At 42.5% G+C, this 72,089-nt stretch overlaps 1 protein-coding gene across 1 annotated transcript; it reads left to right on the top strand.

Moving 5' to 3' along the window:
- Positions 1–29,014: 29,014 nt before the first annotated feature.
- On the top strand, positions 29,015–63,313 carry mapk8ip2 (mitogen-activated protein kinase 8 interacting protein 2; the record flags this gene model as incomplete). The annotated part of the gene is made up of 13 exons (XM_084171586.1): positions 29,015–29,079; positions 45,286–45,391; positions 51,440–51,752; positions 51,951–52,154; positions 52,586–54,899; positions 55,141–55,349; positions 59,941–60,016; positions 60,700–60,872; positions 61,074–61,183; positions 61,289–61,411; positions 61,608–61,678; positions 61,798–61,896; positions 63,241–63,313. The coding sequence occupies 13 exons, from the start codon at positions 29,015–29,017 to the stop codon at positions 63,311–63,313; spliced, it is 3,936 nt and encodes a 1,311-aa protein (XP_084027712.1).
- Positions 63,314–72,089: the final 8,776 nt, after the last annotated feature.

Here is a 72,089-nt window from a genome sequence, read left to right as displayed (position 1 = left end):
GATTTAAGGGAATATTTTTCATGTAAAGTCATTTAAAATTCATAAAAGGTAACCAAAGTAAAAATAAATAAATAATAATAATTGCCGTTGATTAGAGAGATGAGGTCCCTAAAACAATAAAAGTTGGTTGTATTCATAAAAGTATTATGGGGTGGAAGCTAAGTATGATTCTTTTTAAGACCATTCCAGGTAAGTATATGTTTAAAAAAGCCATGAATGTTTGAAATAATTAATTACAGGTAAGTATATATGTTTAAAAGGCAAACATGTTTTTAAAAGGCCATTCCGGGCCTCCCAAGTGGCGCAGTTGTCTAAGGCACTGCATCGCAGTGCTAGAGGCATAACTACAGACCCGGGTTTGATCCCGGGCTGTATCACAACCGGCCGTGATCAGGAGTCCCATAGGGTGGCGCACAATTGTCCGGGTTAGGGGAGGGTTTGGCCAGGGGGGCTTTACTTGGCTCATCGCACTCTAGCGACTCCTTGTGGTAGGCCGGGCGGGTGTTAAGAAGCGTGGTTTGGCGGGTCATGTTTCGGAGGACACATGACTCGACCTTTGCCTCCTGAGCCAGTTGGGGAGTTGCAGCGAAGAGACAAGATCAAAGTGTTTTTAAAAGGATTTGTTAGGGGTTAAGAAAGGGGGTGTCCGTTTCCATTTAAAATGTCCTAAAAATAGCCTTAGGTATACTGCAAACTGCTCCTCCATAGCTACAAGACCATGGTGCTGCTACAATACCATGGTGCTTGCCTACGGAGCTGTGAGGGGAACGGTATACTGCATACTGCTCCTCCATAGCTACAAGACCATGGTGCTGCTACAAGACCATGGTGCTTGCCTACGGAGCTGTGAGGGGAATGGCACCTCCGTACCTTCAGGCTCTGATCAGTCCCTACACCCAAACGAGGGCACTGCGTTCATCCACCTCTGGCCTGCTGGCTCCCCTACCTCTGCGGAAGCATAGTTCCCGCCCTGGCACCCCAATGGTGGAACAAGCTCCCTCACGACGCCAGGACAGCGGAGTCACTCACCACCTTCCGGAGACATTTGAAACCCCACCTCTTTAAGGAATACCTGGGATAGGATAAAGTAATCCTTCTACAATTTATCTTCTTAGAATCTGATTTAAAACCTAACCCTAACCTTAATCTTAACCACACTACTAACTGTAACCTTAACCTTGAATTATGACGAACAAGCACATTGTTGTAGCCAGTTTTTTATATTATGCCATTTTATCCAAAGCGACTTACAGTCATGTGCGCATACATTTTTACCTCTGGGTGGTCCCGGGGATCGAACCCACTACCCTGGCGTTACAAGCGCCATGCTCTACCAATTGAGCTACAGAGGACCACAGTTTTGACTTTGTGGCTGTGGAATCTGGCTTTGTGGCTATGTTATCTAGTGGAAACTCAGTAGTAGGCACTGCAAGATGCCCCTGGAGTGACACAGTAGCTGCTGTGTTTGGTCAAGATTTCACAACGCAGTGGATCGCTCACGTCCCTTGACCCCTCCCCCAGCCCTACTGCACCGGTTAGATGTCAATGTAATAATTCAGTAAAACGCCTGTCAACGCAGTCTGTAGTATAGGACAAGGCAAATATGGATATTCTGAACTTTTTCAGAAAGAAAAGCAAAAAAGTGAGCAGGTTGAGCACGAGCAGGCAGGCAGCAGTGAATGAGGTGGAGAGGGCAGAACAGCCAGAAAGTCAAAGTGCAGCAGCAGCAACAGAGTTAGCCACAGGTTTGTGCAGGGTTGGTGCTACCTAAGTAGCTAGTCTCCATCAGCATAAGGGTTGGCTAATGCTAATAAACTAGCATTAGCGCTCAGCATCCTTAAGCAATTGTTTGTCAGTCAGAGTTATTTAAGAGTATATTTAGTGAATGGGCAAGCTAAGGATGTTGATATAAGTCACGATATTAGGAAAAGGGTTTATTTCCAGCAAGTGTATTTGATGGGTTTTGTTTCTGTACCTAACTTTGCTGGATAGCCACTTCGGTAGCTACTTGCTGGCTAGCTAGCTGAGACTGTAGCGATGAGAGAAAGTTTTCCTGACTGAAGCATTTATATCTTCTGACAGTGACACAGTGCTCCCTTTTGGACTGAAGCTGAACTTTACTGCAACTTGATTTAACCCTTTTTAAAATGGGCAATGTTGAGGTGGTAGAACTGACACAATTAAAGTAATCATAGAGGTCTTATAACCTATTCTATTCTACAGGTAAACATGTTTGGCGCATGTCTGTTATTTCCATATAGGCTATGCAACTATTTGTAAAAAACTGGCCATTATTAAGTTGGCAAAATTATTATTTTAGCTTTTATTTTTATTACTCTTTTTATTCACTTAGCTTCTTACTTTTCCTATTGTTGTTGCATTAACGAAAGGTTAACCTGCAACTACGCATTTTATTGCAATGTGTACTCCATGTATATTATGTATATATGACAAATAAACAAACTTGAACTTGAACATAGAAGGGAAGTGGGAGGGCAGCCAGAAAAAGTGAAATATAAAATTGTGAAAAACATAGAACATACAGTTAGGGAAAAAAGTATTTGATCCCCTGCTGATTTTGTACGTTTGACCACTGACAAAGACATGATCAGTCTATAATTTTAATGTTAGGTTTATTTGAACAATGAGAGACAGAATAACAACAACAAAAATCCAGAAAAAAGCATGTAAAAAATGTTATAAATTGATTTGCATTTTAATGAGGGAAATAAGTATTTGACCCCTCTGCAAAACATGACTTATTACTTGGTGGCAAAACCCTTGTTGGCAATCACAGAGGTCAGACGTTTCTTGTAGTTGGCCACCAGGTTTGCACACATCTCAGGAGGGATTTTGTCCCCCTCCTTTTTGCAGATCTTCTCCAAGTCATTAAGGTTTCGAGGCTGACGTTTGGCAACTTGAACCTTCAGCTCCCTCCACAGATTTTCTATGGGATTAAGGTCTGGAGACTGGCTAGGCCACTCCAGGACCTTAATGTGCTTCTTCTTGAGCCACTCCTTTGTTGCCTTGGCCATGTGTTTTGGGTCATTGTCATGCTGGAATACCCATCCACGACCCATTTTCAATGCCCTGGCTGACTGAAGTAGGTTCTCACCCAAGATTTGACCGTACATGGCCCCGTCCATCGTCCCTTTGATTCGGTGAAGTTGTCCTGTCCCTTTAGCAGAAAAACACCCCCAAAGCATAATGTTTCCATCTCCATGTTTGACAGTGGGGATGGTGTTCTTGGGGTCATAGGCAGCATTCCTCCTCCTCCAAACACGGCGAGTTGAGTTGATGCCAAAGAGTTCGATTTTGTTTTCGATCAGTTTTCGATCAGTTTTCCTCTGAATCATTCAGATGTTCATTGGCAAACTTCAGACGGCCCTGTATATGTGCTTCCTTGAGCAGGGGGACCTTGCGGGCGATGCAGGATTTCAGTCCTTCACGGCGTAGTGTGTTACCAATTGTTTTCTTGGTGACTATGGTCCCAGCTGCCTTGAGATCATTGACAAGATCCTCCTGTGTAGTTCTGGACCGTTCTCATGAACGTTGCAACTCCACAAGGTGAGATCTTGCATGGAGCCCCAGGCCGAGGGAGATTGACAGTTCTTTTATGTTTTTTCCATTTGCGAATAATCGCACCAACTGTTGTCACCTTCTCACCAAGCTGCTTGGCGATGGTCTTGTAGCCCATTCCAGCCTTTTGTAGGTCTACAATCTTGTCCCTGACATCCTTGGATAACTATTTGGTCTTGGTCATGGTGGAGAGTTTGGAATCTGATTGATTGATTGCTTCTGTGGACAGGTGTCTTTTATACAGGTAACAAGCTGAGATTAGGAGCACTCCCTTTAAGAGTGTGCTCCTAATCTCAGCTTCTTACCTGTATAAAAGACACCTGGGAACCAGAAATCTTTCTGATTGAGAGGGGGTCAAATACTTATTTCCCTCATTAAAATGCAAATCAATTCAATTTTTCTGTTGTTATTCTGTCTCTCACTGTTCAAATAAACCTACCATTAAAATTATAGACTGATCATTTCTTTCAGTGGGCAAATGTACAAAATCAGCAGGGGATCAAATACTTTTTTTTCCCTCACTGTACATAGGCCCTAAAGTTATGTGTCCTCAAATGTTATGTAATCAAAAAATCTCACATTAGCTGGTAAAACTGATTACATGAATCAGGTCTTTTAACTTCTTCTGTTCTACAGGTATTTTTGGGGGGACTCATGTCTTTTTATACTCATATAGCTTAGGGGCTATGTAGCTTCTTATCTGTCATGTTTGGAGTGGTGTTGCTCTGTTATGCAGACACTTGAATTTTCTTTACAGTTGAGTTGCACTGGTCATGTCAATATACATTCTAAATAATGCTGGGTTAAAAAACACCTAAGTTGAGTAGATATTGGACAGAACACATGTTGGTTTATTTTAACCCAGCCCGTTGGGTCACAAACAACCCATTGTTTTCTTTAAGTTGGGTTGTTGATGCTGGGTTTTTGAGCTATGATCCACCAGGTCAGATCAGAAGACTGGAGGTGTGGCTTAGTAGGGGTGTGGCTTTCAGATAGTTGTTTTTGGCCACCTATGAAAGTAAATGTCATTCCGGTTAATCTATTCTGTTGTATTGTCAATACATGTTAAGGTTGAGCACTGACACTTTTGTAGCTTTATTTTTCCAGTTAAGTTGACTGAGAACACATTCTCATTTACAGCAACGACCTGGGGAATAGTTAGAGGGGATGAATGAACCAATTGGAAGCTGGGGATGAATATGTGGCCATGATGGGATGAGGACCAGATTGGGAATTTAGCAAGGACACTGGTGTTAACACTCCAACTCTTACAATAAGTGCCATGGGATGTTTAGTGACCACAGAGAGTCAGGACACCCGTATAACGTCCCTTCCGAAAGACGGGACCCTACACAGGGCAACGTCCCCAATCACTGCCCTGGGGTATTGGGATATTTCTTTTTTAGACTAAAGGAAAGAGTGCCTCCTACTGGCTTTCCAACACCACTTCCAGCAACATCTGGTCTCCCATCCAGGGATGGACCACAACCAACCCTGCTTAGCTTCAGAGGTAAGCCAGTAGTGGGATGAAGGGTGGTATGCCTACTGGCATACCACCCAGCTGGCATACCATTCAGCAATAAGGCTTAAACAATAGTATGAGTTCCTTAAGTGTCTATACATATCCCAATGTTGGGATAGTTACCACTTTGTTCTGAAATTTAAATAATAATGTTATTAATTTTATATGAAAATATGTCATGTGCAAAAATAAAATAAAATAAAAAATGCAGTGTACAAACTTAACATGATGAAAATGAATGACATTTACGTTCACATTTCATGGGTGGCCAAAACAAACTATCTGAAAGCTGAAAGCCACGACCCCAATAGGCCACGCCTTTGGATTACCCAAACATGGGTTAATTTAACCATAAATTGGGTTTTTATTCACTTTTGTGCTGGGTTGACTCTTTATTAAAGGTCCCTAACAGCCCCCCTGCTGTAACCTGGTCTCAGAGCATTTCGTATTTTTCTGTATGTAAATCCGAGACACTCCATTTAGTATGATATTTTACATTTCGTGTGGTATGTATTAATTTGAGAATGTCCATCATCCAACTGACCTCACATGTGCCTCTTGTTTTCACGAGAAATTTCAACTCAACCTGTGAAACAGCTAATTTAAGATTGTGCTATAAGCTCACCTCACAGCTTGAAGTATACCCAATGGCGCTTCCGAATTGGCACAACTGTTACATTGTCAAGCGGTCACATGTGTTGGCAAGGCAGAGGACCTAAATTAAGCACCTGTAAGGACTTGTGATTGAGGAAGCTATATTGCTAAGCAGCACAGTGATGCCTGTTACAGTGCTGCCGTTTAGACCAGGAACTGCCGTTGTCAACGGCTTTGGTCGCTGTGGAGCGAGTTAAGAGGGGTGAGGGTGAGTGTAACAGAGATACGATTGTGCCATATGCTGATTTCACTGCTTCAAATGACACCAATGGCTCTACCGAATTGATACATTTTCGATGGTTGGTACATTGTTAAACAGGGCAGTCTCGTGTTGATCTTGTGTGTGTTCGACCGTGGCCTTGATAGAGTTCTTACTGACTGACACGATGCATGTCAATTAATGTCCGTTTTGCAAGTATACACAGTGTGAGTGGTCATTCACCCAGGCAGTCTGCTTCGTGTTCACTTCATCAAACCCCATGTGAAAGCAACATGACTTCATTCACACCTGCAGTCTGCTTCGTGTTCACTTCATCAAACCCCATGTGAAAGCAACATGACTTCAGGTGTGCAAATGTTTATTTCTTCACTTACAGTAAATAAATACAATTTTATCTAAAATGATTTAATGGCAACCAGAAATGTCAATTTTGTTATTTAAAGAATTTATGTAAGAGGTTGGTGTGTTTTTTTTCCTTCTTCTTCCTATCATCTAATAATATATGTTCATACATACACTATGTATACAAACGTTTGTGGACACCCCTTCAAATTAGTGGATTCAGCTATTTCAGCCAGACCCGTTGCTGACAAGTGTATAAAATTGAGCAGACAGCCATGCAATCTCCATCGACAAACATTGGCAGTAGAATGCCTTACTGAAGAGCTCGGTGACATTCAACATGGCACCGTCATAGGATGCAACCTTTCCAACAAGTCAGTTCGTCAAATTTCTGCCCTGCTAGAGCTGCCCCAGTCAACTGTAAGTGCTGTTATTGTGAAGTGGAAATGTCTAGGAGCAACAACGGCTCAGCCGCAAAGTGGTAGGCCACACAAGCTCACAGAACTGGAATGCCGAGTGCTGAAGCGCGTAGCTCGTACAAATCGTCTGTCCTTGGTTGCAACACTTACTATCGAGTTTCAAACTGCCTCTGGAAGCAATGTCAGCACAAGAACTGTTAGTCGGGAGCTTCATGAAATGGGTTTCCAGGCCGAGCAGCCGCACACAAGCCTAAGATCACCATACGCAATGCCAAGCGTCGGCTGGAGTGGTGTAAAGCTCGCCACCATTGGATTATGGAGCAGTGGAAACTCGTTCTCTGGAGTGATGAATCACGCTTCACCATCTAGCAGTCCGACAGACGAATTTGGATTTGGTGGATGCCAGGAGAACGCTACCAAGGTTTGGTGGAGGAGGAATAAATGTCTAGGGCAGTTTTTCATGGTTCGGGCTAGGCCCTTAGTTCCAGTGAAGGGAAATCTTAACGCTACAGCATACAATGACATTCAAGATGAAATTGTGCTTCCAACTTTGTGGCAACAGTTTGGGGAAGGCCCTTTCCTGTTTCAGCATGACACTGCCCCGTGCACAAAGCAAGGTTCATACAGAAATGGTTTGTCGTGACTGGTCTTAAAGAACTTGACTGGCCTGCACAGAGCCCTGACCTCAACCCCATCGAACACCTTTGGGATGAATTGGAACGCCGACTTCACTAATGTTCTTCTGGCTGAATGGAAGCAAGTTCCCACAGCAATGTTCCAACATCTAGTGGAAATCCTTCCCAGAAGAGTGGAGGCTGTTAAAGCAGCAAAGGAGGGACCAACTCCATTTTAATGCCCATGATATTGGAATTACATTTACATTTTAGTCATTTAGCAGATGCTCTTATCCAGAGCGACTTAGAGTTAGTGAGTGCAAAATTTTTTTTTTTTCTCATACTGGCCCTCGTGGGAATCGAACCCACAACCCTGGCATTGCAAACGCCATGCTCTACCAACTGAGATGTTTGACGAGAAGGTGTCCACATACTTCTGGTCATGTTGTTGACATATACAGTACCAGTCAAAAGTTTGGACACACATACTCATTCTAGGGTTTTTCTTTATTTTAACTGTTTTCTACATTTCAGAATAATAGTGAAGACTGCCAAACTATGACATAACACATATGGAATCTTGTAGTAACCGAAAAAGTGTTAAACAAATAAAAATACACTGCTCAAAAAAATAAAGGGAACACTTAAACAACACAATGTAACTCCAAGTCAATCACACTTCTGTGAAATCAAACTGTCCACTTAGGAACCAACACTGATTGACAATAAATGTCACATGCTGTTGTGCAAATGGAATAGACAACAGGTGGAAATTATAGGCAATTAGCAAGACACCCCCAATAAAGGACTGGTTTTGCAGCTGGTGACCACAGACCACTTCTCAGTTCCTATGCTTCCTGGTTGATGTTTTGGTCACTTTTGAATGCTGGCGGTGCTTTCACTCTAGTGGTAGCATGAGACGGAGTCTATAACCCACACAAGTGGCTCAGGTAGTGCAGCTCATCCAGGATGGCACATCAATGCGAGCTGTGGCAAGAAGGTTTGCTGTGTCTGTCAGCGTAGTGTCCAGAGCATGCAGGCGCTACCAGGAGACAGGCCAGTACATGAGGAGACGTGGAGGAGGCCGTAGGAGGGCAACAACCCAGCAGCAGGACTGCTACCTCCGCCTTTGTGCAAGGAGGAGCAGGAGGCCACAAATGTGCATGTGTCTGCTCAAACGGTCAGAAACAGACTCCATGAGGGTGGAATGAGGGCCCGACGTCCACAGGTGGGGGTTGTGCTTACAGCCCAACACCGTGCAGGATGTTTGGCATTTGCCAGAGAACACCAAGATTGGCAAATTCGCCACTGGCGCCCTGTGCTCTTCACAGATGAAAGCAGGTTCATACTGAGCACATGTGACAGACGTGACAGAGTCTGGAGACGCCGTGGAGAACGTTCTGCTACCTGCAACATCCTCCAGCATGACCGGTTTGGCAGAGGGTCAGTCATGGTGTGGGGTGGCATTTCTTTGGGGGGCCGCAAAGCCCTCCATGTGCTCGCCAGAGGTAGCCTGACTGCCATTAGGTACCGAGATGAGATCCTCAGACCCCTTGTGAGACCATATGCTGGTGCGGTTGGCCCTGGGTTCCTCCTAATGCAAGACAATGCTAGACCTCATCTGGCTGGAGTGTGTCAGCAGTTCCTGCAAGAGGAAGGCATTGATGCTATGGACTGGCCAGCCCGTTCCCCAGACCTGAATCCAATTGAGCACATCTGGGACATCATGTCCCGCTCCATCCACCAACGCCACGTTGCACCACAGACTGTCCAGGAGTTGGCGGATGCTTTAGTCCAGGTCTGGGAGGAGATCCCTCAGGAGACCATCCGCCACCTCATCAGGAGCATGCCCAGGCATTGTAGGGAGGTCATACAGGCACGTGGAGGCCACACACACACTACTGAGCCTCATTTTGACTTGTTTTAAGGACATTACATCAAAGTTGGATCAGCCTGTAGTGTGGTTTTCCACTTTCATTTTGAGGGTGACTCCAAATCCAGACCTCCATGGGTTGATGTATTTGATTTCCATTGATAATTTTTGTGTGATTTTGTTGTCAGCACATTCAACTATGTAAAGAAAAAAGTATTTAATAAGATTATTTCATTCATTCAGATATAGGATGTGTTATTTGAGTGTTCCCTTTATTTTTTGAGCAGTGTATATTTTATATTTGAGATTCTTCAAATAGCCACCCGTTGCAATGATGACAGCTTTGCATGCTCTTGGCATTCTCTCAACCAGCTTAAACTTGAATGCTTTTCCAACCGTCTTGAAGGAGTTCCCACATATGCTGAGTAGTTTTTAGCAGCTTTTCCTTTACTCTGCCTTCCGACTCACCCCAAACCATCTCAATTGGGTTGAGGTCGGAGGATTGTAGAGGCCAGGTCATCTGACGCAGCACTCCATCACTCTCCTTCTTGGTAAAATAGCCCTTACACAGCCTGGAGGTGGAATCATGTAGTAACCAAAAAACTGTTTAACAAATCAAAATATTTATATTTGAGATTCTTCAAATATGATGACAGCTTTGCACACTCTTGGCATTCTCTCAACCAGCTTCATGAGGTAGTCACCTGGAATGCATTTCAATTAACAGGTGTGCCTTCTTAAAATTTAATTTGTTATATTTATTTCCTTCTTAATGTGTTTGAGCCAATTAGTTGTGTTGTGACGAGGTAAACAACACTCCATACGGAAGATAGCCCTATTTGGTAAAAGACCAAATCATATTATGGCAAGAACAGCAAAAATAAGCAAAGAGAAACGACAGTCCATCATTACTTTAAGACATGAAGGTCAGTCAATACGGAACATTTCAAGAACCTTGAACGTTTCTTCAAGTGCAGTCGCAAAAACCATCAAGCGCTATGATGAAACTGGCTCTCATGAGGACCGCCACAGGAATGGAAGACCCAGAGTTACCTCTGCTGCAGAGGATAAGTTCATTAGAGTTACCAACCTCAGAAATTTCAGCCCAAATAAATGCTTCACAGTGTGTTACAGACAAATCTCAACATCAACTGTTCAGAGGGGACTGTGTGAATCAACGCTTCATAGTAAAATTGCTGCAAAGAATCCACTACTAAAGGACACCAATAACAAGAAGAGACCTGCTTGACCAAGAAACACGAGCAATGAACATTAGACCGGCGGAAATGTGTCCTTTGGTCTGGAGTCTGTGATTTTTGCTTCCAACTGCCGTGTCTTTGTGAGACGCGGTGTGGGTGAACGGACGATCTCTGCATGTATAGTTCCCACAGTAAAGCATGGAGAAGGAGGTTTTATGGTGTGGAGGTGCTTTGCTGTTGACACTGTCTGTGATTTATTTAGAATTCAAGGCATACTTAACCAGCATGGCTACCACAGCATTCTGCAGCGATACGCCATCCCATCTGGTTTGGCCTTAGTGGGACTATAATTTGTTTTTTAACAGGACAATGACCCAACACACCTCCAGGTTATGTAAGGGCTATTTGACCAAGAAGGAGAGTGATGGAGTGCTGCATCAGATGACCTGGCCTCCACAATCACCCGACCTCAACCCAGTTGAGATGGTTTGGGATGAGTTGGACCGCAGAGGGAAGGAAGAGCAGCCAACAAGTGCTCAGCATATGTGGGAACTCCTTCAAGACTGTTGGAAAAGCATTCCTCATGAAGCTGGTTGAGAGAATGCCAAGAGTGTGCAAAGCTGTCATCAAGGCAAAGGGTGGCTACTTTGAAGAGTCTAAAATATAATAAATATTTTGATTTGTTTAACACTTTTTTGGTTCCTACATGATTCCATATGTGTTATTCCATACTTTCATACTTCACTATTATTCTACAATGTAAAAAGTCGTAAAAATAAAGAAAAACCCTGGAATGAGTAGGTGTGTCCAAACTTTTGACTGGTACATGGAGATTTTAGGATTTGTGTGTGCCACAAATTATTGGGAGTTATCAAACTGTTGCACGGAACATATACGCATGTTTTCATTGAAAATCTGAGATTATATTTGTGCGGTCGTGAATGAGCTGTGCGCTACAACCCTGCCTGGAAAACGCCCTCCATTCAACTTTTCTGGTAATAAAAACGCCCTCATTTGCTGTATGATTTGGAGTTGTTGGAATTGGGCCATGATAGTTCCTAAAACAGACTTTGTGACCTTACTCTCCATATCTGATACGAGTAAGACCTTTAAACAGGTTAACATTCGCATGGCCACGGTTCAGACGAATACCAAGACGCATAGGCCTACTCAGAGCATGTACTGACCAGCTGGAAAGGGGTTTTACTGACATTTTCAGTGAAGTGGGGCTGCAGGTTAACAATAAAATACAATTCCTAATGTGAGTATTAGCCAACATTCGGGATAAGATTCAGTAGCAGTAACCACTGCAGCCTAAGAATTTCACTCATGACTGTTTGCTAAACAAAATAGACCGTTGTGAATGGAGCGCACATTTCTTTGTAGGCTACTACATAATAAGACTGTGGCTATTAAAACTGAGCACAAATGGACAGCTATGCATTCCATTGTGGAGAAAAGCGCTCACCCCAATCCAGTAACAGCGGGTGGAAAGCGCGGCAGCCATTCCCTGGGCCACCCAACACCGTGTTGCTTGCTAAACTAGTGGGGGAAAAAATATATCTAAATAGGCTAGTACACCAGCAATCATGATTTGGTCCCAGATGATCATTCACTTCTTTAAAAAATAAGCTGTAGATTGTTTTAAATCACAAGCGCATAGCCTTGTGCGGCCTGGCAAATACCAGATAGTTGAGTTGCGACTGTCAGTGAAAAGCAGCTAAAATAGGCCCAGGCCGGGGAATATTGCAATATTTCAAAATGAAATCGCGGGAAAACATAGTTTGGAAAGCAAATGGCTATTGCTGTAAAGAGAAGACAGTGAAAATACTAAATTTCTTTTAGTTATCAAAATTCTCAACTTGAGCGAATAGTACATTTACATTTTAGTCATTTAGCAGACGCTCTTATCCAGAGCGACTTACAGGAGCAATTCGGGTTAAGTGCCTTGCTCAAGGGCACAGACAGATTTTTCGCCTAGTCGGCTTGGGGATTAGAACCAGCAACCTTTTGGTTACTGGCATAACGCTCTTAACCACTAAGCTACCTGCCCATCTTATTTCATCCATATCCCAAGTGAGTCAATCAAATCAACCAAATGTATTTATAAAGCCCTTTTTACATCAGCAGATGTCACAAAGTGCTTATACAGAAACCCAGCCTAAAACCCCAAAGAGCAAGCAATGCAGATGTAGAAGCACAGTGTCTAGGAAAAACTCCCTAGAAAGGCAGGATCCTTTGAAGAAACCTAGAGAGGAACCAAGCTCTGAGGGGTGGCAAGTCCTCTTCTGGCTGTGCTGGTGGAGATTATAAGTACATGACCATTAAGGCCAGATTGTTCTTCAAGATGTTTAAATGTTCATAAATGACCAGCAGGGTCAAATATTAAATCACAGTGGTTATAGAGGGTGCAACAGGTCAGTTCCTCAGGAGTAAATGTCAGTTGGCTTTTCATAGCCAAGCATTCAGAGGTTGAGACAGCAGGTACAGTTGAGAGAGAGAGAGAGAAAGGAAGGGAGGGAGAGGGTCGAATCAGCAGGTCCGGGATAAGGTAGCAGATCCAGTGAACAGGTCAGTGTTCTATAGCCGCAGGCAGAACAGCAGAAACTAGAACAGCAACACAACCAAGTGGACTGGGGATGGGGACAGCCAGGAGTCGCCAGGCCAGGTAGTCCTGAGGCATGGTCCTAGGGCTCAGGTCCTCCGGGAGGGCAGAGCGAGAGAGTGAGAGAGAGAGATGGGAGAATTAGAGGTAGCATACTTAAGATCACACAGGACAACAGATAAGACATGAGATATACACCATATAGGACATACTGACCCTAGCCCCCCGGCACAAAGACTATTGCAACATAGATACTGGGGACTGAGAGTATAGCCCACAAAGATCACAAGGCCGAAGGGCCGCAAGACTGGACAGGAAGATAACGTCAGTGACTCAACACACTCAAGTCGAGTATAGCTAAAAATAAGCCTGGGAAGAGGTGACGCACCCCTCCTAGGGACAGCATGGGAGAGCACTAGCAAGCCAGTGACTCAGCCCCCATCATAGGGTCAGATGCAGAGAATCCCAGTGGAGAGAGGTGAGCCGGCCAGGCAACGACAGCAAGGGTGGTTCGTCACTCCAGTGCCTTGCCATTCACTTTCGCACCCCTCGGTCAAACTACACTCAATCATAGGACCTACTGAAAAGTTGAGTCTTCAGTAAGACTTAAAGGTTGAGACCGAGTCTGCGTCTCTCACATGGATTGGCAGACCATTCCATAAAAATGTAGCTCTATAGGAGAAAGCCATGCCTGCAGCTGTTTGCTTAGAAATTCTAGGAACAATAAGCAGGCCTGTGTTTTGTGACCGTAACGTACTTGTACGTATGTACGGCAGGACCAAATCGGAGAGATAGATTGGAGCAAGTCCATGTAATGCTTTGTAGGTTAGCAGTTAAACCTTGAAATCAGCCCTAGCCTTAATAGGAAGCCAGTGTAGAGGCTAGCACTGGAGTAATATGATCTAATGTTTTGGTTGTAGTCAAGATTCTAGAAGCCATATTTAGCACTAGCTGAAGTTTATTTAGTGCTTTATCCGGGTAGATGGAGAGTAGAGCATTGCAGTAGTCCAGGAGTTCCCAAACTTTTTTGGCCCACGACCCCATTTTGATACCTAAATATTCTTGCGACCCCAACCATGTGAAATCAATTATGTAATTAACAACCCATGTTTACTTTTTTTTGGGGGCTATGGCAGTCAATTGTAAAACATTCTAACAGTATTTCTGATTGTCTTCTCAACTCTCATTCCCAACTCATCACATACTTTTAATGTGGGGCTATGACAGTCAATTGCAAAGAAGTCTGACATAATATCTCTTATTTCACCACCACTAATGAGATGGGTGTGCTTGATGCATGTTGCGTCGGAGCATCTCAAAGTCAGGGGGCGTGGTCGACAGTACGCACCTCATATCTAATGTCACATCCAACCTGGATCGATATTTGGTATTAATGCAGATGAGAGCACTGAATCCAGCTGCACACAGATATGAGCTGGCGAAGGGTACAATGTGTTTTAATGCTCAGATGGAGACAGCAGGGTATTCCCTCTGGGTATTCCCTCAACAGTGACCCGTGAATGCATTGTCTGCAGCTTTCGGTCACATGACATCTCGATCAACTGTTAGATTTCACTTACCGGCATGTTATCTGAGCCAGGATCACAGTCAAATGGATTGGGAAGTAGTTCCCAAAGTGCTCTTCCAAGCGTTGGAGGTAAGCAGTCATCACTCGTGTGGGACACTTAGTGATGCTGTTTTCTGTTAGAAACATGCACAGTTGAGGGAAGGGGGCATGGTTCGCTTTTGAAAGACTCTCTCTGCAATAAGAATTATTTCCTCTGATTCGGTCACTCATCTGTGGAATTGTTTTGTATTTCCCCTGCATGCTTGCGTTCAGTTTCCCAAAATAATTCATGTCTGTTACATAGGCAAGGAGACACATTTTATTTTCATTACACATAAAGTCAACCAAGTAAGTTTTTTTACATCCATTGTGAATGACAACAGTTCCTCTCACAATACGAAAAATATTTTCAACACTCCCCCTCGGTTTGAAATAGAACATTGTCATGCTCTGATCCCATATCTCCACATAGTTTTGCAAACAGTCGTCCGCACAGTGAATGTGGTTTGATGTAGTTTACAATCGAAGTTACCTGCCGCAGTATAAGGTGCATTACATTTACATTTTAGTCATTTTAGTCATTTAGCAGACGCTCTTATCCAGAGCGACTTACAGTTAGTGAGTGCATACATTTGTTTAAAAAATAAAATAATTCATACTGGAATCGAACCCACAACCCTGGCGTTGCAAATGCCATGCTCTACCAAATGAGCTACATCCCTTCTGGCCATTCCCTCCCCTACCCTGGATGACGCTGGGCCAATTGTGCGCCGCCCCATGGGTCTCCCGATCACGGCCGGCTACGACAGAGCCTGGATTCGATCTCTAGTGGCACAGCTAGCACTGCGATGGAGTGCCTTAGACCACTGCACCACTCGGGAGTTCAGAAAGTATTCAAACCCCTTGACTTTTTCCACATTTTGTTACGTTACAGACTTTTTCTAAAATGTATTAAATTAATTGTTTTCCTCATCGATCTACACACAATACCCCATAATGACAAAGCAAAAACAGGGTTTTAGACTAAAATAAAAAGAAACACCTTATAAAAGTGTTCAGACCCTTTGCTATGAGACTCTAAATTGAGCTCAGGTGCATCCTGTTTCCATTGATCATCTGTCGTGGAAATTCTTACACAGGGACACTCGAAGTCAATCTTAAATTAATAATTGTTTATTATCAGCGCGATGGGAGGTTCCAACAAACTTAATGCATCATTGTGAACATCTGTCAGAAGCTCTAACGGGGCAGTCCCTTTAGTGCTCTTATACACTGCAGAAAAGTCATATTTGCATTATGATTTAGCTTATTCAAAATTAATTAATCATTAACGTTTGCTTCATTCATGTGACCGACCAATACTGGGTCATGCATGTGACAGACCAATACCTCACGAGGCTTCTTCTCTAAGCTAAGACCTTGAAACTGAGGTATCAAAACAAGGGTCTGGGTGTACTGCCAAATTGCAGACACTGATAGTGAGGGTTTATTCAATCAGTCACTTGCATGAACACAGAAAATGGTTATTAGAAAAGCACAAACACAGAACAGAGAAATGTATAAAATAGAAAAGTACCAACATGATGTCGAAGGAATTGTCCGCAGAGCTCCGAGCCAGGATTGTGTCGAGTCACAGATCTGGGGAACGGCACCAGAAAATGTCTGCAGCATTGAAGGTCCCCAAGAACACAGTGGCCTCCATCATTCTTAAATGGAAGAAGTTTGGAACCACCAAGAATCTTCCTAGAGCTTTACGGTGGCAAACTGAGCAATCGGGGGAGAAGGGCCTTGGTCAGGGAGGTGACCAAGAACCCGATGGTTACTCTGACAGAATTTCTCTGTGGAAATGGGAGAACCTTCCAGAAGAACAACCATTTCTGCAGCACTCCACCAATCAGGCCTTTATGATAGAGTGGCCAGATGGAAGCCATCCCTCAGTAAAAGGCACATACGTGACAGCCCGATTGGAGTTAGCTAAAAGGCACCTAAAGGACTCTCAGACCATGAGAAACAAGATTATCTGGTCTGATGAAACCAAGATTGAACTCTTTGGCCTGAATGCCAAGCGTCACATTTGCAGGAAACCTGGCACCATTCCTACGGTGAAGCATGGTGGTGGCAGCATCATGCTGTGGAGATGTTTTTCAGTGGCAGGGACTGGGAGACTAATCAGGATCGAAGGAAAGATGAACGGAGCAAAGTACAGAGAGATCCTTGATGAAAACCTGCTCCAGAGTGCTCAGGACCTCAGACTAAGGCAAAGGTTCACCTTCCAACAGGACAACGACCCTTAGCACACAGCCAATGCAGTAGTGGATTCGGGACAAGTCTCTGAATGTCCTTGAGTGGCCCAGCCATTGCCCGGTCTTGAACCCAATCGAACATCTCTGGAGAGACCTGAAAATAGCTGTGCAGTGACGCTCCCCATTCAACCTGACAGAGCTTGAGAGGATCTGCAGAGAAGAATGGGATAAACTCCCCAAATACAGGTGTGCCAAGCTTGTAGCATCATACCCATCGCTGACAAAGGTGCTTCAACAAGTACTGAGTAAAGGGTCTGAATAATTATGTAAATATGATAATTTCAATTTTTTTTCTTTTTACATTTGCAAAAATTTCTAAAAACGTGTTTTTGCTTTGTCATTATGGGGTATTGTGTGTAGATTGATGAGGGGAAAAAACAATTTAGTCCATTTTAGAATAAAGCTGTAATGTAATGTTGTTTATAAAGAATAATGCTAATCTTTGCTGTGAGACCAAGGAGTCCGCTTACACTGTACTTTGATTATAAAGGTTTATTTATATCACAAGATTTCAGCATAAGTTTACAGATGTCTGCAGGCATCTGGAGAACAGCGACCCAAAATAATATGTTTGTTCTGATCTCCTTTGTCTCAACCAAGTATTTATAATCTTTACCATGATATGGGTGGTTTTCCATACAGACCAATCACCTGTCTCCACACAACAGACTTCCTCTGTTCTATGGGGTGTCCCCACAAAACTGCTCCCCAGATGCTCCCTCTAAGCTGAATAAACATCCTCTCAGATTCCATTTGAAAACGTTAGCAAAGTCATAATTCCTCAGATACTACAGTAACAAAAAGTCAAGTGGTCTGAATACTTTCCGAATGCACTGTATCTCCGAGTTCTGTGCTCAGCTCTTTTGCCGCCAGTTGCTCTCGGTGTATCATGCAATGCGTCCATATGGCAGAGGCCTGCCCGCCTCCCACCATAGATGGAGCCCCATCTTTGCAAAAGTAAATGCATGGGCATCTTGGCCTCACAGCTAATGTCCATTTGGAGAGCATAAGCTGGGGAGTTTTTGAGTCGTTCAGTCAGAGTTTCCTCTTGATTGCTAGCAACAGCATACATTTTGAGTTTTTGTGCCTCTGCCTCTCCACACATTGTTTTCTCCATTTCAAATTACGGCCGGTAATATCAAAGTCTCTGCAACAGTGTGTGGTTTCATAGCATAGCAGGCCTAGCCATTCACTGTGGGAATGATTCAAGTGCAACGGTCAAGTGTGGCATTTTCCCATGATCTAAGGGCGCTCTCTGGTTGAATTTTATCCTTTAGATTTTAATAAAGTTCATTTAGATGTTTAAGGTCAACCACATTACAATGATTTTGTGATACAAAGATGATATTATAATATATAACTTTTTTGGTAAATTCTCCCGCAACCCAATTTTCATATCAGGCAACCCCTAGTTTGGGAACCGCTGCAGTAGTCTAATCTTGATGTGACAAAAGCATGGATAACCTTTCAGCAAAAAAATATGACAAAACGTTTCAGATTTTTGCAGCGTTACGAAGATGGAAAAAAGCTGATATGTTCATCAAAAGAGAGATCAGGGTCCAGAGTAACGCCGAGGTCCTTCACAGTTTTATTTGAGACGACTGTACAACCATGAAGATTAATTGTCAGATCAAACAGCAGATGTTTTTTTGTTTCTTGGTACTTAGAATTAGCATCGCTGTTTAGTCAGAGTTTAAAAGAAAAATAAATGCTGCCATCTACTTCCTTATGTCTGAAACACAGGCTTCCAGGGTAGGCAATTTTGGGGCATCACCAAGTTTCATCGAAATGTACAGCTGTGTTTTGTCTACAAAGCAGTGAACATTTACATTCTGTTTCCGAATGACATCACCAAGAGGTAGCATATATAGTGAAAATAATAGTGTTCCTAAAACGGAACCTTGAGGAACACCGAAACTTACCATTGATTTGTCAGAGGATAAACCATCCACAGAGACCAATTGCAAGAACTTGTCCGTGTAGACCAATTTGGGTATCCAATCGCTCCAAAAGGATGTGTTGATCGATGGTGTCAAAAGCGGAACTAAGGTCTAGGAGCACAAGGACAGACGCAGAGCCTTGGTCGGATGTCTATTTCAGACTGGAGCATTTTGTATACATTATTTGTCTTCAGGAAGGCAGTGTTCCTGAGTAACATCTTTTTCTAAGATTTTTGAGAGGAATGGGAGATTCAATATAGTTCGATTCGTTTTAAAGATTTTCTGGGTCAAGGTTTGGCTTTTTCAGGAGAAGCTTTATTACTGCCCCTTTTAGTGAGTTTGGTACACATCCAGAGGATAGGGAGACGTATATTATGTTCAACATAGGAGGGCCAAGCACAGTAAGTAGCTCTTTCAGTAGTTTAGTTGAAATAGGGTCCAGTAGGCAGCTGGAAGGTTTAGAGGCCATGACTATTTTCGTGAATTTGTCGAAAGATGCAGGATTCAAAAACTTGAGTGTCTCCATTGATCCGAGGTACTGGCAGTTCTGTGCAGACTCAGGACAACTGAGTTTTGGAGAGATACACATATTCAAAAAGGAGTCTGTAATTTGCTTTATAATGATCATGAGCTTTTCGTCGAAGTAGTTAATGAATTCATCACTGCTGAAGTGAAGGTCATCCTCACTTGGGGAATGCTGCTGTTTAGTTAGCTTTGCGACAGTATCAAAAATACATTTTGGATTGTTTTTATTCTCCTCAATAATGTTGGAAAAGTTGTCTGATCGAGCAGCAGTGAGAGCTTTTCGATATTGCAAGCTAGTCAGAAGACTTCCAATTTGGTGGAGTGCAATTTCCTGGAAGCTTGTTTCAGGGCTTGGGAATTTTTAACGCAGTAAATTCATCAGGCTTGAGCCATGTTTCAGTCAGGCCAATCACATCAAGTTTATGATCAATGATTAGTTCATTGACTATGACTGCCTTGGAAGTGAGGGATCTAACATTAAGTAGTCCTATTTTGAGATGTGCGGTATTATCACAATCTCCTTCAATAATGACAGGAATCGAGGAGGTCTTTATTCCAGTGAGATTGCTGAGGCGAACACTGCCATGCTTAGTTTTGCCAGACCTAGATCGAGGCACAGACACATCTCAATGGGGAAAACTGAGCTGACTACACTGACTGTGCTAGGGGCTGACTCTACTAAGCTGACAGGCTGGCTAACAGCCTGCTGCCTGGCCTGCACTCTATCTCATTGTGGAGCTAGAGGAGTTAGAGCCCTGTCTCTGGGTGATTCCCAGAAAGAGGGCCAGTTATCTACCTATTATATCTTTAAAGAGGGGAAGAAAACTGTTTTCAGCCAGCGATTGAGTTGTTCGAATCTGGTCATTACTCCCCCTAACTGGGAGGGGGCCAGAGACAATTACTTGATGCCAACACATCTTTCAAGCTAAATTACACGCTGAAGATATGTTGCGCTTGGTGACCTCTGACTGTTTCATCCTAACATCGTTGGTGCCGACATGGATAATAATATCCCTATACCATCTACACTGCCAGTTTTAGCCTAAACCAGCAACATCTTCAGATTAGCCTTTACGTCGGTAGCCCTGCACCCTGGTAAATAATGTATGATCGTTTATTATTTTTAAGTCTAATATTGCGGGTAATGGAGTCGCTAATGACTAGGGTTTTCAATTTGTCAGAGCTAATGGTGGGAGGCTTCGGCGGCTCAGACCAAGTAACGGGTGGAGGAGAGACCTGAGAAGGCTCGGGCTTTGACTCCAACTCCTTGCTTAGTGGGGAAAACCGGTTGAAAGTTTCTATTGGCAGAATAAGCGACACCGGTTGAGCATGCTCACTACATTTCTTTCCAGAAGCCATGAGAGAATTGTCCAGCTGCGGGGACTGTGCAGTGGGATTAAGACCACTACCTGTATTTACTGGTGGCACAGACACTGTTTCATCCTTTCCTTTCCTACACTTCAATTTCCATTGCCTAACAATTGCGTCTAAAGCCGGGCTTGCAACTCGGCTATCCTCACCTTAAGGCGATAGTTCTCCTGTATATTATGAGTACAGCGATTGCAAAGAGAAGGCATAATGTTACTTAGCTTTTTCAGCTGGAGGAGGTTCTGCAGATCCATGCCAGATAAAGCATCCAGGGTGAAAAAGTTTAATGAAGAAAGTTGAGTGAGGACAAAACTAAGACATTGGTAAACTTATGTTAGGTTCGAAACAAACAGAGTAAAAACTCAAACAGATGACTAGGAAACGCTCAAACCAAGTATATTCAGCCACTGGGTCATACAGCTACAAAGACATGTTTACACAAGCACATATATTTATACCCTCCTACTAGGCGGAGTCAACTCCTTGCACATCTAGACAGCCAATTAATCTCTGTTGCTAGTCAGGACCTTAATTGGTTCCTCTCACTGGTGTAGTCATGGCCCCACTTCCTGCTGGAACCTTAGTGGGTGTGGAAATATATGTGTGTAGGATAGGACTGTTCCTTCTCACTTCATCTGACCAGACCTCGGGCCGAATTCCTCACTCCTCCCTAATCTACGGCTGTCCTACCATGTCAGTGACTAAAACCAGACTGTTGCCCTTTGCCTCCCTCCATAGGATCCATGAGATTTGAGAATAACATGTTCGACAGAATGCAAAATTCCTGCCTCCCCCATTGTCTCAGCAACTTTCCATACACCTAGTTCTTATCCACCCTCCATTGAGTCCAACATATACAGTACCAGTCAAAAGTTTGGACACACCTACTCATTCAAGGGTTTTTCTTTATTTAAAAAAAAATTCTACATTGTAGAATAATAGTGAAGACATCAAAACTATGAAATAACACATATGGAATCATGTAGTGACCAAAACAGTCTTAACCAAATCAAGATATATTTATTATTTGAGATTCTTCAAATAGCGACCCTTTGCACACTCTTGGCATTCTCTCAACCAGCTTCACCTGGATTGCTTTTCCAACAGTCTTGAAGGAGTTCCCACATATGCTGAGCACTTGTTGGCTGCTTTTCCTTCACTCTGCCGTCCGACTCATCCCAAACCATCTCAACTGGGTTGGGGTCGGGCGATTGTGGAGGCCAGGTCATCTGATGCAGCACTCCATCACTCTCCTTCTTGTTAAAATAGCCCTTACACAGCCTGGAGGTGTGTTGGGTCATTGTCCTGTTGAAAAACAAATTATAGTCCCACTAAGGCCAAACCAGATGGGATGGTGTATCGCTGCAGAATGCTGTGGTAGCCATGCTGGTTAAGTGTGCCTTGAATTCTAAATAAATCACAGACAGTGTCACCAGCAAAGCACCCCCACACCATAACACCTCCTCCTCCATGCTTTACGGTGGGAACAACACATGCGGAGATCATCCGTTCATCCACAGCGCGTCTCAGAAAGACACGGCGGTTGGGACCAAAAATCTCAAATTTGGACTCCAGACCAAAGGACACATTTCCACCGGTCTAATGTCCTTGGCCCAAGCAGGTCTCTTCTTCTTATTGGTGTCTTTTAGTAGTGGTTTCTTTGCAGCAATTTGACCATGAAGGCCTGAATCACACAGTCCCCTCTGAACAATTGATGTTGATATGTGTCTGTGACTTGAACTCTGTGAAGCATTTATTTGGGCTGCAATTTGTGAGGCTGGTAACTCTAATGAACTTATCCTCTGCAGCAGTCCTCTGCAGCAGTTCTTGAAATGTTTCGTATTGACTGACCTTCATGTCTTAAAGTAATGATGTACTGTCGTTTCTCTTTGCTTATTTGAGCTGTTCTTGCCATAATGTGGACTTGGTCTTTTACCAAATAGGGCTATCTTCTGTATACCCCCCGTACCTTGTCTCAACACAACTGATTGGCTCAAATGCCTTAAGAAGGAAAGAAATTCCACAAATTAACTTTTAGAAAGGCACACGTGTTAATTGAAATGCATACCTTATGAAGCTGGTTGAGAGAATGCCAAGAGTGTGCAAAGCTGTCATCAAGGCAAAGGATGGCTACTTTGAAGAATCTCATATATAAAATATATTTTGATTTTGAACACTTTTTTGTTTACTACATGATTCCATGTGTGTTATTTCATAGTTTTGATGTCTTCACTATTATTCTACAATGTAAAAAATAGTAAAAATATAGAAAAACCCTTGAATGAGTAGGTGTGTCCAAACTTTTGACTGGTAGTGTAGGTCCCAAAGTGCTCTTCCAAGCATTGGCGGTGAGCAGTCATCACTCGTGTGGGACACTTACTGATGCCGTTTCTGTTATTTTCTTTTCATTACACAGAATGTCAACCAAGTCTGTTTTTTTTTACATCCATTGTGAATGACAACAGTTATTTTCTCAATGCGAAAAATCTTACCAACACTCCCCCTCAATAACCAGCAAGCCTCTGTGTGAAATAGAACATTGTCATGGTCTGATCCTATCACTCCACATAGTTATGCGAACAGGCGTGTGCGCAAAGGTTGTGGTTTGATATAGTTTACAATTGAAGTTACCTGCTGCAGTATATCTCCGAGTTCTGTGCTCAGCTCTGTTGCCGCCAGTTGCTCTCAGTGTATCATACAATGCGTTCATATGGCAGAGGGAGACACATTCATAACTAGAGTGCAGAGGCCTGCCCGCCATAGATGGAGCCCCATATGCGCAAAAGCCCACCATTCGATCCCATATGGAATCTGTTTTTCATCAATATAGACACGCAGCAGACTGAAGGTTAACCTCATGACATGACATTTGGAAAGTATTCAGACCCCTTTACTTTTTCCACATTTTGTTGCGTTACGGCCTTATTCTAAAATGTATTAAATAAAATGTTTTCCTCATCAATCTACACACAATACCCCATAATGACAAAGTGAAAACAGGTTTTTAATATTTTTTGCAAATGTATACTATAAAAAAATATATATCTTATTTACATAAGTATTCAGACCCTTTGCTAGAGCTCTGGTGCATCCGGTTTCCATTGATCATCCTTGAGCTGTTTCTACAACTTGATTGGAGTCCACCTGTGGTAAATTCAATTGATTGGACATGATTTGGGAATGCACACACCTGTCTATATAAGGTTTCACAGTTGACAGTGCATGTCACAGCAAAAAACAAGCCATGAGGTCAAAGGAATTGTCCGTAGATCTCCGAAACAGGATTGAGTCGAGGCATAGATCTGGGGAAGGGTACCAAAAAAAGTCTGCAGCATTGAAGGTCCCCAAGAACACAGTGGCCTCCATCATTCTTAAATGGAAGAAGTTTGGAACCGCCAATAATCTTCCTAGAGCTTTACGGTGGCAAACTGAGCAATCGGGGGAGAAGGGCCTTGGTCAGGGAGGTGACCAAGAACCCGATGGTTACTCTGACAGAGCTCCAGAATTTCTCTGTGGAAAAGGGAGAACGTTCCAGAAGAACAACCATTTCTGCAGCACTCCACCAATCAGGCCTTTATGGTAGAGTGGCCAGATGGAAGCCATCCCTCAGTAAAAGGCACATACATGACAGCCCGATTGGAGTTAGCTAAAAGGCACCTAAAGGACTCTCAGACCATGAGAAACAAGATTCTCTGGTCTGATGAAACCAAGATTGAACTCTTTGGCCTGAATGCCAAGCGTCACGTTTGCAGGAAACCTGGCACCATTCCTACGGTGAAGCATGGTGGTGGCAGCATCATGCTGTGGAGATGTTTTTCAGTGGCAGGGACTGGGAGACTAATCAGGATCGAAGGAAAGATGAACGGAGCAAAGTACAGAGAGATCCTTGATGAAAACCTGCTCCAGAGTGCTCAGGACCTCAGACTAAGGCAAAGGTTCACCTTCCAACAGGACAACGACCCTTAGCACACAGCCAATGCAGTAGTGGATTCTGAATGTCCTTGAGTGGCCCAGCCAGAGCCCGGACTTGAACCTGATCGAACATCTCTGGAGAGACCTGATAATAGCTGTGCAGTGACGCTCCCCATCCAATATGACAGAGCTTGAGAGGATCTGCAGAGAGGAATGGGAGAAACTCCCCAAATACAGGTGTGCCAAGCTTGTAGCGTCATACCCAAGAAGATCGAGGCTGTAATCGCTGCCAAAGGTCCTTCAACAAAGTACTGAGTAAAGGGTCTGAATACTTATGTAAATGTATTATTTCAGTTTTTTTATTCTTTTATAAATTAGCAAAAATTCTAAAAACCTGTTTTTGCTTTGTCATTATGGGGTATTGTGTGTAGATTGATGAGGGAAAAACATTTTTAATGTGGAAAATGTCAAGGGGTCTGAATACTTTCCGATTGCACTGAATATATATATTTATTTTTCTCCAGGATTTTGGAAATTCTCCCGTGACCCCATTTTCTGTGACCCCATTTTCACGACCCCTAGTTTGTGAACCGCTGGACTAAATTATCACCCATAATATTTGTTTGCGATAAAAATGCTCAATTTGAGAAAAAGTACTTTCTCTCATGGATAACTGCCATGAAGTTTGAAAAGACAGGCTGTGTGGGCAGGGAGCTTATATTCATGACTCACCTTGACTGACAGCTCTTTGAAACATCTATGTCAAGCAACTTGGATGCAGTGAGGAGTGTTGCAGTAAAATCATCTCAAATTTGATGATACACAAAGCAACTCAAACAATGTTGAAATTGCATACATATTGTCAATTTTTATACATGTCTTTTGCGATGCGGTTCACAGCAGCACTGACAGATGTGTTGAGACAGCTGCGTCAGAGTTTTGAACGACCCTTCCCCCCCATTTTGTTCCACGCTGGCTGAAGGCCTAGCTAGCCAGTAACTAGCTAACACCAGACACAGATAAAAGGGGAAACATATAAGTATATTTGCCATTAATTAATAGGGTAAAGCTTTAATTATATTTGCTGACACCCTACAGTCACATTTTGGCACCAGTATAGTAGCTATCTAGCTATATAAACCATGCCCCTCTGCAAACACGCCTTGTCCGATGTTGGTTACAAGGCGTTACTTATTTAAATTAGGTACGAAAATATCATGTTGCCATTGGTGCATTAAAATGAGATTTAGGGTGATGTCAACCTATCCCCCAAATAATCCCGCCTCCTGAATCCAAGTGTTTGACACGGGGGAAGGGACCAGTATGATCAAACTTGATCAATGTAGAAACAGCAGTCATTTTTCATACTTTGATCTGGTTCCATCCAAATATCATCCAATTTCATGGAAAACATGTTCATGACATATTGATATTCACTCATGATCTCACTTGGTGAAGTCCATATAACTGAAAATGGATGAATGCAACAACCATGTCTCTGTCACTAACAAATACAGTCACAGGTGGTAACTCTACAATTCACTCGAAAGGCAACGCACTCTGGGAAATAAGTCTTGACACCAAGCAGTGTGTTAATTTAACATTGTTCCAGTGTCTATACGGGTCCACACTTTCAGTGTTAATTTAACACTCTCAGTGTTGATTTAACACCAGAATTTGCTGTGTGGTAATATTTCATTCAGTACCCGGGGTAAGTTGTGCCAAGAGGCCACTTTTTTTTGGACAAGCTTTCTTTTCAAAACTGTAATGTTTACATAAATTCAGATTATTTCCAGGGATACACAACATCCTGAAATATATGTGGATTTGTTAGAAATAATAGTATATTTCCCTTGACAGAGTGATGCTGAATGTGGGCAGATGGACATAAAAAAAAAATCTGTACTGAAATAAAAGCCCCACTCGTGGTCTTCTTAAATTAAACTTGTTTTGACAGTATGGAGCACAATACCTCGGAGAAGTTTAGATGGGAGGATCTCCCTCAAACTTGTATTCCATAGGCTGGGGTCCGCACTATGCAGCTGTTCCAATGGCTGTCCACTGGTAGCACATTTCTTTTTGATAGGCAGGTTAAACTTAAATTCAACCATTATTGGGTTAAAATACACATATACATTTGTGAACAGCCATCCACAATCCATACGACGCAAATAGCTAAATGAGAGAGCAGTGATTCATATCAATGCGCTATGTAGATCAGTGGCGTGTATTCATTGATGCCAAGGGAAGCCAGGCTTCCCCAAATAAATGATAAAATAATTTATATTTCGTCTATCTCTGTGTTTTCATAATTTTCTGTCAATTCGCAAGTGGCTGAATCTCACTGGATAAATCATCCGAGCGAGCGAAACAGCGTCACTCGGTCTCAGTAGGCTATGTGTAGCCCATTTATCTGATGCACAAGCAGACCAGAAGCTGTTAACATGTTGCCGCCATAGCATTTGATTGAGTGATGCCAGCAAGCATTTGACCTCCCTTGATAAAAACATTATAAAATAATTAACCAATCAGCTTTGAGCTGAGCTCAACTGTGGGTTGTCCTGGTGCAGCAAAACGACCCCCAAGGGAGGCCAGTTTGGATTTGGCTTCAGACCAATCAAATCACTTCCTTTGCAAAACGTCAGAAAAACGTGTCTGTTTCGGGTCTGCTTGTGTTAATGTCCTGCTTGCTAAATCGGTCCTTTCCTGAACCATGGATGGAGATGGGGATTTGGACTTGTGGTTTTGAATTATTTCTCTGGACTATAAATGAATGTGTTGTGCCACTGGCATGAGACGATTGAACTTCAATATGTAGCCTAGTAGGCTCACATTACCTAGTTAGTTAGCTAACTTAGCTGGTTCATTGCTGCCCATGTGAGGAAGTCGGGCTAGCAAGCATTTTAGCTAGGTAGCCTATGACAACAAAAACTAAAAGTGTACTGTATGACAGAGCCATAGACCGTTTTCCAACATGAAAGCAAGGAGGATGGCTTTGGCATTCAATTAGTCTACAAGTACCATGTCTACAAGTAGGTTGAGTCAACATTTGTTGTTTTACTTATGCACACACGCTTTCCGTTTTTGTGATGAAACAAATGTATGTGTAGTTTAATTTATTCCGCCACTGTGTGACTGTCTTTTTGTTGTCACTGCCTTATTGTATATCACAGTGGCATATGAACAAATGGGTTATAAAGCAAACAACGCAATTATCACAACATACACTACCAGTCAAAAGTTTGGACACACCTACTCATTCAAGGGTTTTTCTTTATTTGTACTATTTTTTACATTGTAGAATAATAGTGAAGGCATCAAAACTATGAAATAACACATACAGAATCATGTATTAACCAAAAATGTGTTAAACAAATCAAAATATATTTCATATTTGAGATTCTTCAAATAGCCACCCTTTGCCTTGATGACAGCTTTGCAAACATCCTTTCTGAATTTAAACGTATACCTTGAAGTAATCATCTAGTTTTTCAAAAGTATCTATAATTTGATTACAATATTTTTTTTCTGGTAATTTAACGGATCACAGTTTGGCCTACAGTTTGTTTTAACCAGTTACATGTAATCTGTTACTCCCCAACCCTGGTAGCTAGGTAACTAACAATATATAGTTTTTTTTTTACATTTTCACAAATATATTTACTTACTTGAATATGTTCTCTCACTTCCTCCGTTTTTGGGGTCCTTAGAAAAATGAAATAATGGACAATCTTTCTGGTGTTTTCGGTGGTAGCAAAGCAGCCTGCCATGTGGATGACTGGCAACAGGGCAACAAAGTGTGTTTGTCACCAGAGCGGTTTAGAACGCGTTGTGAAGTTAACTTTACATAAAGAGGGCGTTCCTGCAATGCAGAAACGCCCAGAATTACGGGCCGCATTCACACACTGTTGATCACTGACGCTACGTCTGCTGTCTCTACCCCTTAAAGCCTTCCCTTTCTGCACCGCTGGCCCACCGCCGCTTTGTGTCACAGGCAACATCACAGCGGCAGACATTTGGCAAGGCAGGCTGCGGACTGTCTGCGGGTCGTGTATGTGTGTGACTGGCTGGCTGGGCTGGCCGCATCGGGAGCAGATAGGATTTTTTTTTCTGTGATTACCGCAGTATAATGTTTTTTCTCTGTTCTATGCCATTTCCGGGCCTTAGAGTGGATAGCAGCTCAAATCAGATTTGATGGTGATGCTGAGTTAGTGTATCTGATTTGGCTAGGTCGAGGCCAGGGGCTTCTTTAACAGCGTGGCAGTAGGATACAGGGAGGGAGAGCGAGAGAAACCGCGTTGTTCGTGGTTGTGAATGGACTGCGCTCCCTCAGTAATTATCTGCAGTCACTTCGAGTCGTTTCTGCAGGAAGATGGCGGACAGGGCTGAGATGTTCGCACTCTCCACCTTCCACTCCCTCTCTCCTCCAGGCTGCAGGTAAGACAACAAACCCGCAGACGGAGCAATGAAGGACGGCCGCGCAGAGCGGGTAGGCTATCCTCGAGCGCTCAATAACGAAGGGATGAGGTGATACAGGCGGATGTGAGAGGATGGGGTGAACCGTTTGTCAGTTTTGTTGATATTACCGCATTGTATTATTATCACCCAAAAACGAAAAACAGAGCCATATAGGCGTATTGGATGCTGCTCTACGTCGTTATATAGGTCTACCACTACGTGCAGCGCGTAACTGATGCTGTGTTGTTTGCTTATGTTTTTGGCTCTCGCTTGATGTGAGTTCGTTTAAAAAATACCCTTGAGCTACTCACAGAACAGCGTTTCAGAGCAAAGGGGAGAGAGGATGAATGGTCACAGGGAGGACAAGCTATAGATTTTTGGCTGTCACGTCGGTTGCCTGCCTGGCGCATTCTCTAGCTCAGATTCAATTACCTCAGAGGGGGAGGGAGTGAGGCCCACGCCCTGTTGAGACAAACACAGCACGAAATGGGTCCTGTGAGTTCAGCTACTGTATGCTATAGATGACACTTTTTATTTAACATCAATTGCCACAAAAGGTGTATCCTCCTATTGTTCATTGGATTGGATAGTTCAGTGCTCGTGGTTTGGTGTAAATATAAGCTTAGTTTAATTGAGTATAGGTCTACAAGTGCATTCTCTAACTAACAGTTGTCGCTAGATTTGATTAATTATTAAGGTTTAAGGCAGCAGCCTTCACCTCTATAATCCACTGCTAGGCTGTTGCCATATGTCAAAACACAGTTTATTTATCAAATAGATACATTTTTCTAAAAATTCCAATATGGCTGTAGATGATAATATTATGTTTCAAAGCCAATGAAGGAGGATATTTAGTTATGGATATGGCTCTAATATTAGACACGTAGGTATTATTTTCATGGATTCAGTTTGAGCATAAATTCTGCTGAAACATATGGTTCTTCTATAACATCCATAAACCCTTACTGTAGTACTTTTATTGATGTTGCTCATGGAGGGAGGGAGGGAGGGAGGAGAGGGGGGGGGGGGGGGGGGGGGGGGAGGGAGGGAGGGAGGAGAGGGGGGGGGAGAGATCTGTCAAATTGGTTGTTGATAAGTCAACTGTAACTCGGCCACTCAACATTCACTGATTTGGCCTTGTGTTTTAGGTTATTACAGCACACTGAACCAGGTTTTCCTCTAAGATTGTGCTTAGCTCCATTCTGTTCTTTTTTTTATCCTAAATAAACTCCCCAGTCCTTTACGATTACAAGCACACCCATAACATGATGCAGCCACCACTATGCTTGAAAATATGGAGAGTGGTACTCAGTTATGTGTTGTATTGGATTTGCCACAAACATTATATTTTGTATTCAGGACAAAAATTGCTTTGCCACATTTTATTTGCAGTATTACTTTAGTGCATATTCTGTACATGCTTTAAAAAATAAAACAAATTCTCCCTTTTATTAACCCAACCCATTTTGTTTTACAGATTTTCTGCTACATATACATACATTTTACATACACATTTTACATACATGGTACTTTTATATGAAGCAGTCACATAACAATAATACATTACCGAACATAAGCTCTTTAATCCCACCCCTCAGCCACTTTCAGCCCATCCCACCTATCACCATAGACCACACTCGTTTATTTATTTTTTGTATCCATTCCTGAACCTGTGACCAGAAACAAGCTACATATGGACAATACCAGAATAAATTATCTAGTGATTCTGTCTCTTCGCAGGAAAATCTATAGAGCTGAGATTGTTGTATGCCCCATATATATATATAGCATTCTGTTGGTGGCAAGAGTTTTGTATAATCATTTAAATTGGAAAACTTGAAGTATTGAATCAAGTGTTGTTTTTTGTATCAGTTCATAAACCATGTGCCATGGAATCCATACATAGAAAATCTCTTCCCATTTATTTTGCAACCTGTATGGCGCAACTGTCAATATTTTTGTCCTCAAATGAAACTGCTATATTTTTCTATTTATGCCAATTCCTTTCAGCCAATTTGTATCTTTAATATATGTCAGGCAAACAAGTTCCATACCTTCTCCCTTTTCCACTTGCCACCTCAATTTTTGTGGTAATGCTGCAATCAGTTGGTTGTAAGTTTGGATTGAGCAGACATTCTCATATATTTTTGATAGCTGCATATGTGACATAACTCCCCCGTTTCTATTCATAATATCATTAATAAACATTTTTTCCGTAAATAACATTTTTTTTATTCATCAGTATATTTGAGTTTAACCATAACATTTGTTGTAATATTTGTTCTATCTTAAAAAACATAAAACTGAAAATTGTAACCAGCTTTGTATGGCTTGTTTAAGAAAGGGTGATACTTTAAGCAAAAAGGGCATTTTTGAACAATGGATGAGCCTTTCTTAATAATCTACTGGAGAACCATTTTGGGTTTAAGTATAACTTATATATGAGTGAAGCTTTTAGTGAGAGGTTTAAAGCTTTAATATTTAATACTTTTAGCCCCCCAAACTCATATTCATTATATAAATAGGCACGTTTTTAATTTTGTCTGTCTTAGCATTCCAAATAAAATGACAATTTTTTTGCTCGTATGATTTTTTTAAAACGAGTCGTCTGGAGTAGGCAGTGCCATTAGTAAGTAAGTAAACTGTGATAGGACCAAAGAGTTAATCAATGTGATTTTTTCCATAAATAGACAAATATTTACTTCTCCATGGTTGCAGAATCTTATCTAATTTTGAAAACTTTCTATTGAAGTTGATTGTGGTAAGTTCATTTTAAATTTTTTGAGATGTAAATACACAGTATGTCTACTTCACCATCCGCCCATTTTATTGGTAAACTACAAGGTAGTGTAAACACTGTATTTTAACGATCCAATACGTAATATAGTACACTTGTCATGATTAGGTTTTAGTCCAGAGGCCAAAAAGTGATCAACATCTTCAATGAGACTGTGCAGGGATCCAGATTGCGGACTACCTTCTTTTTACAATTAGGTTAGTATTGTGGAGTAACTACAATGTTGATGATCCATCCTCAGTTTTCTCTTATTACAGCCATTAAACTCTGTAACTGTTTTAAAGTCACCATTTGCCTCATGGTAAAATCCCTGAGTGGTTTCCTTCCTCTCCGGCAACTGAGTTAGGAAAGACATCTGTATCTTTGTAGTGACTGGTTGTATTGAGACACCATCCAAAGTGTAATTAATAACTTCACCATGCTCAAAAGGATATTCTAAGTCAGCATTTCTTATTTTACCCCATCTACCAATATGTGCGTTTCTTTGCAAGGCATTTGAAAACCTCCCTGGTCTTTGTGGTTGAATCTGTGTTTGATATTCACTGCTCGACTGAGGGACCTTACAGATGTGTGGGGTACAGAGATGAGGTAGTCATTCAAAAATCATTTTAAACACTATTATTGCACACAGAGTGAGTCCATGCAACTGATTATGTGACTTGTTAAGCAATTTGTTACTCCTGAACTTATTTAGGCTTCCCATAACAAAAGGGTTGAATACATATTGACTCAAGACATTTCAGCTTTTCATTTTTTATTAATTTGTGATAATTTAGAAAAACATAATTCCACTTTGACATTATGGGGTATTGCGTGTAGGTCAGTGACAAAAAAACTCAATTTAATCTCAATGTAACACAAGAAAAAGTCAAGGGGTGTGAATCCTTTCTGAATGTACTTACCCACTCAAAGTCAGCCAAACATTAGTTGAATTTCTAATGTGTTATCACTATGCTTTCAACCATCTAAAAGCACAACCAAATTCCAATGAAAAAGATGCATGATTTTTGTTTTAGTTTTCACCAAAATGTATATCACTGCGCTTTCAACCATGTAAAAGCATAGCAAGGTTCAAATGAAAATACAATGTCAGATATTTTGTTTATTCATACAACAGATTAATGTCTAATCGCTGTGCTTCATCTAATAGCAGAACCAAATGACCTGGATTGCAGTTGAGATTATATTAAAAGTACATGGTGCAAGTGATCAATTCCGTTTGAGGTTCTGAACAGATTATTACAGCAATTGCGAAACTCTCCACAGACCTGCGATGACCTATGAATGCTGCCTTGAACATGCACCCTTTATATCAAGTTTATTAGTCGTATGTACGGGATACTCGTGGTATACATCATTCAACGAAATGCTTACTTGCAGGTTCCTTCTCGACAATGTAACAACAATAATAAAATATAAGAATACAAACAAAGTAAATGGCTCAGTAGAATAAACATTTTAGCATAAGTATAATACAGGAAGGCACCATTTATATAGTCCAATATTTACTTGTGTATTGAGGAAGGAGGGATGGGGGCAGTGTATAAACTGGGCTGTATAATTAGTCTGGTAGCAGCAGTTGTGCGTGTGTGTAGCATAAATGTGTGGGTGTGTGCATGTGTGCTAAGGTGCAGAGAATCAGAGCAGGTGGTCAGTCCAGTTCGTGTTCAGCAGTCTGATGGCTTGTAGATAGAAACTGTCTCTGAGCCTGTTGGTATCAGCTTGTTGGTATCAGCATTTCTTCCTATATGATTACATAAGAAGAAAAGTATACAGTAACCTCAAAATGTGGCCATGGATGTGTTGCTCATTTTAAATTGAATGTTACATTAGTTTGTAAGATAGCCTTAACTTTAGGCTATTTACTGTATTACCAAAGTAATATTGAATTTTGTTTGGTTGACAACGCAACCGAATATCAACATTTTTAAGTAGATGTAGCTACTACTTGGATAGTTCCATCTGAGCCACTGGCTTAATCCCATTCTTTAACTTGAATTTTTGGTCAAGTTGGAGACGTGAATCCAACATATCATTTGTTAACTTGTCGACAAGTTAATAGGCTATTTATTATTTTGTACTCCCTGACGAAGGCCATGCAGCCTAAACGCGTCCGAGTTTTAAAACTTTGTTTCCATTGAACATGCCATACAAATAAAGGCATTTCAGTTAATTATATGAAGAGAGCCTTGGTCCTCCTTTCTTTATGATGACCAATTTATCCCTTTTACCAAGGAGCACCTTCTGTCTACCAAAACCTACTATTGTGTACATTAGCAGCGCTTCCCTCCCTTCTTTTTTTCTACAGGCTATTTATTGTATTTCAAAAGTGATATTGATTTGTGTTTCAACGCAACCAAATATCAACATTTGAAGGAGATTTATCTTCTACTTGGATAGTTCCATCTGTGCCACTGACTGGCTTTAATTCCAGTCTGTCTACAAATTAATAATTTATATGTTGGATTCATCATATGTTGGTCTCTATCTCAACCAAAAATCTAAGTTAAAGAATAGGACTAAATAAAATCAAACTTTAAAAGCACTTTAAATAAAGTTTGATTTGATTTAGACTTATTCCTTAACTTCGATTTTTGATTGAGATGGAGATTTGAATCCAACATATCAATTATTAATTTGTAGACAAAGTGGAATTAAAGTCAGTGGTACAAATGGAACAATCTAAGCAGAATATACATATCCTTCAAATGTTGATATTTGGTTGCATTGACAACCAAACACAATTCAATATCATTACATTTTAAATCAACCAGAGCTTAAAACCCTAGGCCTATTGTATTGTCTATTTTTAGTTTAATTGAAACAATAGCTGTTGATGACTTTGCAAATGCTATAAAGCATCATTGATCATATATGAGTGATAAAGTATGGTCACATTTAATTTGCTCTGTTAAACCTACCCTTTGGAATGACTTCAATAGCAACAGTGAGTCTATTTAGTTTTTAAGTGGAGAGCTCTCAACAATCATTCCCACGATGGCACATTGGTAATAGTCTGTCAAATGTCATAGCTAAACTGGACTGGGATTGGTTAGAACCCTGGATGGGAGGCCAAAGGGTAGCTGTAAATCCATTCTCCAGTAGGAGGTGCTGCTCAGCCTATTGCTTTTTTTCTTCTGATTGTGGATATAACGTTGAAGATCTGACGTTGTTTTATACATACAAATTCAACATATTTTACGCAAGGTTAGTCTATGTTGAAATGTGGTTACCATGATGACAAAATCCTGTGGTTGAAATTTCACCCTTAAAACAACAGTTGATGATTTTTGTTGATTACAATTTTCAAATCCAATGTATTTTCTAAAGATTCCACGTCACATAACGTTGACAAATTACGCTGAAACAACATTGATTCAACCAGTTTGTGTCCAGTGGGATGTGTCATATTAGTCATCTACATCACCAGGAATCTCTTACAGAAAGAAAAACTGGGAGTGGAGCTGAAAGGAGCCCCCCCCCCCTTTGATGATTATAATTTAGAAGAATACACAGGACTAATTCTATCATTCATTCATTCCATTCTAAGGCTGCTCCTCCTGAGTGGAGTTCTGGAATTATAAGTGGAGTTGGACTCCTCTCAGAGACTTGACAGTGCTAGATTCACCTCCCAGAATTGAGAGCTAGCTACACTCTTAGAAAAAAGGGTTACAAAAGGGTTCTTCAGTTGTCCCCATAGGAGAACCCTTTTTGGTAAAGCGTCCTCCATTCGCAATTTAAGTGCATACATTACTTTTTTCCCCCTGCCCCTGTTCCAACTGGAGCATGCTAATGGCCCATTCTAAATCAAAACTAATTTCTCACACATTTTTAGTATATGTAAAGACAAGATTCAATTGAGATTAGTCTGATGGGTGACAATATTATTACTTGTGAATGATGCCCAGAGTGTGTAGTCTAAGGCAAGAAACTGTGCATGCCTTTTATTTGGCGACTTTTTCAAATCATAGTCACACACATCATGTAGCCTAGCCCATAGGCCTATATGTTTTGATAAGGTTTGTATCACAACTCTAAACGTAGCCTATAGGCCTAGGACCCATGGAACACAGTTGGAGAGAACCTAGCCAACAGAGCCTAGTAAAACATGTGTTCTTGGAAGACCAGTAATTGCGCAATCGCGTGTGAAAATGGTTTTGACTGGCCACTATTTAAAAGAGGATCCCAGCTTTCTCGTGCTGCTGTATTTATATACCTGGCATACATAGGCGGCGCGTGAGTTTCATGTTTGGGGTAGCTAATTTTCACTATAAACATGCACCTTTTTATAATAAAGCATTCCATGCATCATCGCATTTGCAGACTTATGTAAGAGCCTACTATTTGTAATGTGAGGAGTAGATTGGATAGTCATAATTTAGGCTAATAATTTAACTCAATCACTGTTTGCAAAAAAGACAATTCAATGCATGGCTGAGCGCGTATAGCGTAGAGTAGGGCTATAGAGTATATCAGATACGTTTGCTTTCTTTGCATGGGAAAAATGTGGCCTTTTATAAACACATTTCATGCAATTCTACTACACTTTATGACTGGAGACATGAGCAGAATCTTTTTTAATACATCATATTACAGGGTAGCCTACTCTGCTGACACTGACAAACAGATCAATAAAAACAACATTGTCCATATAATATGCTTATGAGAAGGGGAGACACAAATAGAATATGACGTCCATCTAAACTGGAGGAGGAAATGATTGTCCAAAAACAAACTTTTAAGTAGCACTCACCCAACAATGATAAATAGTGAATATGCGATGCGCAGTGCGCACTCACCGGGGATATTGCAGATGCTCTCTGCTGGTGCCAATAAGATAGCCTATACTATTGATTGCTCAGTTAAATTGAGAATTTTGATAATTAAAATACAGATTAGTCTTTTCATTGTCTTCTCTTTACAGCAATAACCATTTGCTTCCAAACTATGTTTTCCCGCGATTTTATTTTGAGATATTGTGATATCAGAGGTGGTCTGAGTTCGGTTCGCTTGAATTCCGCGGTCCGGTTCCCTTTTTTTAGGACAATGTGAACGCAAAGCTCCCCAGGTTTGCTTGTCATTATTCCCGCACCACACACTAAACTACTGCAACATCGTTTCTCATGCAATAAACCCCCACACTGGCGCCACAAAAGAGAGAATATGATGATGTGCAGGTTCGCGGAAAAACATGTGTGCTGTTTTTGGATATTGATTAGCGATTGTCGTTGCCGCACAGAAATGCCAAAATGTGCGGCGATTTTAGTTCAGATTATTTGTTTGCAATATGTGATCTATAGGCTAAGAGAGTTTCATAAGCTATTTATTGATTGTGGGGTTTGAATAGTGTGAGAAGACAACATATTTTGTGAGAATCACAACATTGGGTACACAATCTAAACCAGCTTCACCTGGAATGCTTTTCTAACAGTCTTGAAGGAGTTCCCACATCTGCTGAGCACTTGTTGGCTGCTTTTCCTTCACTCTGCCGTCCGACTCATCCCAAACCATCTCAATTGGGTTGAGGTCGGGGGATTGTGGAGGCCAGGTCATCTGATGCAGCACTCCATCACTCTCCTTCTTGGTCAAATAGCCCTTACACAGCCAGGAGGTGTGTTGGGTCATTGTCCTGTTGAAAAACAAATGATAGTCCCACTAAGCCCAAACCAGATGGGATGGCGTATCGCTGAAGAATGCTGTGGTAGCCATGCTGGTTAAGTGTGCCTTGAATTCTAAATAAATCACAGACAGTGTCACCAGCAAAGCACCCCCACACCATAACACCACCTCCTCTAGCTTTACGGTGGGAACTACACATGCAGAGATGATCCGTTCACCCAAACCGCGTCTCACAAAGACATGGCGGTTGGAACCAAAATTCTCCAATTTGGACTCCAGACCAAAGGACAAATATCCATCAGTCTAATGTCCATTGCTCATGTTTCTTGGCCCAAGCAGGTCTCTTCTTCTTATTGGTGTCCTTTAGTAGTGGTTTCTTTGCAGCAATTCGACCAAGAAGGCCTGATTCACACAGTCCCCTCAGAACAGTTGATGTTGAGATGTGTCTGTGACTTGAACTCTGTGAATCATTTATTTGGGCTGCAATCTGAGGTGCAGTTAACTCTAATGAAGTTATCCTCTGCAGCAGACGTAACTCTGGGTCTTCCATTCCATCCATGAGAGCCAGTTTCATCATAGCGCTTGATGGTTTTTGCGACTGCACTTGAAACTTTCAAAGTTCTTGAAATAATCCGTATTGACTGACCTTCATGTCTTAAAGTAATGATGGACTGTCGTTTCTCTTTGCTTATTTGAGCTGTTCTTGCCATAATATGGAGTTGGTCTTTTACCAAATAGGTCTATCTTCTGTATACCTTCCCTACCTTGTCACAACACAACTGATTGGCTCAAACGCATTGAGGTAAGAAATTCCACAAATTAACTTTTAAGAAGGCACACCTGTTATTTGAAATGCATTCCAGGTGGCTACCTCATGAAGCTGGTTGAGATAATGCCAAGAGTGTGCAAAGCTGTCATCAAGAAAAAGGGTGGCTATTTGAAGATTCTCTAATATAAAATATATTTTGATTTGTTTTAACTCTTTTTTTTTTTGGTCACTACATGATTCCATATGTATTATTTCATAGTTGTGATGTCTTCACTATTATTCTACAACGTAAAAATAAAGAAAAACCCTTGAATGAGTAGGTGTCCAAACTTTTGACTGGCAGTGTATATAAAATATAAAATAAATGTTGTCTTATTTTTTATTGTTGACAGCCAGTAGACACCATGTTTATATTGGAGAAGGCGACACATAAGTAGCGACGCATTTAAGTTTTATTATGTTGTCAAATTAAAGTTGTTTTATGTTGGTGGTGAGCTAACTTTTCCAACAAAAATATAGGATAGACAATATATACAGTGGGGAGAACAAGTATTTGATACACTGCTGATTTTGCAGGTTTTCCTACTTACAAAGCATGTAGAGGTCTGTAATTTTTTTAAATCATAGGTACACATTTACATTTACGTCATTTAACACTTCATCTGTGAGAGACGGAATCTAAAACAAAAATCCAGAAAATCACATTGTATGATTTTTAAGTAATTAATTTGCATTTTGTTGCTTGACATAAGTATTTGATACATCAGAAAAGCAGAACTTAATATTTGGTACAGAAACCTTTGTTTGCAATTACAGAGATCATACGTTTCCTGTAGGTCTTGACCAGGTTTGCACACACTGCAGCAGGGATTTTGGCCCACTCCTCCATACAGACCTTCTCCAGATCCTTCAGGTTTCGGGGCTGTTGCTGGGCAATACAGACTTTCAGCTCCCTCCAAAGATTTTCTATTGGGTTCAGGTCTGGAGACTGGCTAGGCCACTCCAGGACCTTGAGATGCCTCTTACGGAGCCACTCCTTAGTTGCCCTGGCTGTGTGTTTCGGGTCATTGTCATGCTGGAAGACCCAGCCATGACCCATCTTCAATGCTCTTACTGAGGGAAGGAGATTGTTGGCCAAGATCTCGCGATACATGGCCCCATCCATCCTCCCCTCAATACGGTGCAGTCGTCCTGTCCCCTTTGCAGAAAATAATCCCCAAAGAATGATGTTTCCACCTCCATGCTTCACGGTTGGGATGGTGTTCTTGGGGTTGTACTCATCCTTCTTCTTCCTCCAAACACGGCGAGTGGAGTTTAGAACAAAAAGCTATATTTTTGTCTCATCAGACCACATGACCTTCTCCCATTCCTCCTCTGGATCATCCAGATGGTCATTGGCAAACTTCAGACGGGCCTGGACATGCGCTGGCTTGAGCAGGGGGACCTTGCGTGCGCTGCAGGATTTTAATCCATGACGGCGTAGTGTGTTACTAATGGATTAGTGTGTTCTTTGAGACTGTGGTCCCAGCTCTCTTCAGGTCATTGACCAGGTCCTGCCGTTTAGTTCTGGGCTGATCCCTCACCTTCCTCATGATCATTGATGCCCCACGAGGTGAGATCTTGCATGGAGCCCCAGACCGAGGGTGATTGACCGTCATCTTGAACTTCTTCCATTTTGTAATAATTGCACCAACAGTTGTTGCCTTCTCACCAAGCTGCTTGCCTATTGTCCTGTAGCCCATCCCAGCCTTGTGCAGGTCTACAATTGTATCCCTGATGTCCTTACACAGCTCTCTAGTCTTGGCCATTGTGGAGAGGTTGGAGTCTGTTTGATTGAGTGTGTGAACAGGTGTCTTTTATACAGGTAACAAGTTCAAACAGGTGCAGTTAATACAGGTAATGAGTGGAGAACAGGAGGGCTTCTTAAAGAAAAACTAACAGGTCTGTGAGAGCCAGAATTCTTACTGGTTGGTAGGTGATCAAATACTTATTTCCCTCATTAAAATGCAAATCAATTTATAACATTTTTGACATGCGTTTTTCTGGATTTTTTTGTTGTTATTCTGTCTCTCACTGTTCAAATAAACCTACCATTTATAATTATAGACTGATCATTTCTTTGTCAGTGGGAAACGTACAAAATCAGCAGGGGATCAAATACTTTTTTCCCTCACTGTATGCTGGTGTGGTTGGCCCTGGGTTCCTCCTAATGCAAGACAATGCTAGACCTCATGTGGCTGGAGTGTGTCAGCAGTTTCTGCAAGAGGAAGGCATTGATGCTATGGACTGGCCCGCCCGTTCCCCAGACCTGAATCCAATTGAGCACATCTGGGACATCATGTCTCGCTCCATCCACCAACGCCACGTTGCACCACAGACTGTCCAGGAGTTGGCGGATGCTTTAGTCCAGGTCTGGGACGAGATCCCTCAAGAGACCATCCGCCACCTCATCAGGAGCATGCCCAGGCGTTGTAGGGAGGTCATACAGGCACGTGGAGGCCACACACACTACTGAGCCTCATTTTGACTTGTTTTAAGGACATTACATCAAAATTTTGAGGGTGACTCCAAATCCAGACCTCCATGGGTTGATAAATTTGATTTCCATTGATAATTTTTGTGTTATTTTTTTTTTTGTCAGCACATTCAACTATGTAAAGAAAAAAGTATTTAATAAGATTATTTCATTCATTCAGATCTAGGATGTGTTATTTTAGTGTTCCTAAAATTTTTTGGAGCAGTGTATATATACACACAAAAGTATGTGGACACCCATTCAAATTAGTGGATTCGGCTAATTCAACCACACCCCTTGCTGACAGGTGTATAAAATCGAGCACACAGCCATGCAATCGCCATAGACAAACATTGGCAGTAGAATGGCCTTAGTGAAGAGCTCAGTGACTTTCAATGTGGCACTGTCATAGGATTCCACCTTTCCAGCAAGTCAGTTTGTCAAATTTCTGCCCTGCTAGAGCTGCCCTGTTGAACTGTAAGTGCTGTTATTGTGAAGTGGAAACGTCTAGGAGCAACAACGGCTCACTCGCGAAGTGGTAGGCCACACAAGCTCACAGAATGGGACCGCCGACTGCTGAAGTAAAAATCGTCTGTCCTCGGTTGCAACACTCACTACAGAGTTCCAAACTGCCTCTGGAAACAACATCAGCACAAGAACTATTCTTCGGGAGCTTCATGAAATGGGTTTCCATGGCCAAGCAGCCACACACAAGCCTAAGATCACCATGAGCAATGCCAAGTGTTGGCTGGAGGGGTGTAAAGTTCGCCGCCATTGGACTCTGGAGCAGTAGAAACACGTTCTCTGGAGTGATGAATCACACTTCACCATCTGGCAGTCCGACTGACAAATCTGGGTTTGGCTAATGCCAGGAGAACGCTACCTGCCCGAATGCATAGTGCTAACTGTAAAGTTTGGTAGAGGAGGAATAATGTTCTGGAGCTGTTTTTAATGGTTCCGGCTAGGCCCCTTAGTTCCAGTGAAGGGAAATCTTAATGCTACAGCATACATTGACATTCTAGACGATTCTGTGCTTCCAACTTTGTGGCTACAGTTTGGGGAAGGCCCTTTCTTGTTTCAGCATGACAATGCCCCCGTGCAGAAATCGAGGTCCATACAGAAATGGTTTGTCGAGATTGGTGTGGAAGAACTTGATTGGCCTGCACGGAGCCCTGACCTCAACCCCAGTAGTATGATTTTCAGAAAAACAAAGAAAGGCACGCAGCTACAGAGGGCGAACATACCCACTGGGCACACTGGTGGAATAGATGTTGAATTGACATCTCTGCCCAGTGAGTACGTACAAGGTAAGTGTTTCATATATTTATATATTTTTTAGAAGTATTGACATTGGGCGAAACTATGTAGTCGGTTGCTTGCGGGGACGTAGACGGAGTAGTAATCTTTCAGGAATACATCTCCCATAATCCTCAGGGGCTGTCCGTTCTGGGATGTCAGGTAGGTGAGGGTGATCCCCACGGCTCCCCAGGGTAACACACATGGACAGACACACACAACCTCACCTGCAGAATGTATGCAGTTGGTGGCAGGGATAAGTCTGGTCACTGGTGTAGTTTGTAGGCTACACCAGTGACCAGACAAAGGTGATCAAGGAGTGGGGAGTGGCAGCGGAGCAGTCAGCACAGCAGCTACGTAGGCAACGGAGTGGGCATTCAGCTATGAAAAAAAAAAAAAGTATTTGCCTTGGCAAATTGCGATACAGAAACTCTGAGAAAAGCCTTTAAACAGCTTGGAAAATTCCAGAAAATGATGTCATGGCTTTAGAAGCTTCTGATAGGCTAATTGACATAATTTGAGTCAATTGGAGGTGTACCTGTGGATGTATTTCAAGGCCTACCTTCGAACTCAGTGCCTCTTTGCTTGACATCATGGGAAAATCTGAAGAAATCAGCCGAAGAACACCAAAAAATTTTTTTAGACCTCCACAAGTCTGGTTCATCCTTGGGAGCAATTTCCAAAAGTCTGAAGGTACCACGTTCATCTGTACAAACAATAGTACGCAAGTATAAACACCATGGGACCACGCAGCCGTCATACCGCTCAGGAAGGAGACGCATTCTGTCTCCTAGAGATTAACGTACTTTGTTGCGAAAAGTGCAAATCAATCCCAGAACAACAGCAAATGACTTTGTGAAGATGCTGGAGGAAACAGGTATAAAAGTATCTATATATACAGTAAAACAAGTCCTATATCAACATAACCTGAAAGGCCGCTCAGCAAGGAAGAAGCCACTGCTCCAAAACCGCCATGTGCAATTGCACATGGGGACAAAGATCGTACTTTTTGGAGAAATGTCCTCTGGTCTGATGAAACAAACATTGTTTGGCCATAATGACCATGGTTATGACCATGGCCTTCAGGCTTTGATCAGTCCCTACACCCAAACGAGGGCACTGCGTTCATCCACCTCTGGCCTGCTGGCTCCCCTACCTCTGCGGAAGCATAGCTCCCGCTCAGCCCAGTCAAAACTGTTCGCTGCTCTGGCACCCCAATGGTGGAACAAGCTCCCTCACGACGCCAGGACAGCGGAGTCACTCACCACCTTCCGGAGACATTTGAAACCCCACCTCTTTAAGGAATACCTGGGATAGGATAAAGTAATCCTTCTACCCCCCCCCCCCCCCCCCAAAAAAAAAAATAATAATAATAATAATAATAATAAAACATTTATAAAAAAAAACACACATTGTAAAGTGGTTATCCCACTGGCTATAATGTGAATGCACCTATTTGTAAGTCGCTCTGGATAAGAGCGTCTGCTAAATGACGTAAATGTAAATGTAAATGTTATGTTTGGAGGAAAAAGGGAAATGCTTGCAAGCCGAAGAACACCATCCCAACCATGAAGCACAGGGGTGGCAGCATCATGCTGTGGGTGTGCTTTGCTGAAGGAGGGACTGGTGCACTTCACAAAATAGATGACATCATGAGGAAGGAACATTATGTGGATATATTGAAGCAACATCTCAAGACATCTGTCAGGAAGTTAAAGCTTGGTCGCAAATGGGTCTTCCAAATGGACAATGACCCCAAGCATACTTCCAAAGTTGTGGCAAAATGGCTTAAGGACAACAAAGTCAGGGTATTGGAGTGGCCATCAGAAAGCCCTGACCTCAATCCTATAGAAAATGTGTGGGCAGAACTGAAAAAGCGTGTGCCAGCAAGGAGGCCTACAAACCTGACTCAGTTACACCAGCTCTGTCAGGAGGAATGGGCCAAAATTCACCCAACTTATTGTGGGAAGCTTGTTGAAGGCTACACAAAACGTTTGACCCAAATTAAACAATTTAAGGCAATGCTACCAAATATTAATTGTGTTTATGTAAACTTCTGACCCACTGGGAATGTGATGAAATAAATCATTCTCTCTACTATTATTCTGACATTTCACATTCTTAAAATAAAGTGGTGATCCTAACTGACCTAAGACAGGGAATTTTTACTAGGATTAAATGTCAAGAATTGCAAAAAAAATAGTTTAAATATATTTGGCTAAGGTGTTTGTAAACTTCCGACTTCACGTGTAGATTGATACTGTAACTAAGGGATATATATTCTGTACTGTTGGTCACATGTACAAAAAGCTTGATTGCATTAAGTTGTCAGTATGATTGCAATGGAAGATATTTTCCATCCAATGACATTGGTCATATTCATGATCATACCTTGATGAATCTTCCACGTACTCACACAACCTCAGTCAAACTGCTGTTCAGATCTTACCACAGACATTTGGTTTTGTAAGTATTACAATGATGCCAATTTTGTTACATTTGTGATATTTTGTTTATTATTCTTAAATTGTTGAAATCTACAGTACCAGTGTGCAAAGCAGTCATCAAGGCAAAGGGTGGCTATTTGAAGAATCTCAAATATAAAATATATTTTGATTTGTTTATCACTTTTTTGGTTACTAAATGATTCCATGTGTTATTTCATAGTTTTGATATCTTCACTATTATTCTACAATGTAAAAAATAATGTCTGGAGTGTTTTGTCCTCACTAGAAAACCTGCATTGCAGCATTTCCCTCTGAGCCTTACAAAAAATGGTATCTTACTAAAGGAGTAGAGAACTGAGCCTCTCTTGGAACTAATGGACCACAGTTATACAGATGGTTTATAGAAAACAAGATGATGAGCTCATGCACTGTTGTCTGTAAACTGGGGACCTGAAAAAAAATAGAATAATTGCTTAACTCCTCTGTCTGCTTAGAGAGCAAAGCAAAAGATGGAGGATGTGTGAGTTCTTGTGTCTGGTGAGTGAGGCACAGACCCAAATAGAGAGTGACAGGCCATATCTCAGAGCAGTCTTCCCCAGGGTTGGAGCACTCTGTGTGGGCATCACTCAGAGAGATGCTCCTCTCTGAATGGTGGTGGTCAGGTACATGAGGACTGGGGGTGAAATAACACGTGTGTGTGTACTATGTGTAAGTATTAACATTCTACCTCCTGTTCTTCCAGGCCTGCCCATGACATCAGTCTGGAGGAGTTTGATGATGAGGATCTGTCTGAAATCACAGATGACTGTGGAATAGGACTCAACTACGACTCTGATCCATACGAGAAGGTGGAACACACATATGAATGAATGCAAGCATGCACACACTCACACACGCACACACACTGACAAACACACAGGCACATACACACACCAATGTAATGTAGTGAAACAGCAGGTCTGTAATTAATAACTTTTCTGGGGGCTATTCTGCTCTCATCATTAAATAGATTAGCTTGCAGAAGGCTGCAAACTAAAATCTCCTCATATAGTACAGATAGAAAACAAATGTCTTCCTACACATTTGAAGAAAAGTAACTTGGCTGTCAGTCTGTTTGGGTTTCTTTGTGTGGCTGTGTGTCTCTGCCAACACATGGTGCTCAGGGCTTTGATTGACAGTTGCTGTGGGTGACTGCTGCTCCAACTAGGTGGTTAACAGCAAGTATAGTGAGAGCGAGAAAGATTGAATATGAGAGAGAGAGAGTGATAGACTCCCCAGTATAGCCATTGGAGGTGATAACTGCCAATTTGTGTGCTACTCGGCTCATCTCTTATATAAGCGGCAGTGTAACTTGCTGTTAATACCTGTGTGACCAGAGCTCATTACATTAGTGACCTTATACTAAGCTCAGCCCTACTCTATCATTTCCATCCTATCAACATCAGTTCCAGCATCAGAGCAGAATATGAATGGTACTGTACTGTAATGTACAACTCAGATCCACTCTTAGTGACAGAGCTCTGGAGATAATCCACAGACCTGTACTACTGGAGAAGCACTGGGTCTGTTTCCTCTCGATCTCTCTGTTCTCCCTCTAATTATTTCTCTGACACCCCTTTCTCTCATTCTCTCTCTCTCCGTTCTCTCTCCCTCCCTCCCTCCCTCTCACTTTATTTCTGTCTCCCCCTCTCTCTCCTGAGGGATGTGAATGTTTTATGTGTGTGGCTTTGAGCCATGGCTGCAGAAGAGGGTGAATGACCCAGTGCAGTTTGCTGCTATGCAGAGACAACATCCATCCTCGCTCATCATTCCCTTCTACCTCTCTCTCTCTCTCTCTCCCCCCTGCCTGCTCATTCCTTCCCTCCCTGCTATGCAGAGCACTGTTCAGAGAGATCCTCCCGTCTCCCTACCTCCAAACCCCTCCTCTCTTCCTCATGCCCCTTCCTCTATTCCTCCTCTTCCCCTCTTTCCCGTCCCCACTGCGTATAGATGCAGAGAGGGAGAGAGGGGGATTGGTTTCTACTGTTAATCTTATGACACATATCCAAGCGGGATGTTTTTGCTTCTGCCTCATTAATCCCGCAACAAAAGAACAGAGGAATTGAGGTATTTTCTCAGTCACATGCAAAGTTCTTTCTACAAAGCAATTTGTCACAGAGTGTGTAGAGAAGACCCGGGCCTACGTCCTCAGAAAGCAAGTCGAGGGAAACGCTTTTATCCTTGCAATCTGAGATGTCATATTTCAAACGCAGATCACACAACGGTACAAACAGACCCTGACTGCTCAGTTCACAGATGTGTGGGTGTATGCCAGAGACAGTGTCACTCTTTGTTATGTTACATCATCAAACCCACCCCCACCATGTCGCCCAGCCCCACAGGAACTAATCCTGCTGACATCGGACCGACACTCTGGATTAAGAACAGAGCTGGAGAGTGTTGTGCGTGCATTTGTGCGTGTGTTTGTGCGCATGTGTGTTTTCTGTATTTGATTGGGTGATTGTCATTTGTCAGTTTTAAGCCATCATCAGCCGTTAAGCCTCTATCACGCAGTGAAATGGTTTCTGTTTGTATGCACACGTGCCTGTATTTGTATGTGTGTGATAAGGCACTGAAATCATTTTGTGGTGGTTGTCTTTTAGCACTTTGATCTTCAGGGCTGACAGCCAATCAGAACTGTGGGATTAACCCCTGCCCAATCCCCATCTTTGATTAATAACCATTTGTTGTTCACTTCCTAATCTGCATACCCCTTTCAAGATTAGGATTTGCTCTCTTTGATTTACACACACACACACACACACACACACACATATACATATATACACACACACCACACACACACCATCATAAACGGACTTAACCTGATTATGTCAGGAGCAGAGATATGAGTCTTCAATCATCTGATTTCTTAATATACCAGAAATGGCATTTCATTTGAGAGAAGATTTGAATGCTTTAAAATGTCATAATTTGTCTACAACATAAACCCATGCCTCCCTCCATGCTATTGGTGGAAACTGCTGCAGTTACTAATGTATTTTTGAAGTTATCCCAGAATGCTATCAGAAGGAGGAAAACATAGATGTTTTCATGTGTGTAATTATGTTTTTTCACTTGGTTGAACTGTAGTAAGCTGCGATACATACATACATACATACATACATACAGACAGACAGACAGACATACAGACATACAGACATACAGACATACAGACATACAGACATACAGACATACAGACATACAGACATACAGACATACAGACATACATACAGTGAGGGAAAAAAGTATTTGATCCCCTGCTGGTTTTGTACGTTTGCCCACTGACAAAGAAATGATCAGTCTATAATTTTAATGGTAGGTTTATTTGAACAGTGAGAGACAGAATAACAACAACAAAAATCCAGAAAAACGCATGTCAAAAATGTTATGAATTGATTTGCATTTTAATGAGGGAAATAAGTATTTGACCCCCTCTCAATCACACCTGTCCACAGAAGCAATCAATCAATCAGATTCCAAACTCTCCACCATGGCCAAGACCAAAGAGCTCTCCAAGGATGTCAGGGACAAGATTGTAGACCTACACAAGGCTGGAATGGGCTACAAGACCATCGCCAAGCAGCTTGGTGAGAAGGTGACTACAGTTGGTGCGGTTATTCGCAAATGGAAGAAACACAAAAGAACTGTCTATCTCCCTCGGCCTGGGGCTCCATGCAAGATCTCACCTTGTGGAGTTGCAATGATCATGAGAAAGGTGACGAATCAGCCCAGAACTACACGGGAGGATCTTGTCAATGATCTCAAGGCAGCTGAGACCATAGTCACCAAGAAAACAATTGGTAACACACTACGCCGTGAAGGACTGAAATCCTGCAGCGCCCGCAAGGTCCCCCTGCTCAAGAAAGCACATATACAGGCCCGTCTGAAGTTTGCCAATGAACATCTGAATGATTCAGAGGAGAACTGGGTGAAAGTGTTGTGGTCAGATGAGACTAAAATCGAGCTCTTTGGCATCAACTCAACTCGCCGTGTTTGGAGGAGGAGGAGGAATGCTGCCTATGACCCCAAGAACACCATCCCCACCGTCAAACATGGAGGTGGAAACATTATGCTTTGGGGGTGTTTTTCTGCTAAGGGGACAGGACAACTTCACCGCATCAAAGGGATGATGGACGGGGCCATGTACCGTCAAATCTTGGGTGAGAACCGCCTTCCCTCAGCCAGGGCATTGAAAATGGGTCGTGGATGGGTATTCCAGCATAACAATGACCCAAAACACACGGCCAAGGCAACAAAGGAGTGGCTCAAGAAGAAGCACATTAAGGTCCTGGAGTGGCCTAGCCAGTCTCCAGACCTTAATCCCATAGAAAATCTGGGAGCTGAAGGTTCGAGTTGCCAAACGTCAGCCTCGATACCTTAATGACTTGGAGAAGATCTGCAAAGAGGAGTGGGACAAAATCCCTCCTCAGATGTGTGCTAACCTGGTGGCCAACTACAAGAACTGTCTGACCTCTGTGATTGCCAACAAGGGTTTTGCCACCAAGTACTAAGTCATGTTTTGCAGAGGGGTCAAATACTTATTTCCCTCATTTAAAATGCAAATCAATTTATAACATTTTTGACATGCGTTTTTCTGGATTTTTTTAATTTATTCTGTCTCTCACTGTTCAAATAAACCTACCATAAAAATTATAGACTTATCATGTCTTTGTCAGTGGGCAAACGTACAAAATCAGCAGGGGATCAAATATTTTTTTCCCTCACTGTACATACATAATCAACCTAAGAATGGTTCATTTCCCCATCACACATAAAGAAGCAATTCCAATTATCTGTAATTCCTATTGTTGACATTCTGAATATAATGCTGATGATGATTTTTACTAACTTGGGTACTCTCACAGATAAAAATGTCCTCACAGTCATCCCTATGCAGATTGAGAGGAGAGAACATTGGCCTACATTTCCCATAATGTTTCAGAAAAGAAGGGAGGTTATTCCTGAGTCATACAGTTTCTGCATTTTTCCCTGCTGTCTTGTGACCTGGCTATGTCTGTCTGTGTCTGGGAGTTAGATATGAGCTACAGACGAGCTCGAAATGAGACTGAGTGGTCTTCCCTCCTCTGTTTGCCCCTTATAATGAATCTGTGAAAGCCTGGTTGGGTGGAAGCAAATGGGTCATTCTCATGTTGGTATCTATCAATCTTTGGGAGTAGAACCAGAGAGAAATTATTAGAGAGAAAGACAGAGTTAATGAATGAAAGAGAGAGTGAGAGAAAGTGAATTCAGTCTGTTGGGAGCAGACAGGATACTCAGTCCCTTGAGTCAGACCCAGGCATAAATCACTAGCTGTGATGTGCATCCTTTAAGCTAAAATATCCCTTCAAAATGGGAAAGTGGTGCTGCTTGCTATTTTGAAGGTGAGCTAGGCTGAGAAGGAATATAATCTCCCCCTAGTGACCTGTCCCCCTTAATGCACTCACAGTGCATCCTTTTCTATCTATCATTCATTAATTCATTCATTCATTCATTCATTCATTCATTCATTCATTCATCCATCCATCCGGAAATCTAGGAGATACATGTGACAGATACAGCACAGTTTCTCAGAGGAAGTCAATGACACAGCCTACTGTACAAGAGACATTTCACATATTTTATGGGGGTTAATCGATTGCTTTTTATTAGTATTAAAAAGTATATTATTTTTGATCACGTGTATATCATCTATTAATCTTATAGTCATACTTATAGTGTTGTGTATTGAGCCTCTAGGCTCCTCAAAGACACACACACACTCCTATTTATAGCTGTCCACTATCGCCACTGCCATCAAGGAGCAGAATGTAGTCATTATTGATTCAATGTAGACATTCTTATTGATCTGGTGATGTTTTACTGTAGATAAGTGTTTAAAATGTCAACGTTTAAAAGTCCACTATGGAGTAATACTGTTATGAGTACATTATGATATCATTAATACACAACACTATAAGTATGACTATAAGATTAATAGATGATATACACGTGATCAAAAATAATATACTTTTTAATACTAATAAAAAGCAATCGATCAACCCCCATAAAAGATGTGAAATGTCTCTTGTACAGTAGGCTATGTCATTGACTTCCTCTGAGAAACTGTGCTGTATCTGTCACATGTATCTCCTAGATTTCCCCATGGTTATAGATTGACTGTTGATTTTAGTTTCTCTGGTGTTAAGGTTTAGCAGGCATCAGCAGTCCTGTGTGAAGTGAATAAGAAGGTTGGCTTTGATGCTGAGAGAGACAGGAGGGAAAGAGAGATGAGGAAAGTGCTGTGCTGTTCAAATGCAAAGTGGATAGCTAGAATATATTCAATCCAGTGTTCTCTGTCAAAAGCAATATAGTGTTGCATTGATTATAGTGAGTGATGTAACAACTTGTCTATTCACATTGTAGCAACTATGACAATAAATAAAGATATCATCTATAATTGTTTCCACTACCTTGTCACTTGGAGACTGTGATACTGAATGGTACAGGGACTCTTTCCACACTTTTTGCGTGTACAAAGATATAAAGTACAAATATGTGCTGAGTGCTTTTAGCCTGGAGAAAAACATGCACATGCACACACACACACACACACACACACACACACACACACACACACAGACACACACACAGACAGACAAACACATCTGAATCTAATTTAAATTGAATTTTCCTGTAAACCAGCTGAAACCTGAGAGGCATCATCGATCCACTTCTCTCTCATACTAGCATTTGAGAATTGCTGACAGCATTACATTTCAGTGGCTCACAGTGTTAAAATATTGTTAAAGCAATCAATGCCGTACCGCCAGTCACTCATTCTCTCTCCCCCTCCCTTCCGATCCTCTCTCTGTCAGGATTGTATGATTCTGGAGAAGAGTGATATGCACCACCCGGTCTGCTCCTTCCAGGACGACTTCCAGGAGTTTGAGATGATCGATGACGAGGATGAGGAAGAGGAGGATGAAGACGAGGTGGACCCTGACGGTCCCCCCTCCCCCTCCACTTCCCTTCCTCCTTCCCCTACCCTGGGCACGCTGAAGAGCCGGCCCACCACCCTCAACCTCACCACCACTCTCTCTCTCTCTCAGGACGCATTGAACAACAACGGCAGTCTTTCTCCAAAGAAGGGCAGCTGGCAGCACTCTCTACGCAAGCCCATCTCACAAGGTGAATACTGTGCTGTCTTATTACTTACCCAATAATAAACCACTGCCAACACCTAGCAGCTTGTTTCCTCTCAAATGCCCTAGCTTTCTAAGGAAACTTTTTTTCTACAAATGTTTGTACGATAATTTATCTACCTAGGATTGTGTTTAGATGCTGTGTCTTTAAATGTTACAGTAGCATGTTGTCCTTTGCGTGCAGGCCGTCTGTCTCCAACCCACTCTTGTCTGGAGCATGGGAGTCACATGACGGGCCAGTGCCCTTCCCAACCAGCCCCCCAGGCCCAAGGGTACCAGAGCAAAGGTACTCTCCCCAAACAGGCAGGAGAGGGTGGCCACCCCGAGTACCCTCGCAGACCCCTCCTCTGCGACATGGAGGGAAATAGACGGGAGAAGCCCAAATACGGTAGCAAACAAAATGGCCGCCAGAAGTCATCCCCCATAAACATCTAGTGACGTGATGTAAAAGTGTAGTCGTCCTGTCCTAGGGCTATAGATACAGACTTTGGCAAACATAGTTTGGGATTCTAAAGAATGGGCTCCATTTTGACACCAAAAGTTCGAAGTCCAATGGGTGAGAATGGATTTGTTATTGAGTGTTTGGGCCCAACACAGAGGATAGTTTAGATAGGTCTGTTTATCTACTGCTCCCCTCACTGCCATCCCCACCCTGGTGACTTCTGGTTTAAAGCGGCCATTGCAATAAAGTTCTCATGATCAATTCTAATCTCTCTTTTTTTCTCATCTCCCTCACCCTCTATCATCTCTCTTCATTTATCTCCCCTTTTTCTCTTCCCCCTCTATGCCCTCTCCTCTCACTCTCCCTCTCTCCAACAGGCTCCTTCGGTCAACACAAGTCTCACCTGGGCTCTGATGAGGTCATTAACTCCTCAGCCGACCCTTCAACTCTGACCTCCAGAGTTTCATCCCTGGATGACCACTCCCAGTGCTCTGACACTGAGGTCGACCACGACATCAACAACGCCGACCACAACCACAAACGTTCACGGTCCTGCATGTCCACCCAGCGACGTGCCACTGACACCTACACGGTCACCACTGAGTCAGGCCTGGACCCGGAACTGGAAAACAACCAAGACGGGACCAGCCGATGCCTGTCCTCCACTGCTCCCATTGGGGGGAATGATGGCGCTGACACCCCTCTGTCAGATGAGGAGCTGGAGAAAGATTTTGACGTAGAGTTCATGTGTAAGGAGACCTATGACATTGTGGGGAAGGAGAACCAGAGCTCAGTCTACGTTGAGTTCCCCTCCATCGAGCCCTGTGAGCTGGCTTCTTTCTCCAGCTACATGTCATCAAGCCGCTCCGATGTTCTTGACCAATCCCGAAGCACTGATCAGAGCGAGCATCCAGCTGCAGCCAATGAGGAGGTCAACCACTCCACCTCTCCGTCCTCTGACCCGGGCATCGCTGACATGAACGCCAAGCGGTGCTACGCCGCCTCAGACCAAGAGCATGACCTGAGCTCTCCTGGGTCAGAGTCAGACATCGAGGGGGAGCTGGATGCAGCGTTCGCCTGCGGAGGACCTCTGGTCTCCAACATGATCTCCTCCATCTCAGAGACAGAGCTGGACATGACCAGTGATGACAGTAGTAGTGGACGCTCCTCCCACCTCACCAACTCCATAGAGGAGGCCAGCTCACCCACCTCTGACCAGGAACTGGACCCAGACACCGAGTTAGAACAGGACAGCGGCATTGTGGGAATGAAGGTTTCGCTCCTCCTTGGCCAGCCAGACTCCATCAAAGAGGGCTCACCCTTACCCTCACCTTCACCAATACCCTCCCCCACCATAGCCACCCCTTCCCCTGCTGACTCCCCCATCCTGCCCCCAGAGCCCTATGATGACGGCCAGGCTCTGATGGGCCTACAGAGTGTAGATGATGATGAATTGCCCTATGAGCACCAGGCTGACCTAGATGAGGCCCTGCCCCCACCCCCACGCTGTGAGGACAGCATCTCCAGACAGATGCTCCTCCAGATAGAATCAGACCACAGCCTGGAGAGCTTCAAACACTCCTTCTACCTGCCAGTGGGACCCAGACTCATACCCACTCACGCTGACGACTACGACGGTAACAGTGAGGGAGAGTCTGAGTCGGAGAGCGAGGATGAGCTGAGCGAGAATTCAGACTCACCCTGGTTGCTAAGCAACCTGGTGAACAAGATGATCTTGGAGGGGTCTCATCCAATCAGCTGTCCCGAGGACTGTTTCAAGAGGTCAGTGTCTGTCTCGGACACCATCTCACCCTCCTCGGACATCGAGCCAGACGTGTTCACCGACGCTGCAGGCGAAAAAGTGCAGAAATCTGTGACGAAGGGATCAGAGTATAAAGAAGGGAAGGGTCTGAGGAACAAGGGGAAGGAGAGAGAGAAGAGGGAGAAGAGTGCAGAGCCACCCAAATGGAATACAGGGAAAGCCAACGATAGATTTGGCCCCTGTCTGTACAAGAGCAATCCCACAGCTGACACCATCAGACCGGTGATCGTGGAGCGCTATGGCAACAGGGTATCCACAGACAATAATCACACTCAGGCCTCGGAGAAAGAAATCACCAGCCCTAAATCAGGCAAAAACACCAAGAGGAAGGATGAAGAAGAGGATGATGATGATGATACTGTGGAGCCCGATAACGACCTGATGATGCTGGAGGGGAGGAAGGAGCTGGACTCTCCCAGTCTGAGTGAGAGCGTGGCGAGTGACAAGGACGAGGGCCGCGAGACTGAGGCCAAGCCCACTGGACGCTCTCCGGCCTCCCTGGAACGCATCACCACGGTCAAACACAGCATGACCCTGGACATCCCCACGGCCCGGACCAACCAATGCTTCAGCCTCACCTACTCCACTGACAATGATGAGGAGGAGGAGGAAGAGGGAGACTCCTCCCCGTTCCTGAGCTGCCTGAGGAAGCAGTCATCCTATGGTGGCAGCCACCAGTACCTGGATAGCGCTCCACCCATCGACGAGAGTGTCCGGGACCTCCCCCTGTTGGAGAAGGAATTCCCCCTGTGTGAGAGAGACCTCCCCCTGCGGTCCCAGCCGGATGATGATGGTCTGGCGTACGACTCCATGAAGTACACTCTGGTAGTGGATGAGAACACTACACTTGAGCTGGTCAGCCTCAGGAGGTACTTACGTGGAGAAAGGGCCCACCTTTATTGTGGAAGGGTTTAGTTGAATTTCATTCTATTGGCAATTTAAAAGTAATGTACATCAAGTTGTTTAATTACTCCTGTTTAGTCCATGCTGTCACAACGGTCCCAAGCTGATTTATCAGGAGTCAACTTTATAGTGTATTATAGATGCTTTTATGTTGTCTTCTTCTCTTAAGCTATTATGACTAACCTGTGTGAACCGTGTCCCTCCAAGATGTACCTCTGTGCTGAGTGATGACAGTGAGCTGTCTACGCTGTGTGATGATGACCCTCTGGGGACGGGGGAGGTGGGGTACGGCCGGCGGAACGGAGGAGTGCGGACAGATCTCCTCAGCTCGTCAGAAGACTCCTCACCTGAGGCTGACATGCACTTTTCCAAGAAGTTCCTCAACGTGTTTGTCAACAGCACCTCACGATCCTCCAGTAAGTAGCCTACACTCTGAAAAATACAGGTTCCAGTTGGAACCAAATAATATTCTTCAGAGCGATGCCATAGGGGAACCATTTTAGGTTCTCTGAACAACCTTAAATGGGATGGTTATTTGAAGAACCATACAAAACTCAAGAGCGCCAAAGAACCATTATTGATTCCACAAGGAACCATGATAAAAGGTAAAAAAATAAAGTTTATGGTTCTTTGTGGAACTGCATTAATAAAGGTTTTATTTTGGGTGTTTTCTGTTGAGCCCAGGGTGCCTTTTGAGTTAATATTAGAGTTACAAGTACCACCCCTGACTTGTTAGTGACATAGACATGGTTGTTGTATTCGTTCATGCTCAGTCCTGTGGCCTGTACAAAGTAAAATCCTAACTGAAAATGTTATCATTACATTTTTCTATAAAATACATATTTCATAAGGCCTAGTTTTACCCTAACACAGTGGCCTGAAACTCAGGATTTACAGGCCATGCAAGTCACATGCTGGCTTGCAAAGTGATGTGTAACTCCTATTGGAATCCAGCCAGAGGTAGGATATCCAACATTTTGAATTTTTATTCACCTGCAACCTGCGTTCAGAATGACTGCCAGGGTTGGGAAGACTAAGATACACTGTAAACCCCAATGTTCTGTCATTACTCAACTTTTGAGGAAACCCATTTCACTTAAAATATCTGAGTACAGTTACTTAAAGTGATTTTGTAGTCCTTACTCAAACCGATATAGTCACTGCGACCCTGTAGGGCAGGGGTATTCAACCCTACGAGGTCCGGAGCCTGCTCGTTTTCTGTTCTACGCACCTCTGTTGCACCCACCTCATGTCCCAGGTCTAAATCAGTCCCTATTTAGAAGGGAACAATGAAAAAAATGCAGTGGAAATGGCTTCGAGGTCCAGAGTTGAGTTTGAGGGCTGTAGAGGGTCATGATTTGAGTTGTATCAGCTTGAAACATTTTAGTAACGCCCCCACTAAGCCACACCTCTAATATAATTTCCCAGTGTGCCTTGCCTTTTCGCATGAATGGTAGAGATACTACCCATGACTGTATTTGTTAGTGACAGAGACATGGTTATTGAATTCATTTTTTTTTCAGTCCTGTGGCCTTATGCAATTGAGTTCGTAGGCGAATGTTATCATTACAATTAAACTCTTTATGACAATACATTTACATATCTCATAAGGCCTTATTTTGAGGCCTAGCAAAATTCCAGTAACTTTCAAAAAATTCCTAGATTTTCAAAAAATCCTGGTTGAAGGATTTCCATGAATCTTCCAACTGGGATTTCTGGAAAACCTGGGAAATGTACCAGAATGTTGCAATCCTACCTGCAAATCACGTTATGCTGGCTTGCAAAGTGATGTGTAACTCCTATTGGAATCCAGCCAGAGGTAGGATATCCAACAGTTGGAATTTTTATTCACCTGCAACCTGCATTCATAATGACTGACGGGGTTAGGAGACTACCTAAGCCATTTAAACTGGAACATACATTTCAGTAATGGGTGAAAAAAATCAAACTAACTGATTTGGATTAGTTTAGAAAAGTGTATGTTATTTAATCTTTGTGTAGCACAAGATTAATCAATCACTCAATGTACATGCAAAAACACAGATTCCCAAAAAATCATAACTTTAAAAAAAAATAGTTGATGTGGCTTCTCATTTTGTTCTTAATCAGTACGACATTTTAAGTAATAATTACTTTTCATTGACTTTGAGTGCAACTTACACACTTACAGTGTATGAGGCTACTTAAAGGATCTAAACTGAAACAACTCTTTCAGTAACTGATGCAATAAGTCCAAGTAACAGATTGGATTAGTATAGAAAAATTATGTTATTTGTATTTGAGTAGCATATTATTAAATTAATCAATGTACATGTAACAACAAAGATATTGAAACAAACAGTTCTAAAAATCAACCTGCGATAGAGCATGCTGGGAAATATGATAATGATTGGTCTGGTTTTGGTTCAACTCAGGATATTAATGGCAACACTGTACACCAGGGTTCCCCAAACTCAGTCCTGGAGCACCCATGGGTGCACGTTTTGGTTTTTGCCTTAGCACTACACAGCTAATTCAAATAAACAAAGCTTGATAAAGAGTTGGTTATTTGAATCAGATGTGTAGTGCTAGGGCAAAACCAAAACGTAAGTTCAGGGGGGACCCCAGGACTGAGTTTTGGAAACCCTATTGTATACCACTGAGTGTTCATTTAACTATTTACAGTCTTAATTTGCTGTGTCATTGAATGTTCCTGAGTGGCCTAGTTACAGTTTTGACTTAAAACTAATTGCAAATCTATGGCAAGACTTGAAAATGTCTGTGTAGCAATGATCAACAACCAATTTGACAGAGCTTGAATCATTTCTTAAAGAATAATGGGCAAATATTGTACAATCCAGGTTTGCAAAGCTCTTAGAGACTTACCCAGAAAGACTCACAGCTGTAATAACTGCCAAAGGTGATTCTAACATGTATTGATTCAGGGGGTTGAAATATATTAGTGTTTTATTTTCCACTAATAATATACAGTACCAGTCAAAAGTTTGGACACACCTACTCATTCCAGGGTTTTTCTTTATTTTTACTATTTTCTACATTGTAGAATAATAGTGACGACATCAAAACAAAATATATTTTATATTTGAGATTCTTCAAAGTAGCCATCCTTTGCCTTGATGACAGCTTTGCACACGCTTGGCATTCTCTCAACCAGCTTCATGAGGTAGTCACCTGGAATACATTTCAATTAACAGGTGTGCTTTGTTAAAAGTTAATTTGTGGAATTTCTTACCTTCTTAATGCGTTTGAGCCAATCAGTTGTGTTGTGACAAGGTAGGGGTGGTATACAGAAGATAGCCCAATTTGGTAAAAGACCAAATCCATATTATGGCAAGAACAGCTCAAATAGGCAAAGAGAAACGACAGTCCATCATTACTTTAAGACATGAAGGTCAGTAAATCCGGAAAATGTCAAGAACTTTGAAAGTTTCTTCAAGTGCAGTCGCAAAAACCACCAAGCGCTACAGGAAAGGAAGACCCAGAGTTACCTCTGCAGAGGATAAGTTCATTAGAGTTAACTGCACCTCAGATTGCAGCCCAAATAAATGCTTCACAGAGTTCAAGTATAAGGACACATCTCAACATCAACTGTTCAGAGGAGATCGCGTGAATCAGGCCTTCGTGGTCGAATTGCTGCAAAGAAACCACTACTAAAGGACACCAATGAGAAGAAGAGACTTGCTTGGGCCAATCAATGAACATTAGACCGGTGGAAATCTGTCCTTTGGTCTGATGAGTCCTAATTTGAGATTTTTGGTTCCAACTGCCGTGTCTTTGTGAGATGTAGAGTAGGTGAACGGATGATCTCCACATATGTGGTTCCCACCGTGAAGCATGGAGGAGGAGGTGTGATGTGTGGGGGGTGCTTTGCTGGTGACACTGTCTGTGATTTATTTAGAATTCAAGGCACACTTAACCAGCGTGGCTACCACAGCATTCTGCAGCGATACGCCATCCAATCTGGTTTGCGCTTAGTGGGATTATCATTTGTTTTTCAACAGGACAATGACCCAAAACACACCTCCAGGCTGTGTAAGGGCTATTTGACCAAGAAGGAGAGTGATGGAGTGCTGCATCAGATTACCTGTCCTCCACAATCACCCGACCTCAACCCAATTGAGATGGTTTGGGATGAGCTGGACCGCAGAGTGAAGGAAAAGCAGCCAACAAGTGCTCAACATATGTGGGAACTCCTTCAAGACTGTTGGAAAAGCATTCCTCATGAAGCTGGTTGAGAGAATGCCAAGAGTGTGCAAAGCTGTCATCAAGGCAAAGGGTGGCTACTTTGAAGAATCTCAAATATAAAATATATTTTGATTTGTTTAACACTTTTTTGGTTACTACATGATTCCATGTGTTCTTTCATAGTTTTAATGTCTTCACTATTATTCTACAATGTAGAAAACTTTTGACTGGTACTATATATTTTTTTTTTCTTCCTCTTTTGATGTTTAGAGTATTTTGTGCAGATCGTTGACAAAAAAATGACAATTAAATCAATTTTAGTCCCACATTGTAACACAATGAAATGTGGAAAAAGTCAATGGGTGTGAATACTTTCTGAAGGCACTGTAAAAACCTTTTTTTTTCAGTGTAGGCTACACACTAACTAACTTCTAAATAACCATCAGCATCTAACTTAGTGTAGCAACTATACAAAATAGAACAAAGCCTAAAATAACTGTAGTCAAACATTGATCAAGTATTGCTGTGGCTAAAAAAAGCTTATACTTGGGTTATATTTTTATTTTGACTCTCATTTACTGAATCCAGAGTATCTATGTTAGCTCTCCCAAGCTGCAGCATAATAAAATATCACTGAAGGATCGTCTACATAATTAAGCGCCTATTACAAATGGAAAAAAGAAGAATTTCATCATAATGAGTTATTTTGAGAGATGCAGTTATCATTCATATAGATTTTATTTAGAGCGGTCCTATGGGTTACATTAATGTCCCTCCAAACATGTGTATCAGTGTTCTCACTGTTTGTGTTTACCTGTGCAGGTACAGAGTCGTTTGGGCTGTTCTCCTGTACCATCAACGGAGAGGAGAGGGACCAGACACACAGGGCTGTCTACAGGTGAGTCATAGCATTCAGAACATCATTTACAGACATACTGTGTTATGTAAACATGATCAGACAAAAACGTATGATTATTGTAATGTTGTCATTGCAAGAGAACATATTATAATCTCTTATCTTATCTGTTTGACTCTTTGTTCTTAGTCCCACACATGCACTATGGATTGTAGGTGATATGGGACAAAGGATGGTTGTGTGCAGTATGAGACGTGACTCTGGTGAATCACCAGTGGTCTGGAGAGAGGGAGGGAAGAAGAGATGGAGGGAGGAAGAGAGGAAAGGAGAGAGAGGGAGGGGGGCAGGTGTCATGACCCTAGTGACATTGCGGGGGGGAACAGCTATACTCACACCAGCCTGCCACCACCTGGGCCTCACTGTGTGTGTGTGCCCACTGTCTCCCCCTTCCTCAGTAACGGAATCATTCCTCTCTCCCTAACCTTTATAAACCTAAATCATTAAGCACATCCACTCCCCCTTCCCTTTCAACCCTTCCTACTGCCCTCCCTCTTCTCTCCCCTCCTCCTCCCTCTATCCCTAAGTGTGTCTCTGCTGTTTCTTCAGCTAACAGCCTCTCCTCGGGGAGTCACCTGATACCAAGACAGATGCTGCTTCCTCCTCACTAAAACCCAATAACGTGTGTGTATCTCTACCCTCTGACCTCTGTCTCCTGTCCCCTACAGGTTTATCCCCAGACATGTGGATGAGTTGGAGCTGGATGTGGACGACCCTCTGTATGTCGAGGAGGAGGAGGATGACTACTGGTACAGAGGCTACAACATGCGGACGGGAGAGAGGGGGATATTCCCTGCCTTCTACGCCCATGAGGTCATAGGGCAGTCCAAGGAGATAATGGGTGAGTGATAGACAGACACCATATATTCATGTCTGGTAGGAGCACAGTTCTACTGGAAAGCTCCCTTTCTATACTGAGTATGTCAAGTGTTGACTGTATGTCATCTCTGGAGACACATAACCTGAATGTCAATAAGATAAAATAGACAGAACATAAATGCCTCCAGTCTGATGTCACCTCCTGTGTGTGTACTTCCTGTAGGAGTGAAGAGGAACCCAGCCTGGATGGACAGTTTCAGCGTTCAGTTCCTGGGTTCTGTGGAGGTGCCCTATCACCAAGGCAATGGCATTCTCTGTGCCGCCATGCAGAAGGTAAACAGGAAACACACCACTCTGGGTTGGGTGAACTAACAGGTCATAGAATGAGACATTGTTCAATTAATAAAGTGTATCTGTATTGAACTTTCTCTTTGTCAGATTGCGATAGCGCGGAAGCGGACGGTCCATGTGCGACCCCCCTCTCTGTGTGAGCTGGAGATTAGTTTACAAGGGGTTAAACTGGTGATGAGCCTGGAGGACGAATATGACACTATGGATGAGGTGAGAGATGGAGGGAGGAGAGATGGGGAGGTGTAAGTGAGGGGCGCAAAGGAAGGGAAGGGGGGTGAGGGTAAGGGACGAGTGTAAACCGGGACATAATTTTTGTAAGCGACTGTAGTGCCTTCAAAAGGATGCTGAAACGACTACATAATATGAGTATCTCCCCCCCCCCCCCTCTTTCCTTCCCTCTCTCCAGTTTGACAGATGTAGTCACTTCTTCCAGATGAAGAACATCTCTTTCTGTGGATGCCATCCCAAAAACAATTGGTATGAAAATGCATGTTAAGGATACATTTCATTAGACGATAAAACACCAAAGAATAAAGGTAAATCATTCAACTTTATTTATTTACACTTCCCCTTATCCCCCCCCCCCCTCTCCTCAGCTACTTTGGCTTCATCACTAAACACCCCATGCTGAACAGGTTCGCCTGCCACGTCTTTGTCTCCCAGGAGTCAATGCGGCGTGTGGCCGAGAGTGTTGGGTGAGTCACACACAGTACCTCAGTGTCTCCCTTTCACACACCCATCTCTGCTTTAGGACACACTTTGGAGTATGATTCTAATTCCCCTTTAAGTTGTGCTTGTAAACCTAGGCATGAAGAGCCTCTCCATAATACTATTTGTTTTATTGAAGTTGCAAAAAATATAAATGAAACATGTAAAGTGTTAGTCCCATGTTTCATGAGCTGAAATAAACGATCCCAGAAATGTTCCATACGCACAAAAACCTTATTTCTCTCAAATTCTGTGCACAAATGTTTTATATCCCTGTTAGTGAGCATTTCTCCTTTGCCAAGATAATCCATCCATCTGACAGGTGTGGCATATTAAGAAGCTGATTAAACCGCATGATCATTACACAGGTGCACCTTATGCTGGGGACAATAAAAAGCCAGTCTAAAAGGTGCAGTTTTGTCACGTGCAATTGGCATGCTGACTGCAGGAATGTCCACCAGAGCTGTTGCAAGGGAATGTAATGTTCATTTCTCTACCATAAGCCAACATTGTTTTAGAGAATTTGTCAGTACGTCCAACCGGCTTCACAACCGCAGACCACGTGTAACCACGCCAGCCCAGGACCTCCACTTCCGGCTTCTTTACCTGTGGGATCATCTGACACCAGCCACCCGGACAGCTGATGAAACTGAGGAGTATTTCTGTCTGCGATAAAGCCCTTTTGTAGGGGAAAACTAATTCTAATTGGCTGGGCCTGGCTCCCAAGTGGCTGCGCCCCTGCCCAGTCATGTGAAATCCATAGATTAGGTGGTATTGGGGTTGAGCCTAACAATGTTTTAGCACTGCTTTATCTCCCAATCTCGGTCATTACTGCTTATGTGAAAAACTGTGGTCTGAATAAAAATGGTGGAAACCATAGACTACTGTACCTACAGTATCAAGCCCTTTAGTTCAGCTGGCATGATGGAGAGGAGAAGAAAATCCATTACAAAGTATAGTGTCATTCTCTCAGTGAGAGACAGAGAAAAGAGGGAGAGAGAGTGTGTGTGTGTGAGCTGGGGTTTATAATGGCTGCAGTTCCTGTCCTGTCTTGTCTGAATCAGGTAAACTGGGTTTGAATTATTAAAGATGGCCATGGTTCAAGGTCGATACAACAGGGCAGAGCAGGATGGGATGGGCTGGGGAGTCAGGGTTAGGGGATGGAAAGGCTTCAGACATGAACAGTAATGATGGTATGGGGAAATGTTTACTAAGCTGATGCTCATCTTGGACTAGAACCATGATGTGAGTCTGGCTGAGACATCATTGTTGGATGATTTGATTGCGGACATCTGTTTGTTAAGTTCTCTGTTCTCTGTCTCCCTCTCTAGACGGGCTTTCCAGGAGTATTACCAGGAGCACCTGGAGTACGCCTGCCCCACCGAAGACATCTACCTGGAGTAGAGCAGGCAGGAAATATGAAGTGTTGCCATGACAACCATCTTCTCTTCTTCCTGCTGCTGCTTGTGTATGTTCATCAATCTCACCACCAGAGGCTGCTGGTGGCTCTGCTCTCCATCGTAAAATACCCCATATATACAGGATCCCTCTAAAACTGGAATGTTCATTTCAGTTCTACAGTATGCGACGTGTTTTATTCATTTATTGACTTATTTATTGATTCATTTGTTTGTACGTTTATTTTCCATCTTCTAGATGGATTGCCTGTTTCTTTTTCTATGATACAGTTACAGGAATAAGTCTTGGCACCTTATTTTAGATATTATGTATCCTCCTTGGTTTAAAAAACAAGAACAACAATGATAATCATACTGCTGATATTTCACATGTTCCAATGCATGGCTAGGAGGGTAATACACTGTACTAATCACACACAGAAACACAGACCTATTAGGATACAAAAACAGAGCAACAATCAAGAGGACATGGAGCATATTATTTGTTCAGGTGTAAATACGTTTTTGTTCAATATTGACAAACTGCTATTCTACTGATAGTGACATTGGATCGAAGAAGAGGGAGAGTACAGTGATGTGATTGGTCCGAGCTAACACCTGTATCGTGTACAAGACATAGTGTGTTCTGTAAATATACACATTAGGAACACCTATGTACAGTGGAGAGAAAAAGTATTTGATACACTGCCGATTTTGCAGGTTTTCCTACTTACAAAGCATGTAGAGGTCTAATTTTTATCATAGGTACACTTCAACTGTGAGAGACGGAATCTAAAACAAAAATCCAGAAAATCACATTGTATGATTTTTAATTAATTCATTTGCATTTTATTGCATGACATAAGTATTTGATCACCTACCAACCAGTAAGAATTCCGGCTCTCACAGACCTTTTAGTTTTTCTTTAAGAAGCCCTCCTGTTCTCCACTCATTACCTGTATTAACTGTACCTGTTTGAACTCATTACCTGTATAAAAGACACCTGTCTACACACTCAATCAAACAGACTCCAACCTCTCCACAATGGCCAAGACCAGAGAGCTGTGTAAGGACATCAGGGATAAAATTGTAGACCTGCACAAGGCTGGGATGGGCTACAGGACAATAGGCAAGCAGCTTGGTGAGAAGGCAACAACTGTTGCCGCAATTATTAGAAAATGGAAGAAGTTCAAGATGACGGTCAATCACCCTCGGTCTGGGGCTCCATGCAAGATCTCACCTCGTGGGGCATCAATGATCATGAGGAAGGTGAGGGATCAGCCCAGAACTACACGGCAGGACCTGGTCAATGACCTGAAGAGAGCTGGGACCACAGTCTCAAAGAAAACCATTAGTAACACTACGCCGTAATGGATTAAAATCCTGCAGCGCACGCAAGGTCCCCCTGCTCAAGCCAGCGCATGTCCAGGCCCGTCTGAAGTTTGCCAATGACCATCTGGATGATCCAGAGGAGGAATGGGAGAAGGTCATGTGGTCTGATGAGACACAAATAGAGCTATTTGGTCTAAACTCCACTCGCCGTGTTTGGAGGAAGAAGAAGGATGAGTACAACCCCAAGAACACCATCCCAACTGTGAAGCATGGAGGTGGAAACATAATTCTTTGGGGATGCTTTTCTGCAAAGGGGACAGGACGACTGCACCGTATTGAGGGGAGGATGGATGGGGCCATGTATCGCAAGATCTTGGCCAACAACCTCCTTCCCTCAGTAAGAGCATTGAAGATGGGTCGTGGCTGGGTCTTCCAGCATGACAACGACCCGAAACACACAGCCAGGGCAACTAAGGAGTGGCTCCGTAAGAAGCATCTCAAGGTCCTGGAGTGGCCTAGCCAGTCTCCAGACCTGAACCCAATAGAAATTCTTTGGAGGGAGCTGAAAGTCCGTATTGCCCAGCGACAGCCCCGAAACCTGAAGGATCTGGAGAAGGTCTGTATGGAGGAGTGGGCCAAAATCCCTGCTGCAGTGTGTGCAAACCTGGTCAAGACCAACAGGAAACGTATGATCTCTGTAATTGCAAACAAAGGTTTCTGTACCAAATATTAAGTTCTGCTTTTCTGTATCAAATACTTATGTCATGCAATAAAATGCAAATGAATTACTTAAAAATCATACAATGTGATTTTCTGGATTTTTGTTTTAGATTCTGTCTCTCACAGTTGAAGTGTACCTATGATAAAAATTACAGACCTCTACATGCTTTGTAAGTAGGAAAACCTGCAAAATCGGCATTGTATCAAATACTCGCCACTGTATAGGCAGTAGAGAAATACAGACGACTCATACAAACTATGTAAGTAGCACCACAACCAATAATCATCCACAACCAATAATCAAACGAGAGGAAGAGAAGAAAGGAAATAGGAAGGAAGAGAGGGATGATGTTTTAGCCCAGTGTTTACCAAACGGTGGGAGTGGGACCTATTTTCAGATTTCTAGTCCCTTCCCCAGCTTATTTGAAGTCCAGCATTTTTAAATTCAGTTTGGAAATTTACTGGCCTCAGATCTGATAGGACCGAGCAGGTGTAAGCAATGTGTTGATGGCCACAGTTAGCCCTTCAATTGAGCTAAATGGAGTTTCCGTCATATTTCTTACTCATATCCAGATCCTTTCAGATCTGTGAGTGTGAACACAACAGGAGCTGGGGGAAGGGACTAACGGACAAAATGGAATGAAGCCTCATTTCTGTAATGGAGGCTCTTCATCAAATTGGTCATTTTGACATTTAAAGGGTTCTGACTTATGTTGACATTTTACATTTTAGTTATTTAGGAGATGCTCTTATCCAGAGCGACTTACAGTTAGTGGGTACATTTTTCATACTGCCCCCCCGTGGGAATCGAACCCACAACCCTGGCGTTGCAAGCGCCATGCTCTACCAACTGGGCTACAGGAGGCCTATCGTTGACGATGTTGGAGGCCCATCGTTGACGATGTTGATCTGTTAGTAAGCCCTGCCCACCATGGTCCATAACAGTCTCAGTAGTCATCTGTCATTGGACAACAGCTCCTCTGATCAAATCTCCAAACACAGCATAGTGGCAGGAAGAGGTTGCTATGGAAACAGGGGGCAATAACTGTCAGCGCTTTGGGAACAGAGAGAGAAAGAGAAGAAAGAAGAGAATCATTCAGCTTCTGGACTTCTAATGGTGGAAATACAGTATTATAGAAACAGACAATGTTGTATTCCTTCCCATCTGGTCCAACAGTGAAGTGTCCTGATGTACAGATACTACACAATGTTTAGAGATAATCAGTCTGAATATCAGGTTGAGGACAGTTGAAGGTCCTCTTCAGGAGAAGCCATAATCCCACGGTTCTGACTGTTCAACACTACTCCCTCACAGGAAACACTGTTTTACAGGTGTGTGTCAGTCCCTGTTTGAGTTTAATCCACTGAGAATAAGACCAGTATTTTCCTGGATGTACAATAGGCTTGCTTTGGTCTAACCAACACAGTTTTAGAAGTTGACTTTACAATGTCTGATGGCTCGTATTCTGCCTGATAAATGTCCTGAGAAGTGTACCTTTCCACATGTACTCCTTGATTTCACTCTGGTCATAGGTAAGCCAATATACAGTACATGGTTTGCTTACTTATAGTAGGACATTTTACTTTCTACAGTTGTCTTTTCCAGTTCACTTAGCATACTGTAGCCTACAGTATAACATCCAAACAGATGAAGGAGTAGAGAGGGGGAGAACCCAGAATGAATTAAAATAACAGATGTCATACTGCAATCCACAATATCAGGTTGAGTACAGTAGACGAGGGATGCTTCTAGACCCAGATACACAACTTCTACTGCTTTTATTCTTCAACAAATATCAAACCGCAAAAAGAGGATCTTTGATCTGCTGGTGATGAGGAGTCATGTGACCTCCATGGTGACTAGTTTATAATTTGTGACAGTGGTGTCAGTAGGAGGGGAGAGAGGGTGTAATCTAAATGTGTATCGCTGTTGGTTAGATCCTGTAAATACTATAGAGAGTCGATAAGATAGTGCTGAGTCCTTTACGTTAAGTATGTTATTTAAATGAATATGTAAAATAATAAAAGAGACAAATTCAAAAAAGACAACCATGAAAACCACGATGGAAAAAGAGAAAACATTGTAAATGACTTTTTATTATTTGTTCTTGTTTTCATTTGTTGCGTTTCCATACACATCGTTGTCTCTACATCAACCACTATGTTTTGTGAACCACTAAGTTCTTGCTAACTCAGACCTTCACCCTGCAGACAGGCTTCAGCAGCACCGCTTTTAGGCACATCTGTGACATCGTCATTAGGGGACACACATAACGTGTCACCTTTAACCTTGCTGATATCCAATGCCACACCCACCCAAGTGATGGCCAATCTGCTAATAGAGCAGAGTAGTAGAGGTTAACCAATTAAAACACAGCTTTCAGAGTCTGCTTTCACACGGAACTAGAGGTGGGACAAGTCACTATTATTCGAGTCACTGCAAGTCTCAAGTCACAATGTCCAAGTCGAGTGCCAAGTAGAACGGGTCAGTCTCGAGTCAAGTCTTGCATTCTAAGAGCAAGTCGAGTCGAGTCAAACGTTTTTTTCAAGTCTCAAATCAAGTTTAAAAAAAAATCTATACAGGCAAGGACTTGTTCAACTACAAATCTTTGTCTATTGTTTTAGGCTACCAGACAGCCCTTTTCATTATTTTGTCTACAACACATTTTGATTGTAATAGTTTGTTTTACCAAATTCCAAATGCAAGCCTTAAGTAAATTATCAATATTAAGCAATTTTGACATACCAAAACACCAGTAGGCCTATACTAGAAATGGTTGCTTGATGCCCCATTGCTGGTGAGCTTGCAAAGTAAACTGTTCATATTCTTGATCAGCAAACCATTTTTTGAGCTGCATATTCATTTATGACAATCCTCTGTCCCTACAATTTGACGTTTGCACTGCACCCGATCCTATAGCTGTTCAGCAAATCAGCAATCTGTTCGCCAGCTCAGTGGTTTTCTAACTTTTTGACCCGCAACCCCCAAAAAGGAGTGGTTCAAAGCTTGCAACCCCCACGCAAACGTGTGCACAATCGCGGCTATCATTACAGCCAGAAACTGTGATGCATTTTCAAAATGCAAGATACACAAATAAACTCTATTTTACACCTGCATTTTGAGCTGAAAGTCATTCATGTTAGCTGTCAATATCAACTAGGGGATATCATGTCACAGTGACCACGTTTACATGAACACCAATATTCCTTTATTTGTCGGGATACTCAAGTATTCTGTTTTTGAGATGACGCATATAAACACCATATCCAATTTACAATAACCCAAAAAAGCTTGTAACCCAGTTATGAGAAACCCAGATGAAATGCCTGGGATATGCTGATCTTAGACGGGATGTAAACATCTTATCACCTTTACTGTTTTTCACGGTCTGCGCAGGCTCAGTTGCGCATATCATGGGTGTTGTGTAGTCTATGGTGTTGTGTGATGATGTTTTCATCTGATTGTCAGATCACTTCAAAAGGTGGGCTACCTGTGCAGTTCATTCCACCATAATTCCATAATAATTTAGTTTTCCGCTACTCCATACTGGACCGTATAGCCTACTGGCTACATTCACCCCTAATTTAGACAACTTTCTGTTTGTAATTTCCGACATTTGGTAGGTCAATTATTTGTCAAATATAGTTAGATAGGCCTACATGCAACTTCTCTTCTGTCATAAGTTGTTGCCCCAGAAGAATAAATAAAGTAGTGCTCACCAGAATAATGTCTTACATTGATAGAATGAATGCATTAGTAATCCAGTTAACACTGGTAAAGTTGTCTGTTTCGTTTAGGGACCTGGGAGAAAATGCAACAACTCCAAAGCAGTGGAAAGATTGGTCCTGTGCAAAATGTAAAAATGTAATCAGTTTGACCGGTTTTAAGGAAAAGAAAAGCTGAGAAAACAATTAAACACATTTCTGACTTCAGTTCGTCTTGGGTGCATATGTCTGCTTGCATAACAGTGTCAAAGATAACACATTACACTTGCATTTGCATTTTCTCACGAGATGCTGAAAGAAAGAAATAATATTTCTGCACTCCTGTTCCCATGACCAAATTAACATTTGTTGTATAATTTTACTGCAAGAAATGCATAATTCTGCAGGAGCTAATATTGTAAATTATTACGCTACATATGAGAGGTTATAAGCCTACAGTCAGTGTCCATATTTCAGTTACTATTCCATTTAACCCATTTGAATTTAAATGAGGAATATTCTGTTTATTCATGGTTACTCATGAGCGGGATATCAAAGGTGCATGTGTAGCGTGGTTTGTTCTGCGTTGTGTACTTTTAATTAGGGCACTGCCACAACTGGAATTCTGATGGTTGGATAATTTGTATTCGAGCTGCACACGAAGAGACAACACACAATATGTTAGCCCTTGGTGCAGTCACAGCTCTCGGGCACCTTGCTAGTTGAAGGTCAGGCAAAAGAGAGCAGGTGCTGCATGCACACATGCAGTGCCTAACAGCACACTATACAATACAAGTAAAATGATATACAACATAATTCTGACAAAATAAAAGACATACCTGCACACGAAGAGACAACACACAATATGTTAGCCCTTGGTGCAGTCACGGCTCTCGGGCACCTACGTGAGCACATAGAAACTCACTCAAACACTGTCCCAAATACTCACGAGTTACAATAGGTACCCTAATTAGCGAGCTCGGTGAAAGTTGTTAACATAAATCTTTATATTGTCCACATTGTAACAAAACCTATAGTTGCGTAACAGCACTTTGTGTAACTTTACCACAGTTTTATATTGACAAATTACGGGGCCAAGGACAACATACCTTGCTAGGTAGTGGGTAGTGGGTTCGATCCCCGGGACCACCCGTACACAAAAAAAAAAAATGTATGCACGCATGACTGTAAGTCGCTTTGGATAAAAGCGTCTGCTAAATGGCATATTATTATTATTATTATTATTAAAGTCAGGCAAAAGAGAACAATAAGAGGTGGTACGTAAGTATAGATAACCCGCGATGGACCAAACCAAAATATACAAAACTTTTACAATTAGGTGTATTTACAATACACCGTAAAATAGCATTAGCTATGCAGCTGTAATTAAATAAAGAAAACACATTGAATTATTATTATTATTATTAACTTATTAACATCCCCTCTTGACCTGGCCTACTTGAACTGTCCTTGTGTGCAACTTGGTGCATAATCTAGGGGAACAACATCACACTACTACATTCACCCCCACTGTTTTACACTAGATTATAAGCACAAGACAAAACACATTACCTCGAAGGTAACAAAGCAAAGAAAGAAAAAAAACATTTCACACCCACATGGTGACAGAGTAACCCAGTGTAGTCCCTTAATTCTAGACCCACAAATGGTCGATCAGCTGGAAAGCTATTCCGTGAAGGATTAGGAAAAATAAGAGGTAGCTAATCCCTTATTCAAACGTATACAAAAAATGCCAAATACATTTTATGCTGATGAACTACACACAAAGTTACATGAATTGTCAAAAATATTAGACAAACCCACAAATCACTCTAAGACCCACTTAAATCTCCACATACACAAGAAAAAGAAGAAAGGGTAGGAAATATCCTACCATCACTAAGAAAACCAAAATTGTTTTCATTCCCTGTGAAGACATAGATTGAATTAGACTTATTAAGCCAGTGAATAGGCTATCTAGTCTACTCCGAACACCCTCACCCAAAAACCTAGCAGAAATGTAACGGACAGCACTAACCGTGCTCAAAGGTCTAACCTCAGGTTGGGGAGTACTACAGATTGGCATATCCGGAGCCAGCACACTTTCAATTTCCGACTCAACACTAGTAGTGTCAGACGACTGATCAGAATCCTGGTAGATTGTCACAGACCACACTGACAAAGCATCTTCAACCAAGTTAACAACATCAGGCACCATCCCCGCTGAGTGGAGTTTCACTATCAGAACTCTTGTAGGCTTTGGGGATCTCTCTCTGATCCACTTCTGTTGAGCACACCTCACTCAAGGGGACTTCATACAGTTGTTCCATCAGCTGGGACTTCCATCCACTTCCATCAGCTGGGACTTCACCATCCTCTTGGAGTATCCTCCCAGAAGACTCAGGAAGGCTTGCTACCCAGTGGACAGTCCTTGCGTCACTCCCATCCATTTTGCTGGATGCTGCAGACATCTCAGAGATCATGTCACCACTCGATAGAGATCCGTGACTCTCAGGTTCCTCCCAAGAAGACAAAGGCAGAAAGTTGACTGGCATAATCAGGTTCCTATGCACAGTTTTGATGCGTCCAGTGGTAGGGTGCAGTATACGATATGTGTTCAGTGAGCTGTTCTACGCAACAACTATGTACACCGCACTGTCCCAGCGATCAGCCAGTTTCTTCTTGCCCCTCTCTTCCTTGTTAGCAAGTAGAACTCTGTCTCCCTTCTCTACCGAATGACCCTTCCACCGTCTGTTGTAGACCTCAGCTTGTCTCTTTTGTTGCTTACTTGCATGCTGCTGAGCCAATGTCATGGCTTCTCTCAGATCCTCACCCAAAGACTGGACATACTTATCCACATCTACCGTGTCCCCATCCAACAGCACACTTTCAAATATAACAACTACTGGCAACCTAGGGGTGCGTCCAAACATCAAGAAGAAGGGCGGAAACCCAGTAGTCTTATGAACAGTGCAGATATAGGAGAATGTCAATGTATTCAACATCTGAGGCCATTTAGCCTTTGA

The sequence above is a fragment of the Coregonus lavaretus genome, assembly GCF_964263955.1.
Source record: "Coregonus lavaretus genome assembly, chromosome: 11".
NCBI lineage: Eukaryota > Metazoa > Chordata > Actinopteri > Salmoniformes > Salmonidae > Coregonus > Coregonus lavaretus.
This window is presented reverse-complemented; position numbering and strand designations above follow the sequence as displayed.